Source organism: Lissotriton helveticus, chromosome 10, assembly GCF_964261635.1.
Source record: "Lissotriton helveticus chromosome 10, aLisHel1.1, whole genome shotgun sequence".
Taxonomy (NCBI): Eukaryota; Metazoa; Chordata; class Amphibia; order Caudata; family Salamandridae; genus Lissotriton; species Lissotriton helveticus.
In genome coordinates this window covers 271,971,833-272,043,921 of record NC_136071.1, presented here as the reverse complement: position 1 = coordinate 272,043,921, position 72,089 = coordinate 271,971,833, and positions in this window count along the sequence as shown.

The following is a 72,089-nucleotide window of genomic DNA, read 5'->3' as shown; positions in this document are numbered from 1 at the left end:
TGTCAAAGAGATCTATTTGAGGAGTTCCAAATCTGTGACGTATTTGGCTGAAAATACAGGAATACATCCAGACAGAAGTCATGGAAAGAAGGAAAAGCTCTGCTTATTCTGACTGCCAACACCTTGGCATTCCCCCAAATATATGTTGCGGAGAGACATTACATGGGTCTCTGCCCAACTGACTATTTGGAAAGTAAAGTCAGCAAGAGACTGGGCCCTGATACCAGACTGTTTGTTTGTGTTTTACTTTGTGACTGTGTTGTCTGTCCTTATTTAAATGTCCGTCTTTAGACCGGGAGGCCAGCATAGAAAGAAATGCTTCCTGGGTTTTGAAGGAATAGGAGGGAGAGACTTTGAAATTCGTCTTTTTGCAGTGGACTGTGATGGTTTGTTTCTTCCCATCTCCTTCTAGAGGTTCTACATAGATAATCTGGCTTTGGTTGTATTGGAAAGGGCTTAGAATGTTTCTGATTTTCAAAAGCTTAACAAAATATATCCTCCAAATGATTGCCAAACATTTTATTTCCACAAAAAGGTATATGACAAATCCTTCTTTTTTAGGCAACATCAGCCTTCTAATCCCTCAAATACATATGCCTGCAGGCAGCAATGGAAGAGCAATAGAAGAAGCTTAGGCCTTCAGGATATCACAAGATACATCCACAAGAAATTAGTCCGAAGTTCTAATTTGGAAATAAGTCTGAATGCTCCAGGCCATCTTGAATACCTGAAGTTAAGGAAATCCTTGACAACTGACTGAGACACATAAACTGTAAAAATTGTTGCATGGAGAGCCAGATTCAAACCTGATAACCACTTCTTCAAAGATGCCTCTACTTTGCAACCCACAAAATTGGAACCTCTTAAGGAATTTCAATGGAATGGTCATCTAAATTATCCAGCATTGTATCAACATTTTATGTTGCAGGGATGTCCATACCACCTTTTGCAATAGGATACACTCATATGAGCAATTTAGAAAGGCCAGCTTTTTCTGGATTCTTCCACTTCCTCATTAGAAGATCCAAATCCTTTTTATTTATTGCAAGTAACATCAGAGGGCGAAACTGCAGCTGGTAAAATAAACCAGAGCTAATGCTTGGCATTTCATGCTCCATTGAAATGCGAAGATTATCATCCAGATATCTAAACAGGGCAGAGAGATCATATTTTGGAATAAACTGAGGGCCTTATTGCGAGTTTGGCAGTTCCGTCGACCACCTTACTGGCGGTGGTAGTCCGAGCCTAATGAGCTCGGCGGTCCACCCTTTGTAATACAAGTTATGCTTATTTGCTTTGCAAAGACCGCTGCCAAACCGCTGACACGCAAGGCAACTCCGACTGCGGCAGCTGCAGAGCTAGCCTATGTGGTTTTGGGAGGCTTGGCCCACCAGGGAAACTGCCTGCCCAATTACGAGTTGCTTTACAGCCAGCATGACCATGGTAGTTTAACCACCACATCAGAGACAGCGGAAAGGGATGGATAAAAGGCCAAAACTCACCTCTTCTCATCTCTACTTATCTTCTAGAAACATGCAGCCCATCGTGCACGTCCTGGCACTGCTCTACCATCTCGACCACCTTCAATACCCAGTCTGTTACAGACAAAATTGGTGGTATCTCATAAAACTACCTGTTGCCATTGACTCCTCAGCAAAACGATGCCCGACCATGGACCATGCAAGGGAGTTGGGGTCCCTAAGTAAATTGCAAGTGCACAGGGACCCTGTCTGGTATTGTTTCTTTACAATCATCCGAAACACATCTATATGATGCCCTCCTAGGCCAAAACATTGGTATTGCACAGGCACGCTGTAGACAAATGGGCATGTGTTTGCAAATTATTTAAAGCAATAGTGATGTGTGCATTAATGTGTGCTCCACAACACAACATCTTCATCAATATCACACCTATTAATATCTATCACACATAACCTTTGCCCTTTCTCACTTGTATGCCATGTCACCACTGATCTACACTAGTCATGAAGCTTATCAGTTCTCAAGTGTTGCTAAAGTGACATTGAACTGACTACAAAGTCAATGAGCCATAGAGATTGGAACTCTGACCAAGATACTACACTCCTTTTGCCTTTTCTCACTTATTTGTCATGTCACCACTGATCTACACTAGTCAGGCAGCTTACAATTTCTCAAGTGTTGCTAAAGTGACATTGAACTGAATACAACTACCATAAGGCCCTGTGATTCCAACTATAACCAAGATGCTAGACTCCTTTTGCCCCTTCTCACTTGTCTCCCAAGTCACTCCTGAAGTTCACTACTCAATGCAAGTTACCAATACTCAAGTGTTGCTAAAGTGACATTGAAAAACTCGCACTACTACCATGAAGCCCTATGACCTAAACTCTAACCAAGATGCTACACTGATGTTGCCCCTTCTCAAGTGTCTCTCATGTCATAACTGAAGTTCCCTACTCATGCAGGTTACCATTACTCAAGTCTTTCTAAAATGACGTTGAAGTGACTACAACAACGAAGATGCCTTGTCACTCCAACTCTAACCAACATGCTACACTCCTATTGCCCCTTCTCACTTGTCTCCCATGTCACTACTGAAGTTCACTACTCATGCAGCTTCCCATGTCTCCAGTATTGCTAAAGTGACATTGAACTGACTACAACGACCATGAGGCCTTGTGATTGGAACTCTGACCAAAATGCTATAGTGAGCTTGACACCTCCCAGACACTGCTGTGAGGTAAAAAAAGCATCAGTATGGATGTGTCATTGAAACACACCTTCTCTGCTACAGCTCTGTAATGGACAATCACACATCACCCACACAAAAAGGCAATGTCAGTCAATGTGATTACAGAGCATCAGTGTGAGAAACATTCTAAGGGCTCAAAGGAAACACTCTTTGCAGGATAACTAAGGCTCTATCAGAGGGAACCCTGAATGTCTGGGACACTGGGGCACAGTACTGTTTTTTCACATGTCTGACAAACTCCATGGGGACTAGTTCTGGGAACTGAAGTATAACAGAGACAACCAATTGTGTAACCAAGTTCCACGCATGTATACGCAATGGGTAAATTGAACTTATGTATGCAAACACATCACTTACAGCACATGGCACTCATCTAGATGTAGTAGCTGTACGGTATACATTGAAAAATGGACACATATCCATGCAGAAATACACAAAGATATGACAAATTGACACCCTCCATGTGTGGATACATGAATATCTAACTTCAACACACCTACAACATACTCAACCTATATCAAAGGAATGAGGGCAAGATAAATGACATTTACAATGGCCACGCCAAACTGAAATGCTTGCCACATAACATGTCACCCAACACAATGTCAGCCGTATCTGGATGTTGTCAACCCACATAGACATCCATCCAACATTTACCCTTGTCCTGTCTACCTCCAGCACTTGCTCCAGGTACGCAACATACTAACCACTTCAACTGGTTCAGCAATGAGGGATCAAACAAACACAGCTGTACTTACACAAGTATAGAACAACATCAATTAGTCAGAAAAATAATCACAGGACCAATACTTCCAAAACTCTGAATGTTTTCAATGAATGGATGAAAATATTCATCAAATGAAACACCGGCAATGGCCAGTCCATAATGTCCAAAATGTGCCACAGCACAATGCTGTGCCAAAACACTTGCACTTTCTGACACTGCCAGGGAACCTCCTCTCGAAGAGGCATCTATTGGGCAATCAAGGCACCTCAATGATATTATTTAGTAACGCTGGCATCGGTATTTGAAGGGGTTTGGGGTGACTTTGGGAGGGGGAGTGGCTGTGGCAGAGGTCAGGTCAAGCTCAAACATAAGGCTTTCTTTGGGAGCCTGGGGAGATGGGATGACAAGGGTTGGGCTTTTGGAGGTAAAGGGAGTGTCTGTGTCTGGTTTGGGTGTGCCTTTTCCTGCAGGTGTGTGGTAGTCTAATGTATGCTGTGTCTGTGTTGTAGGTGTCTGTTGTTTGGGAGGGATTTTGTGTTAGCATGTTTTTGGGTGTTTGCTGTGGATGGGCTGGGTATGTTGTGTGTCTGTACTGTGTCTGTTGGTGCAGGGTCTGTGGGTATGTTTAAAGTGGGGTGGGGAGTGTCTGTTGAGTGGTTGCATGTCTGGACTTCTTGCTGTGTTTTGGTGTGTGTACTGCATGTGGATGTTGTTGTGGGTGCGTGGCTCAGTGTGCGTTTGCTGTGGACAGGCCTAGGTAAAGAGATTTGGGATGGGGAAGAGGCAAGAAGTGGGATGGAAGTATGGGATGATTTGAAGGCTGCCGTCAGTGAGAAGGTCAGAGCCTGAAATGACCTCTGCAGGGCAGACATACTTTCTGTGAATGCCTTCCAGGTTGTCCAGCGTCTGCCTCATCTGGCTAGACTGCCCCTAGATGGTGTTCAGTAATGCAGTCTGCCCAAAAGAGATCTGTCTCAGGAGGTCAATAGCTTTCTCACTTAGAGCAGCTTGGGGCATTGGGGCAGGGTCTGAGGTGCCTGGAGCAATGGAGATGCCGCACTCCTTCCGAGAGAGGAGCCGGACAAGTTGGTGAGCAGCAGCATGGAGGGTGGAGATTGAATGGTGATGGCGGGCAAGGATGTTATGGAGACAAGTCCTGTGTGGTCCACCACCACCAGGGAGTTGACTCAGTTGAAGATGATGTTGAATCATGGGCCTCCAGGGAACCCCCTCACTTTCTGGGTCACTGCCCGTATCTCTGTCAGTCTACAGACTGGAATCACTGTGGCCAGCTGCATCCCCTGCGTTGTCTGCATGGTCTCCTCTGCTTGCCTCACTTGATGCTGAAAAGACAGTTGAAAAAGGTGTAAGAGATCTGCGTAAACAAAATGTACAAATAGCTCTTAACAATAAAATTATCAGCGGGCATGGATCATTCCACCAACAACATTTACTACAGCCTGCAGTTTTCAGTCAGAGGTTGCACATAAACCTACAGTACCATACCCCACCTACAGCTAGGGACATCCCCAGTTCACATTGGTCCGGGTCAGAACATCATCCTCAGATTGCATATCTACAACTCAATAGAACAGTGAACATCTTTAAGAGTTTTAGGCAATCTCCAGTCAATGAATATGAGGTGTCAATTGTGTCCCAAAGGGAAAGCACAACATAGTATCTAAAATGTTTTGCAAACACAAATATCAATGTAGCACAGTGTTTAAACACCCGCATATGACCACACCACATCTATATGTCACTCCCTTATGCATGTCATCAATCAGTGAATGGACCTTCAAAAGTCCACATGGGTAGTACACATCAATGACATTTATAACCAATTTGTGAGACACAACTGTAAGTGTACATACCATGAAATATATAGCCTCAACAATTGAACCCGACTAATAAGAAAAATCAATGTCTCTTCGTTTGGCTAAAAACCCACACAATTTCCACAAAGTCCTGTCTGTGTACACATCAAAAGAAAATGATGGACGGAGCGCTGAAACTTTTCAGAAACTCACCCCCAGTCACAAATCTGGGTTGAATCCATAATAATTCTTTAGCTCACTTTGCCACCTCAGTTCAGACCCAGCTGTAGGCAAATCAGTCTTGACCCTGTACCTCATGGGAACAGCCCAGCCCGTACTGCCAAGACAGGTCTTCCCTGAACCGGAAACAAACATCCTTGGACAGGTTTCTGGGTGACACCCTTCATCATACAGGCTAGCTTGAATCCAGTGACAATGTGATCAAGGGGCGCACGGCTGGGCATACCCTGCCAACTTAGGGCGAACAAAGCAACACAAGTAGATGATGAATGGACCACTGATACTTTTCAGACACTCACCCCCAGTCACATATCTGATTTGAATCCATCATCAATCCGTGCGGGCCCCTCACTCACTTTGCCATTGGATTCAAGATAGCTTGGCTGAAGAGGGCTGTTAGCCCGAAACCGCTCCCAGGATGTTTGTTTCCGGTCCAGGAAAGACATGGCTTGGCAGTTCGGGCTGATTGTCCCCACGAGGCACAGGGTCAAGACTGATTTGCATATAGCTGTGTTGGAACCAGTCCTTTAAATGGCAACAAATAAGTACTCATTAAATGAGCTAGAGGTGTGGCAAGTGGGCGGTCCTAGGGGCGGGGCTACGGGAAGATATGATCATACCTAATGACGTCTGTACCAGTTGCAGCACTTATCAAAACACATGAGAAATGTGTTTATGTCAACAAAACAGATTAACTCATTACACAAAATGACAGTGACATGTTAACATTTCCTTGTTTTGTAATATTTGCTACTTCTTAATGCCATCCTGTTATTTGTTGTTGTTTGGCACAATACAATAATTCTCAAGAGTGCACACACACACAGAAAGAAACAAGCACACATGTACACAAAAACATTCCACACAGTCCCCTTAAATAATCTCCTGAATGTCCTGACTCTCTCCCTCTTTCTCTCATAAAAGAACAGGCACACACAGGCAGACATACACAGTCAGACAAGCACACAGCCATATGCACACACTCACACAAAGTCTCAGGTGGAATTAAAGCCATTTTAAACTTCTTCCCTCCCACAGCTTTTTTAATAGCTGCTCTCAGCCTGCTGCCTCCATACCTGTGTTTGCACAAATCCACACAATAGTGTGAATGTGATTAATAGCACAGGGCCTAAACGGGGTCTCCACTATCAAACACAATGTGTTGGTGAACAAGGGACATCATGCAAAAAAGCCCACCCTGAATAGTTCAGCTGCAGCTCAGCTCAGGAATACGGTGGCCCTTGGCTGTCAGATAGGTTCCAACGCTGACAGTCTAGTGCTCACCAGCACTTGCAGCCAATCCGCCTATCTTTCATGAGTACCGGTACTCTCCTCACAGTAGAGAAGTGTAGTACTTATAGTGATAAAAATAAGAAGTGCCGGTAGTCAGTACCTGTGAGTGCTGGCCCATTTAAAGCACTGCCACTGCCCTTTTTGCTACAACCAGGCTCTTCCTCTCTCTTGCTGGTTCTGTGTTTTCACATCCACGTCTGTTCCACTTGCCTCTCATCTTTACCCAGCCTCTAACCTACTCTCGCTATTTCTGTCTCTCTTACTCCCACTTCTGCCTTACTCTCTCCACAAGTCTCTTACATTTTCTCACTTTTTCCCCCCTACTTGCCTCCAGTTCTCCCCTCCATGCTGTACTCATCCCCCAAGTTTGCCACCTGACCACTATTTTGTTTTGCTATATTTCATTATTTGTGTGTGTGTATATAAATATATATATATATATATATATATATATATATATATATATATATATATATATATATATATATTCACTGAAAAAACCATAGGTTTCAGCCATGTTATAGTTAGGAATTAGCATTTAAAAAACCTTAGAAATTCACTGAAAATAGTTAGCTGGACATTTCACTCATACAAAACCATTGAAATTCCCCCGTTATAGTTAGTTCAGCTAACTATAACTCGCGCGCCCGCAATCCACTGCTGATGACGTCACATATTACATCACTCATGACATGGTCAGTGACATCACTCATGACATCACTGATGACATCTTAAATTACCTACGTTTTTTTCAGTGAATTTCTAAGGTTTTTTAAATGCTAATTCCTAGCTATAACGTGGCTGAAACCTATGTTTTTTTCAGTGTATTTGAAAGGTTTTGTAAATCATAATTTCAAAATGTATTAATTATTATATTTCTTTCTTTTTCTTGTAATTTCCTAAATTTATATTATAAATATTTTTTTATTTTTTCAAGTTATATTTCATATTTGTAATGTAAAATAATAAAACTAAATTCGAAAATAATTTTTTTATTAATTTTTTTTTTCTTCTACATATTAAAATTAAATTCTATATATTTCCTTTTTTTTCTGGGGGGTAATCGTACGGTACGCGTACGATCGCACCATACTTTGTACTGGTAATCGTACTCTGCACATACCGGCGCAGAAGTTACGACTACGTTTTGGCGTTGCATCAACGCTTCCGTGTGACGTCATGTACAGTGCCCCGTACGCGTACGGCGCAAACGTTTTTAATTGTTTTAAAACATATATTTATGTATTTAATGTAAATATTAAGGGAAGACATTATCTGGGATAATCACGAAAATATTTTTTTTTACTTTTAATAGGCGTATATTACTTTTAAAAGCAATTACGGAAATCGCAGCTGTACGCTGTCCGTACGCACTCCGTAAGCGTACGCAAAGTCATGTGACTTCAAAACAACAGATTTGATTGATTCATAAGACTTCCTATTCCAACTGTTGAAAGATCCCACCCATTTTAATCATTCTTCTTTGACTTTCTCAGGAGAACCATCTCTTCTGTGGAGTTCCAGTCAATTTAGAACCAAACTTCAGTATGGCTGCAATTGTGGAGTCCTCTTCTGAGTACTCTTCAGAGGAGGAATTTGTTCCAGAGCAGCCTCAGCAAAAAAGGCAAGAGGCTGTGATATGGACATTTTTCACCTTCCCTGAACATCAAAAAAAGGTCAATGCCCCAAAAGTTACATGCAAATTATGTGACACAACTCTCTTCAGGGGCGACCCCTGCAAAAAATATTCCTTCGGAACAGCGAGCATGGTGCGCCATGTGAAAACTCGGCACCCTAATAATTACGCAAGAGCTTGCACACAAAGGCTGCGGGACAACCCTCCACCTCCTGTTCCCAGCACATCTACTGCACCACCACCTCAAGCAAACAGTCCACACCCAAATATCGAACCTGATTTTGCGGATCTCGTCATTCATTGCAAATTTTGCAATGAGGTTTTGTGTTATGGTGAACAATCGATAGACTTGATTATCTGGAGGAAACGGGAGCACTGTTGTTCACGTCGTTAATTCTTATTTTTTATGATTTGTTCCTATTGGACACTTTTTTGGTTGCAGTTTAATTTTTTTTGTTTAAAAAAAAAAAAAACCTGTTCAAAAAATCCCAAAAAATACAAAACGTCAAAAAACACAAAAAAGAAATGTATGTATTCCCCCACAGGATCTTACCCTTGATATTCCCTTGTCCCCCTACTTGACATTCCAAATAACTTGCACCAATTGTATATATTGCATTGTCTCTTCGCTGCCCACCCTCCTCGCCATCGATTTTACTTATTTGTATGTACTGCACTGTTCAGAGCTGCGCCCGCATGAACTCATGATCGTTTTACTGTTCTATGCCTTGTGAACTGTGTTATGTTGTTTTTTGTTAAATTCAATAAAAATTTAAAAAAAAACACAAAAAAACCCAGTTCTTTTCAGAACTACCTTCACTGGTCAAAAAAAGAGCTATATTTCTATGATAGTGTATAAAACTTTGTTCAAATGAATGTGCAGTGCATAAATGAATGAATGAATACATTAGTAGTGTATGGTGAATGTGAAAGTACAGAACTATAAGGAAGTGCTACAGTATAAATCTGTAAGGTGTTTACTTAGAGTATACTGTAGTACTTCTGAAGCACTTGAATGTAACATATCTGCATAAATATGTTACAAGTATATGCTTCCCTTTGCACTGCTAGTGAAACTGCCTGGGTGAATTTGTAGGTGTTTGTTAGGGGCAGATTTACAACCCCCTTGTGCCTATTTTACACCGCCGTTGCATCACTTTTCTGACGCAGCAATGGTGCAAAAGATGTGCCATGGTGTGTGGTATTAAGAATGTAACGTATCTGGGACGTGCGTCACATTGTAAATCCCTGTACCACAAGGAGACATTCCTACATGGGGGGGGGGGTCGTTCCGGCACAGGAACACCTCCTAAAAGTGGCTGAGTGAAATCTACAAGATTTCACTTTGTCACTTTTGGGCCCATGCTGTGTCGGTACCCTGCACTAGCTTGAAGCAGGTGTAAGGATTGACACATCATTCTGAGTATAGGGCCCCCAGAGCATTGCTGGAGATGCGTTGCACTTGCAACTTAACTCAAACAATGCACCACCTTTACAGCACAGATACATCACATATCTGTGCCATTTTTGTACCATGGTGCACCGCATTGTAAATACGGCGCATCCATGGTGGTGGTGTCCCGGTGCACAATAACTGGCATATTCCTGGGGATATGCCAGTTATTGTATATGTGCCCATTAGTGTTTTAATGTAGTGAATGGATTACTACATACCGATGAATGAGTCACTACAAAACTAAAACAGTAGTGACAGAGTGTTTGGTGGAAGTGTAAGGATACAAACTAGGGAATTGAAGGTATAAAAGACAAGTTTGCAAGTACATTGAAGACTGCATGCATAGTCTATAGGGGTTTGAAGCAGTCTATGGCCTAAGGCCTAAGGCCTATTTTAATGCATGAGTACTTAGGTAGTGAGTGGATGATTACAGTTCTGCAAGGAAAGAGCCTGATTGAATTTATAGCAGCCTCAGTTTTACCACAGTATATAGATAAACACATACTGCTGAATGGCTCACAACAATATTGAAACAGTAGTGTGAGAGTGTTTGGTGAAAGTGTAAAGATATAGACTGGGGAATTGAAGGTATAAAAGACAAGGTGCATAGAACACTGCATGCATAGTCTATAGGTGTTTGAAGCAGTCCATGCCCTAAGGCACACTTTCCACCATGGGTACTTGGGTACTGGCTGAATGATTGCAATTCTGCAAAGAGAGTGTGTGGCTGAATGTATAGCAGCTTTACTTTTACAACAGTGGATAGATAAGCATATACTGCTGTATGGTTCACTAAAATACTGAAACAGTAGTGTAAGAGTGTTTGGTGAAAGTGTAACGATACACACTGGGTAATTGAAACTATAAAATGCAAGTTTGCTGCTGTATACAACAGTGAATGCATAGTCTATAATTATTTGAAGCGGGGGATGGGGGGGCGTTCTGGCGCAGAAACACCTTCTAAAAGTGGCTGAGTGAAATATACAACATTTCATATTGTCACTTTTGAACTCATGCGGCATCAAAACCTGCACTTGCTCGAAGCAGGTGAAAGGATCGACTCATTGTGAGCATAGAGCCCCCGAGCATTGCTAGAAATGCGTTGCACTTGCAACGCAATTTAAGCAGTGCGCCGCCTTCATGGCACAGATACATCACATAGCTGTACCGTTTTTGCGCCATAGTGCACCCCATTCTAAATACGGCACATCCATAGTGAAGATGTCACAGTACACAATAACTGGCATATCCCTGGGGATATGGCAGTTTTTGTACATCTACCCATTAGTGTTTTTAAATAGTGAATGGATTAGTACACACTGATCAATGAGTCACTACAAAACTATAACAGGAGTGACAGAGTGTTTGCTGGAAGTGTAAGGATAGGGACTGGGGGATGTAACATATAAAAGGCAAGTTTGCAGGTGCAAAGAAGACTGCAAGCATAGTCTATAAGAGTTTAAAACAGTCCATGGCCTAAGGCCTACTTTGCTCCATGACTACTTAGATACTGACTGGATGATTACAGTTGTCCAAGGAGAGTGTCGAGCTGAATGTATAACTGCTTCACTTTTAAAACAGTGTATAGATAAACACATGCTGCTGTATGGCTCACTACAATACTAAAATAGCAGTAGCAGAATGTTTGGAGGAAGTGTGAAGATACAGACTGGGAAATTGAAAGTTTAAAAGCTAAGTTTGCAGGTGCTTAGAAAAAGTCCTTTATTATTTATTAATCTTTCCAATGCCCGAAGCGCCAGCACACCTTTCCGAGGATAGGTTCACTATTTACAAATGCTAGCATTTTTTAAATTAAGAAGCATAATAATACATTTGAATCCTTTGTTTCTTCTTCTAAAGATAACTATATTTTTTTTATGTCTTCTATTTACATGTTTTTAATCATGAAAATACAAAGAACCCTTTTTACCGAATAACACATTTTAAGCTCTCCAGCGTATGTAGATAATAATGCCTTATACGTGTTACGATCGAAATCGAAACCTTTACAGCTTCACAGTTTGTAACTTTTCCGAACACGTGCAGAAGAAAAACAGTTAAAACGTGAGCACTTGTAATCTGCAAAACATGCCATCTAAATAGGCGGACCCACAGCTTCCTTCTGTAGACTACTAAACAACCAAAAACTATATAAACCACACCTACTGTGCAATTAGTTTAGTTTTCGCGAGTTATTTCTGGGTCGCCAATGTATGTTGCAGGTTCAATATGGCATATGCATAGTACTTAATTTGTGGCTATTTATCAATATTTAATCATTTATATGTATAAAAAAATGTTATTGCATTTTTTTTATGCTTTTTCTCTGTAATGTCAGCAGCTTGTTTTTAGAAACAGATAGATTATAACAAATATTACTCCTTTTCTGGCTCCTTTCACCTTATATATAGTGACTTTTTATATTATAATATTGACACTGTACTTAGTTTGAGAGGTGTTGGTGACCCGTCGACGCAAACCCTAAACATTTACAATCAACGTCACCATCTTCCACTTGCTATTGTGTTTTCCCCTAGAGATCACATACTGTTAATAAATATATTATAACATTAACAGTCTTGGTGATCTTAGTGGAGTTCACGATCCGTCATCACAAAGAGTAACGATAAGTAAGCAACGATACCGGCTTGCGGTTTTCAGTCTATTTTCCCCTTGTGATCATGTCCTGTGAGAATATATACATATCATTACTCTCACAGTCATGATCCCAGAGGAGTTTATGACCCGTCACCACGAAGATCAAACTTTTTCACCTCCCGGAGAAAATAAGTTCAGTAAATAATTACCGCTCGAAAGTATTTCGTTATGGATGTTCTGTTAAATACATAACTTTATTTTCCTTTTCTTTTTACTGTAACAATGGTATCAATCGTTATATTATAATAGATTGTCCTATTGCTACAGAAGAGGAATGGAAGATTTTTCAGCGCCATCTATAATATAACTTTCAAATAATAAAAAGTACTTGATCAGATATTTGTTTCAAGAAACATATTTTACGAAACAGCAGAACAAAAAAATGTAGCTATCATGCATACTTTGTTACTTTAAATATTTAATAAACCCTACATTTCTGAATATTATTTTCTAATTTCTATTCTTATTTGCTGTTCCTATTCACCTTCTCCCTTAAGAATATATAGGACCTGTACTTTATATTATAAGGGTACCATCCTATATATTCTTTAGTGAGTATGTAATAGGAACAGTCTGCAACCTCTAAGCACTACGACAGCACGTTCCTGAATTGTACAGAATACAAATTTGAAAAATAATAATGCATGCATTTCTATCTAATATGAAATCATTTGCATTTAACTGTTTTTTACTTGTTCTCTTGATCTGAGATAATGTAGTGCTGGAGTGTTTGTTGTAGCACTTCTATTCTACTTTATCTAAAAGTAACTGATGCTCTCTTACATCATCAAGAATGTGTGGCAACGCTTTTACAAAGTGTAGCACAAAAAAGAAGTAAATAGCCATGCTTAACTGATATTTTATGAAATTCCATTTTTAATTGACACCCCTTTCATATATACAGTGACAGTTTCTGAAGAAAGTTTATTTGTATTTGCTTAATAAAAACTGTTTCAAACCTAGACTGATTTTTTTCTGCGCAACCACACCTCCCACTCAGGTAAGTAAACACCACATTATAAGTAAATAGTACTCCTAAGAAGTATGTCACCTACAAACTTGATTAAAAAAAAACAGCGCAAGACACTGTCATTTTTCCAGCCGTGATTTATACACCACATGGCAATTATATAAATGGCCCTTGAAACATATTAAAAAAATGGTTTCCCTCATAGTCCCTCTCCACCACCTTATGGGCACTGTACAGAGTTAATAGTGTTCCTAACCTGCCCTCTACAACTTTCTTTCCCCATACTCCTTTGTAAAATGCATCACAATATCACTGACAACATTGAACCGTTCCCACCCAATATGGAGCATCCTTGTGCTCGGAACACTTTAGCCAATAAAATGTCCATGTTCTTCCACAGACGAGCAAGGAATGACTGCCAAACCTTCTACTTTTAATACTTCACAGCCAATGAACATTAAGCTTCGTAAAGTCCCGCTTGGAGCATGTTACCCTAATACTCCCCGAACAGGAAAGAATCCTTAACAAAACGTTTCCACTGACTTCTTGTACAACTAACGGTTCCTATGAAAAAAAATATATAAATCTCCAGCACAGTAACTATTTCAATTAGCAACATATTGTGGTGAACTTCTAACCTCTGTACTCACGCAAGTGATCCATGAACTGTTACTATGGTAGCAGGCAGAAAGGTACTGGCTGTACAAAAAAAGTTATATTTACCCTGGATCCTCTACAAGACAGAAAGGAAAGCAAAAAACCACATTTACAACCCCCTTGCACAGTTTTTTTAATACAAAGAGGCCCCCGGGTGGGAGGCGGTCCCCGGAACTCCGGGGGGCCATGAGCCCCCGCATACATATAGATAAAGACCTGGGGGGTAGCGATCCCCGTGCAGGGGGGACCCTCTGGGCCCCCCATTATGAAAAAAAAAAATCCCCCGGAAGCTAATTAACAATAAAGCGGGCTTCGCGTTCTTTTCTTTTTCGCCCAAAACGCGTACCCAGCGATTAAAAAAGATAAAATAATCCCCGTGACGTCATGTACGGCGCCCCGTACGCGTACGGCACGAAAGTTTCTAATTGCTCAAAAACATATATTTATGTATTTAATGTACATATTAAGGGAAGACATTATCTGGGATAATCATGAAAATAGTTTTCTAAACCTTTAAATAAGCGTATATTACTTGTAAAAGCAATTACGGAAATCGCGGCCATACATCGTAAGAGCAAAGATGGTTTGAAGAGTTATACATTTTATAAAACAATTTAGTACTGCACGCTAAAGGAGAAAAGTCAGCACACTTATTGACCCCTCTCCCAACATTTAAAACCCCTGGGGGAGGTGGTAAATTAATCGAGACTGAATATGTTAATACAGCCTACTGGGCTTACGCTACCAGGAATCCACAACAACAGTACAAGGCCCAGATTTCCATTGTAGTGATTTCTTAGTCGCAGGTCTAGTTCTCAGATCAACACACACACTCCCTCATGGCTGGTATACACCTACACCACACCCATCCAGCACATTCATCACTACACACGTTACCCTATGTATAAAAAAGACGGAGGGCACGTGTTGTACGCCATTTTAGAGTTGTTCCCAAAGTACCGAACAAGGGGCCCACTACTACATGCGTGGCCTCTTTGGTCACTGAGTTAGTGGTGCTTGAAGCACTGAGCGGGTGACGAACCTGCGATGATGATTATGGGAGCAGGAGTATGTCATTAGCCATACAGATATCAAGACTCAACACCATATATGAGACTTCTTTGTTGGAGATCGGGACTACATCATGCAGAAGGTATCCACGAAAAGGTGAGCAGTGAGGCTTGAGTACGCATCGGAGGGTGTCAGGGTTGTAGCAGACTAGATACAAACACGCGACTTAGTATTTCAGACGAACGCACTCCTATATAGTGTATTAATTTACATGTATACATTTTTTTCCCAATAGCAGGAACGTTTTAATAATCGCTGAAATGTCCGGAATATTACCAATACAAACAGTTCATAGAAATGTGAGAAGGAACGTGTATAAAAGCGCGATGTTATCTAACTCCAAATTAATATAGTAACAATTACCAATCATAACATCTTTCTTTTAATATCTTTTAGATGTAGAGCTTCAGGATGGATTATGTAACAAGGACAACGGCAATGGCACAAGGTGAGCAAAGAAGCTTGTTTCCGAAAGAACGACAAGTTATCTGTGAAAGGAGAGAATGTGTAGTATTCAGCAGGCGCCCAAAACACACATTGGGCTAATGGGGCTTCAGCTAGGATGAGATAGCTTCGTAGGCCCAAACACAGTCGCACCCGAGTACTTCACAGGTCTTTCAAAGACATTTTGCTTGTTAATGAGGCTTTGATGTCACCCCCCGCTTACAACCCCTGCAGTTCCACTCTTCTTTTTGCTTGAGGTTAAGCCCCCCCGAATTTTTTTCTAGCCACCCTGATATTTTTGACTGTGGTTGCTCCTCTGGCTTCAGGCACCCCCCCTGTCGTGTGTGTCTCTCCCACATTTTAATGTCCTTTTTTCTCTCTTTCTCTTTCTTACTCTCTCTCATCGTTTCTCTTTCTTTTTTGAAGTTTTGGATGCTGATATCTCCAGTCTGCTGTATAGAACCTTATCTGAGTTAAAGTGGTGAACTCTCTTGGTTACACTGAAGGCTTCTTCGACGCGTAGAGCACCCTCTTTCAATCACGCCAATGGCACCAGGTGAGCAAAGAATTTTGTTACCGAAACAACAACAAATTATTTGTGAAAGGAGAGAGTGGGTAGTGTGCAGCAGCTTGACTATGTATAAATGTATAGTTACCTCCGAGCAGTGACAACAGATAGGTTACAACAGTCTAAGAAACAAATCTACAAGCTTATTGCACCACTTTTGTGTCATTTGTAACATGGGAAAAGTGGCACAAGGAGCTTGTAAATCTGCGTCTGACTTTTCAAGAAAAAATCTTAACTCCAGACTCTGCGAGACAGTTTTATTGTTGTTTTCTCTATCTTTCTCTCTCTCACTCTCTGTGCCATAATTTCTCTTTCTTTTTTAAAGTTATAGACACTGCTGTCTACTTTGACGTGTAGAAGTAGAGTTGAATTGAAGTTGTGAACTCTGGTGGCCGCAGTGTTTATACAAGGTAATCACAGTTGCCTAGGTATACAGTGCCTCCATAGCAATGCATTAGAAAAAAATCGGTGTATTTACAATCCCGTTGTGCCACTTTTGTGTCAGTAACGCAGTAGGCACTTCCATATAGACACCACTTGAACGCGGGACTATAACAGAAGTGAAATGTACTAGGCACACTGCACACGTAAAATCATAGTGTTACCTTCGCTTGTAATGCTTCACTTTATTTAGTCACATCTACATAACTTTAAACTCTTTTTTTCTTTTTTGTTTTGCAGATTACCTACCCAACGTCTTTTGGAGTCCACGTCACAATATGTTTATATTACCGTTTTTGTAAAGTTATTTTTCTAGTTGTTTATTATATTATCTTTAAGTTACGTTTACAGTTATTGTTGTTTTAATAAAAGTTAATAAAAAAAACTATAAACTTGTTGTTTTTGGGGGGGAGGGTGACGGTCCACAACAAAACTAATATTTATAATTTGAAGTACTATAGTAAGATGTTTGACAGTGGGGTTGAAAAGTACTGGCTGTACAATAAGTTATATTTTCTCTGGATGGACTACAACATAGAAAGGAAATCAAAGTAAAACAAAACAATGTGTACCACATTTACAAACCTCTTGCAACATTTTCGCGTGCAAACCTACCCCCCTACAAAATTAACTGTGTGGGCCTCAATGACGTCCCTCAAACCACGAAAACGACCAACCCCCGGAGATTTCTATATTGTGTGAGGGAGGCTACGTGGCCCACCGCCTGATGCCCTGGAGTACGCCACGCCCAGACCCGGTTCCTGCAGTGTCCTGGGGGTAAACAGCCATTAAAACGCGGTCATAACCACGCGTGACCGTCACCACAAATTCATTAGCACGCATATGGCCTTACCACGCATGCTTTTACAACTACTATACATTTACCACGCATGATAAAGGCATAAGCATGGTAATGGCTTTGTGTTGACGGTCACGCATTGTAATGGCTGTGCCTTACGTGCTTCAAATTAGTTTTTAGGTATGCGCGTGACCAAGTCTGATAAGATCGGAGGCCAACGACAAACACCGTGGTGTCTGTGGCAGGAAATCTCATGGATCACAGAGAAGATAGGCGGGATAAATTGAAAGTAGCAGGTATAATAAAAAATGTAATACCTGAAATGAGGAGAGGTTTGCTTGGCGAACTTGAAGAAAAATAAAAAAGCGTGGGCTGGAAACGAGGCTGCGCATGTGTAGAGAGTACAACTGGTGCAGAAAACCCCCCAGAAAGTTTTACATACTATTATAGAAATATAGCTCTTTTTTTGACCAGTAAAGTTAGTTCTGAAAATAACTGTTTTTTATGAGCCTGCAGAAGGCGGCACTGTAGGCACCCTGGGACACTGCAGAAGCCGGCCCAGAAAGGTGGTGGTCCCCAGGGCCATCAAAGGCTCCAGGAAGGGGACCGCGCGCCCCCCTTCCCAATATTCAAAAGCCCCGAGGGGTGGTAGTCCTCGGGGTTGGGTGGTCCGTCCCCCCTATTTTCTATATTAGAGCCCCGGGGAGGTGTCGGTCCCCGGGACGTGTGTGGGAGGCTTGAAACCCCCCACACAGTTTTTTTAAATAAAAAGAGGCCCCAGGGACTGGCGGTCCCCGGGGCTCCGAGGGGGCCATGAGCCCCCCTGCATACATATAGTTAAAGCCCCAGGGGATGGCGATCCCCGGGGCAGAGGGACCCCTCTGGCCCCCCCATTATGCAAAAAAAATTGCCCCCGATATTTTCCCCCCCGGGGGCTAATTAACAATAAAGCGGTCTTTTTATTCCCCAAAATGCGTACCATATGCGTACCACGCGATTTAAAAAAAAAAATGTTTTGGGCCTAAAGATCCATGTAGGACCCCCTGAGCAGGCCTAGAGGGTCAGGATGTTTTACCCTGACCCCTTTCCTCATTTTTCAACTTTGTTTTACTGTTTTCTTGTGATGGCTGCCAACACTTCCTGGTTTGGAGTGTTGTCAGACAGTTGACATCCAATCAAGATGCACCTCGTGCTCGTAATTGTACAGATTTCGGTACGCGTACAGTACTTCGTCTCTAGATATCACTATGATTTTACTTTTGATTTTCTCAGGAACTATTGAACGGATTTACACCATTTAACAAAAAGCACACTCTGCGAACCAAACTCTACCTCTCTGCCAAATTTGGTGTAATCCCGTTCAGGCATTCGGGCGGTAGCTGTAGCCCTGGCTAAAGGCCCCTTTGGAAAATTGCATGGGGAAAACAAATTTTTGGACCCCCTTTTTTCTCGGCCCCCACTTTATGAATCACCCCCAAACTTTCAGGGAAGGAGCGAAGCGGAGCAGGCCATTTTCTTGGAGAAATTTGCGAAGATTCGTCCACCGGTGCCAAAGTTATTCCAAATAGAATGTTGTGGATTTCCTATGGAAACTAGGTCTTAACTATAACTAACTACTGGCAACCGCCAGTAGGTAATATATATATATATATATATATATATATATTCATTGAAAAAACCATAGGTTATACACCATATATAGTTAGGAATTAGCATTTATAAAACCTTATTTTACTCACACAAAACCAATGAAATTCCATATATAGTTAGTGGTACTAACTATATATCACGCACCCGCAATCCACTGCTGATCATGTCACATATGACATCATTCATGACATGGTCAGTGACATCACTGATGACATCACTGATGACATCTCAAATGACATCACTGATGACATCACTGATGACAACATCCAGTGACTGTATTTTTCTGTAAAGTTAAAATATGTCTTACATATTTAAGAATGAGTGGATGTATAAGTGTCTGGATGAAGGATTTAGTAGGTACATGACTGACTGTATGAGTGAGTGGTTAAATTTGTCTCACTGAGTGCATGGGTTAGTGACTAAACTGTCTTAATTTGTGCATCATTATGTCTGTTGTTCTGTAAACTGCTGCAATTGTTGATCATTAGCTATATGAGTAACTATATGGGTTATTGATTGGTTGCCCAAGCATTTGTATGGGAGACTGAGAGTGTGTGTGGGTGGCTGGGAGGTGTATGACTCTGTGCATAGATGTATGGGTTCAAAAGTGCATGTGGAAACAGCTGTATGGGCGGTTGACTGTGTGCATGACTGTATTGGTGAGTGAATACATATCTCAGTGCTACATGTCAAAGTAAGTACATATGTAAAATACAGTACATGTGAGAGTTGACATATATAAATAACTGTGCATAAGAGCCAGTGAATGTGTGAGTGGCTGTATGGATCATTGTGCTCTTGTATCCAGGATTGTATAAGTGACTAAATATGTTTTAGTATATGTTTGAATAAATAAGGTGTGTATAACTGTATAGTTGTGAAAATGGAGCTGTGATTGATTCTTTGCATGACTGACTAGGTGTGTAAGTAACTCCATGGATGAGTGACAGTCTGTGAGTGTCTGTTTACACTGAGTGTATCTAAGGTTATATTAGAGTCTGAAGAGGTTCATCGTATTATCACATGAATGATGTCATCAGTGATGTGATCATTAATGTCAAATGAGATTTGATCAGTGATGTCATCAGTGATGTCATTTGAGATGTCATCAGTGATGTCATCAGTGATGTCATTTGAGATGTCATCAGTGATGTCATCAGTGATGTCACTGACCATGTCATGAATGATGTCATATGTGACATGACCAGCAGTGGATTGCGGGTGCGTGATATATAGTTAGTACCACTAACTATATATGGAATTTCATTGGTTTTGTGTGAGTAAAATAAGGTTTTATAAATGCTAATTCCTAACTATATATGGTGTATAACCTATGTTTTTTTCAATGAATTTTCAAGGTTTTGTAAATGCAAATTCCTAACTATATATGGTCTATAACCTATGGTTTTTTCAATGAATTTCATTGGTTTTTTAAAAGCTAATATCTATAGCTGTAAAATGTATTCTTCTTTAAATATAAAAACATATTTTATATGTTTATTAATAATTGTTTTTAAATATTTTTTTTGTTTCGCTCCCGGTCCGCGAACCGGGAAGCTTTCCGTTAGCTCAAATAGATGCCGCGACCCGGTCCGCGAACCAGTAAGAAATCAACATAGTGACGGTATCGCGTTGCCGCGAAATGCGTCTTGTGACGTATCGCGTTAGCGCACCCGGAAGTGCCCCGGGGCGCGGACCGAGGCGCGAAGCGCAGCGACCCGGAAGCGATCCGCGGCGCGTCGCGAAAGCGCGACGTATCGCGTTGCCGCGTAATGCGTCTTGTGACGTATCGCGTTAGCGCACCCGGAAGTGTCCCGGGGCGCGGACCGAGGCGCGAAGCGCAGCGAACCGGAAGCTAACCGGGGAGCGTTCCGCAGCGCGTAACATGAGCGTGAGAGGTCATGTGACTTGGTAATAAAACTTTTCATTGGTTCATTTCACTTTTGGTTTCATAATAATGGAAGGCTAGGTCAGGTGACCTAAAAATAACACTTTCATTGGTTGAGAACTTTTGCTTTTCCCAAATGATGAAAACCCCTCCTTCTTTCCTCACTCTGACTTTCATCTTGGTGAGAGAAAGACCCTTTTACTTTATAGAGAAATGGCTTCCATTGTTGCTTCAGGTAGTGTTCCCCCACCACCACCCCCACCTCCTCAAGGGAAGAAAGGACCACCTGCTCAACCAATGTTTGAGGAAGATCAAGAAGAGGAGGAAGAGGAGGAAGAGCCTGAGTTTTTGCCAGAGGAGCCCAGGAGGTACAATAGAAAAGAAAACTACATCTGGCAATTTTTTACATTTCCAGCAGGGCAAAAAAAAGTTAATGCAAGATATGTGTTTTGCCGTATTTGCAAAGATCGACTGTCAAGGGGCACTGACAAGAAATACAGCTTCGGCAATTATACGATGCACAGGCATATGAGTAGGTGGCACCCAAATAATTATAGTGCTGCCCAGCTTCGTGATGAACAACAAAATCCCCTGGCAATGGTGAGAACATCTGCTGTGAAAGAAATATCGGGACCAGAGGCGAGGGAGGTGATCCCGAACATTCAAATGGACATGGGGGAAGTAAGGCAAGTGTGCGTGTGGTGCGGCCAAACACTTTGCCACGGAGAAAGAAGCATTATTCTTATAATGAGAGCTATCAGAAATAATGATTGCCCGAAACGCCCCAAGAAATAAATTCTTCTTTTTTTCGTTGCTCCTGTTGAGCCCTTCTCAATGAATCATTTTTGTTTCCCCCCTCCCCCCCAAAAAAACAAAAAAATTACAAAATGTTCAGAAAAAACAAAAAAATATAAAAAATGTTCAGAAAAATAATAAAAAAAATTTAAAACAACAAAAACCAAAAAAAAAGTTCTTTTCAGAACTACCTCCCCATTATAAAAAAATTGGTAGAATTTTTGAAACTCTGCCAATCTCTATTTCTTATAGTTCGCTTCCAGTTCGCACTCCGGTACGCGAACCAGGAGCGAACCAAAACATTTTTTTTTAAAAAGAACAGTAAGTATAAGGGAAGGAAACAGACAGTTATGTTAAAAGAAAGACAGCTACAGGGAGTAAAGAAAACATACTGTTACCCGCAATCCACTTCTGATCATGTCACATATTATATAATTCTTGACATGGTCAGTGACATCATCAGCAGTGGATTGCAAGTAACAGTATCTTTTGTTTACTTCCTATAGCTGTCTTTCTTGTAACATAAATGTCTGTTTCCTATCCTTATACTTACTGTTCTTGTTTTAAAAAATTTTTGAGATCATTCAGAAACAGTAACATTAATAGAGACAGAATGAGTGAATAATAATGAAGAAGTATGAGAAGAGAGGGACTGAGAAAAATACTGGAAGGAGTAGAATAATTAAGTAATAGAGAAAGGAATGAGAGAAGTAGCAAACGCAGGAAAGTAAGGATTAAAGAAATGAAGCAGTAGAATTAATAGATGTTAAATGTGATAGATTAAATGATTGATTCAGTATGATGATAAGGTGTGTCCTCTCCAAAATTGTGTTTAAGATGAGGCCTACTTAGGGTTGCATATCAAATTTATGCTTGTTTGAGAATACAGAGGAGATAATACATGTGAAGGCCTACCATTGAAGTAAAACATGTCCACTTCACTCTTGAACAACGGCCAGACCTCTTTTGTGTCCATAGACAGACCTAAAGTTCATCTGCACAATATCATCCGTAAACTTAGAAAACACAAGTAATGTAATTGTAAAACGTGGAGTTTCTTTTGCTCATTTCAAAATCACATCACCTGTGTTGCCTTTGCTTAGTTATCTCATAGTGCAGATGTAGTTCAGCATATGAAACAGTACACAGAAGTGCAGCAGTGTATGCATTAATACATGTGAAGGCCTACCAATGAAGTAAGTCATGTCCACTTATTACATCATTCATGACATAGTCAATGACATCATCAGCAGTGGATTGCGGGTTAAAAGAGTAGAAAACATTTACCTTATAATTCTTGTTAACTTTTTCAAATATTTTTTCATACTTTCAATCTGTAAAAGAGAGAAGAAACATTTCAAAAATATTAAAACATGTATTTAAAAATTTGAAAAGACAAGGGAAAAGGTTCAAGAAGAAACAGTTTTTCAAAAACTTTGAGATTTACAGAAGCCTCTGCTGCTATACGTCCCCTACACAATCCTAAAGATATATATTTTAAACAAACAGTATCTTGATGCTGATGAAGTGAGGCCTATTTTGGAACATGGTGCATCTTTTGCACTGCTGATGTCTCACAATAGTGATGCAATAGCAGCGCAAAAAAGATGTAAAGCCATCATAAAATTGTGTCTAAAATTTTAAATGATTCTTTCAGGATACAAATAAGATGTGTCCTTTCAAGAGGTTTCTTTAAGGTGAGGCCTATTCAGTTTTCAACAAAAAAAAACAGTACCCAGAAGTGCAGCACTGTAAGCATTAACTTTGACACTTACAGAAGCCTCAGTTTCTCCATATCTACCTCACATTTATAAATGTATATCATAAGTACAAAAAGTAGAACATTAATTATACATGTTAAATGGTTTATTTTTGCTGTTCTCAGAATGTATCAAATTTCACTAAAAACAGTGACTTGAAGGTATTCATCATGTAACAGCGGGAAAAAAAAAAACACAATCAAAATGATTGTGTTTAAAAAACCCATACAACATCAGAAATCAAAATTCAGAACTCCTTAAAGTTAACTTACTTTCCATGACGTCCAAGGATGTCCTATGAACAGCTTACACTCTTTTGTGCTGTTATTACTTTCAGCCCGCCACTTTCTGAAAGAAAATCTCCATCGTTTTTAAAAACACGTTACATGCAATAAATGACTTCTTGCTCTCTACCACAATTTTCCACAAGGCCAAATCTGGTCAGAGCCATTTATAACTCTTGGATTTCTTGTAAGCCAATCCCGTCATTTGGCATTTCCGCAACTTTCAGAATTAAAATGTTGAAGATAATTTTCACAATCCTGGAATAGTAATATCTTCCCCTTCTTGCTCAGTCATGTTCTACATTTCCTATGACACTGATACTGCTTACTATGAAGCAGACTTACACTACCTCTATGACTACTACAATTATTTAATTCTCTACATCACTTTTAATCACAAAGCAATGTAAAACAGTAGACAGCATTGCAGACTTACATTCCCTCTACTCCATGTTTTGATTGGCTGCTACAATTAGCTTATAAAAAGAAACAGTTTTTCTGAACTCATTGAAAGTCCACGTATTTCTCCATGACGTCCAGTCCTATGGTTAGAAGTTATGTCTCTGAACTACACTTATCCTCAAGGCCAAATTGTGTAGGAGCCATTAGAACTTCTTGAAATTCCACAGAGCACATCCCGAGCTTATTTCCCTAAAATTTTGGTTTTAAAAACACCAGGTAAGAGTTTTTAAGGTCATACGGCAATTTTTTTTTGAAAATTAAAACAGAATCATTGCAGAATGACCAGCCATTTCTAGACTTTAAATAAGCTGTGTAATGTCCTGATGTTATTGAAGGGCCGTCATGATATATAATTGCTGCAGTTACAAAAGTCCTTCCTGATATTGACAACTGCGAAGCTACAAAATGTTTAATTAAAGTTGTCAATTTTGTTCCATCAGGCCTACATCGTTGGAACATTACAATGACAGACTGGCCATATGTTCGTATAAATAATGTGGACATCATTTCAGATTTACATTGGCTACACTCCATGTTGTGATCAGCTGCTTTTACTAGCTTATTAAAGGAGACTGATTTACTGTCTGGCAAAGTTAAATATATAAATCTTTCTGAGTCTACACTAGTAGTACTTGATACCATACAGTTCTCGCAGTCATGCTGCCATTGATAAGAAAGCCCAAACAGCTGATCTACATCTACACCTTCAGCATGTAATACATCAAGCATATACATTAAAAACTCCTGACAATCTTGCTGAATATTTTGAGAGAATTGTGTTTGGCCTGAACATCTGTCTAACAGATTTCGAATTTCAGACACACTTTCTATGTTTCTTCTATCAGTGCTACATTTCTCTAACACAGAATTTAACAAACTGCAAAATCTTTGATCAGAATTGATCACAATCTCTTCTTTTACATTTTTTAGAGAAAACAAAACATTAACCACTACATTAGCATAGCAGTTGACACCAGAACTGTTTTCAAACTGAAAACCAACAACATCTTCAACAGAATCCTTTTTGTTTCTGCTTGTAATTTTAGGTTCATTGACTTTTTGTCTTTTTGCTACAACCTCCCCAGTATTGTTCTCATTTCTTCGTTTCCGGCCTACCACACGTTTCTCAAACAAAGGATACTGAGGCAAATGTGGCGCATACTCTCTTCTTAACCTATTGTATTCCTTAACACAATCTAGATCCGCACAAATGTTTGTGACATCACACTCAATCAAGTACAATCCCGATAAAGTTCTAACTCGTGACAATGCCACATATGCCATACCCTCCTTGAACACAGAACTGCCAATATTCACCAATGCACTGTCTACACTTAAACCTTGCGATTTATGGATTGTCACCGCATATGCCAAGCAAACAGGAAACTGCTTACGGCGAACATATAAGTCTTTTACAAGCAAAAATCTAGCAGAACAACGACCAATTAGCTGTACTTCCTCAATGCCATCAAATTTAATTTTTAAAAATTCAATTCCATCTCTATTTCTGTATTTCACAAAATCAACAACATTACCCATTGATCCATTTACCAGACCTCTTTCAACATGTAAATTCCTTCTTAAAATTATACGGCAGTTCAAGCACACATTCAGAGTCTTTTCAAAACCTGCAGTTTTAGATATACTCTTCTCTAATGAATCCAATTTTGTTTTCAGATTCTCAGACAAAATAATTGTTGATCCCATATGCTCTACTCTATCAATAGCTTCCAGTTTCACAATCTCTTGCTTTTCTAAATGCAACATTTTGTTGTTAAATTTGGCACATTCTGCAAGAGTTGGCATCAAACATATTCCAGATTTCTTCTCAGTAATTTTCTGAAAAATATTCTCAGGCACAACATCTTGTTCTGGATATAAATTTGACAGTAATCGTGCATGTAAAGCTTCTTTCCCATGCTCGGTCACTTTTCCAATTCTAACATCTTGTAGAATAGTCTTGTAAACTTCATCCTTCGCCTGACGCATATTTTCATGCAGTTCAGCATAATTGAAGTTTAACCATATATTGACGTTGCCAATGCTGCCTAGGCACTTCCTGGTATCTTCATGCGTGAGCATTTTGAACACAGGTTGCCCTTTCACTGGTGTCAGCTGCAGAAGATCTCCGAAAACAATGATGTGTTTGCCACCAAATAACACATCATACTCTGTTTTGAGAACTTCTTGCATCCTCAAATGCACAAAGGCAAGCATGACATTGGAAACCATGCTTACTTCGTCAATGATAAGAAGTTTCATTTTCCTCAAGATTCTTGAAACTTCAAAACAAGCATCTCCAGATAGCTTGTGATATTGTAATTTGTTGTCATGCTCCACTGGCAGCATCAGTAAACGATGTAAAGTAATCCCTTTAATATTATGTGCTGCCAGTCCAGTTGGAGCAGTGACAACACAAGACAGCGATGACTCTGTCCTTTCCTGCAAATAGCATGAAATTGCTTTAATGAGGAAACTTTTTCCAGTTCCCGCTTCTCCACTCACGTACAGTCGGACAGGCTTCAACGACGTACATGAGCACTCTTTCTTATCATGACTTAATCCATGATCAATTTGCATGGTAACTTCGTCATATATTTTCCTCTGCTCAACGTTGAGTTGTCTTTCCAACTCTTCTAAGTTAACCGCATCCTCTTGAGCATGTGCCATGGCTCTTTCCACTTCATTCATAGCAGTGGCAGCTTCATTTTCAATAACAGGTCCTCCTAGTGGATCCTGACTCAATGAAGCAGAACTCTGACTGTCCTGAGAACTGTCTCTGGCAATCTCGGCTGCAATCGTTGCTTCCTGCTCAATTTCCGCATTCAACATTTCTACATATTTGGGAAAAGCAGGACATTCTATGGTCTCCTTGGCGGCATTGAAAGAGTCTTCGTAACAGAGAAAATCTCCAAGCAGTTCCTCTTCTGCACGCCAAGGCTTGAAAAGTTGCAAAAGTGCTAAATAGAAAAACTCCTTTTTTTCAGGAGATTCGCCACTCAATTTTCGATGGTTTACCAAGTGGCATTTTCTTTGCTTGACCAGACATCCCTCACTTCCTATTACAGCATACACTCCTTTCTCAGTATCTTCTTTGATGTTCCTCTTGAATATGTAATTTTGCAGAACCTCATACAGACAAACATTCTCGAGGTGACTGCTTCGATTTGGATAATATGTATCCAACATGTTTGTCTTCAAAATGTCGGTACTGTTTGGCTCCTTTTCCGCCAAATACTCAATTTCCCGCACAGGTTTGAGAACTCGATTACGCGTTGCTGCAAGACCAACACTCGCCCAAACGATACTCCTGGACTTGGCATAGAGACTTGCTGAAGACAACCGGTCAGAACATTCGTACGCTCCGATTTCTCGATGCGACAACATCTTCAGACTGAAACTGTACAACTTCTTGCTGAGGCTCTTTTCATGGGAAATGTCCTCCCACATATCCTTCAATTCTGTCTTCTCTTTTTTGGTGATGTAAGACGTCACATACCGAGCCACAGCCATACAGTTATCAGCCACAAACTGTATATCCATGTTAGCATTCCACATGGACAAAATCACCGGGTTGTAGTCGTTGATGTACTTGGACTCTTCGTTCCTCTTCAAATTGTAAGTGTTTTTAGGTGATTTCTTCATGACATTGTGTCGCAGCGAAGACATCAAACTGTTTACTCTTCCTTTAGAAATCACCGGTCGTGGAAAGCCGAAACGACATTTAGTGTAGAACTTGTCCTTGTTTCGGAATTTACGACGGCAGTACTTTCCACATCGATGGCTTTGGAAACGCAGAACTTTTTCTCTTAGGCTTTTCTTCTCCTTTGCGTTTGGAACAGCACACGTAGAATACTGTTGGATGAAACTCATCACTGAGTCTTCTGGATCCGTTCCAAATTTAGGTGCATCCTTGATCCACAGCAACATATGTATATGAGGAGCACCTCTTGCTTGGTACTCCTTTCTCCAGAAGAAATCCAACACCTCTCCAAGAGGTGGATTCTTCTTATTCATGATGAAAGACATCATAGCTTCAAATCTATGATTGAAGTACCTACATACATTGACTGGATCCAAAGAACACAGTTCTCCGGGTGTCTTGAATTCGATGTTATCTACGTTAGCATTTGCCTCTCGTAGAAATTCAAGTAAGTCTTCCCAGCCATACTCGGCACAGCTCAGAGTGAGGAACCATGTGGGAGTACCTAAGTTCCTCAACATACATTTTAAATCACCATGACGAGGGTACCAGTACTCATTAGTACCACGCTGACACGCCATGAGATTAATCAGGTGAGAATCCAAAATACTGTCTTGGACATTGACTTTATCCATAAAGTCACTTGCCGAGATGTTTTGCATGTGTATACCACTTTTCAAGATGTGGTTCACTGCATATGACAGTCCAGACAGATCGCTTTCAAACAGGAGATGAAACAAATAAGGAATGCATTGTCGAAACCTAGCATCTCCTGCATACAATCGCAAAGTCCGGTATTCAGAAGCAGGAATTTGATGAGGTCGCTCATCATATCTTCCTCCCTGACCTGTTGGAAAAAGCTGTGGGAAACACCGAGCTTCCAAACTTTCCTCCCAAACACTAATGGGACTCCCTTTGGCTTGTTTCATTTGAAACAACTCAATAGCATTCCCCATGACTTCCTTGGAATGCAAAGGATGAACACTATAATGTTCATATATTTCTTCACTAGTAGAGGGTTCTACTTTCTCAATTTGACCAGCACACAAATCGCTATCCTCTTCCTCACTTACTTCCTCTTCTGCAACATATACATTCTTATAGTATTTCTTATTTTTTTTCAAATACAATGTTGCCTTTTTAACTTTCCTAACATCTACTAAATCTTGCCATATTTTCTTATTCTTTGTCGGAACCCCATTAACTAAGATAACCAGAGGTTCCTCTTCCACTTTTTCTACTCCAATTGTGTTAATGTTTTTCTTCAAATCTAGAGGCAAATAAACAACTCTTCCCTTTAATCCTCTCTGTAAATCTGATGGAGGCAATTTCCCTGTCTTTGGCTCCATTCTTACAATAGCCTGAAAGGGATGGATACTTTGAATCAAAATAGATTCATAAGTATTTAAATCCTTCAATTCAGAAGGAATCTCAACCAATTCCAGATTATTATGAACTGCTCTAGCAGGCATCTGGTTTTGATTCAATTTGTTACAACAATAAGTACACACACGTTGATCCAATCCCAAATCAAAACAATTTTCTACCATCAAGTATGTTGCGAAATCCTTCCATTCACTATTATTTTCCCTTTCACTTTTTGCATATAAATCCACTAACTTAGTCTGATTCTTATAATAAGTGCGTCGACAGCACACACAAGTGAAATTAGGCCTCTCACTTGATTTCACCTCAAACGTCGCAATTTCCCTCTGGAAATTATCTGTACTGGAAACCTGTACACTATCTTCCACATGACCCTCTTCTTCTTGCTCAATTTCAACATTCTCCTCTTTACTTCCAAAGTAACAAAACTCAATTTCTTCACATATATTCTTCACATCTATTTCAGAACCATGCAAAAGAGCAGCGCATAATTGTTTAAGCATAATTGCTGGACTCTTAGCATAATACAACATTCTAACTAATTTCCTCACTTTATTATGATGCACTGCTAGCATCCTGAAATGATGAAAAACACTCTGGCATACTCTCCTGGAAAGACAAGCCAGTGAATGACCATGCAAACCTGTCACTTCTCTCACTCTGCAAGGATCTAATTCTTGCAACAACCTTATTTTCTGCTTCAAACTTTTCTTATTAAATGACCGTACAAAATCACAAAGCAAATTGATGGAATCCTGTCGCACACTGCAAATACTACTACACTTCCAGGTGTACACAGGACCCTTAGCACGTCTTCCTAAAACCTCATTACCTAACACCTCTTCTGCCTCTGTTGTCACAAGTTTTTCTTTTTCAACTGGACAACCATCTTTCACTTCATAAGCACGACCACTGGTGTCAACTGCATGCACCAAATCATTATCCTGGAAATAACTTTCCTCATTAAAAAATGCCTCACAGCTTGAACTATGCATCCATTCTCCAGAAAAAACTTCACAAAAATTACTACGATTAACTATTCTCTTCCATCTACTATTTCTTTTGAAATCATAAATTGCCTTGTTTAGCTTCCTAATTCTATTGATTATCAAAATAAATAACTTACGTTTAATTTCAAATGCCTGATCAATAACTTTCTCAACTTTTTTTTTTCTCTTATAAAAAACCAGTTTCTGTTGACCTTTCTTAATATTTTTTAACAAATTGCCAATTATCCTGTTCCGGAACATTCGTTTACGAATCTCCCTAAACTGTTATTTCCTTCTACTATCATGCACAGAGTTATCTCTTGCTCTAGCAGTAACATTTTTGATTGGCCTTTCCTTTCCATTTGAATTCCTTCTCGTTTTATGGACTGAAACATTTTCTGTAGTAATATTTTTTTTACTACACATATTTCTTATAAAATATTTTGTGCTCTTACCCGGTGCTTTCTTCGTGACTTGACAAATCTTTTTGTTAGAGGACTGCTGCTTATTTGATTTCACCTGCTGTCTTTGACGTTTTGCAGCCTTTCTCTGTCTTACTATTGTTGGCATGGTGAAATCTTGAAATGATCTGCAGTTGAATCTGTGGTAAAATATAATAAAAAATGTTATTAACCATTATTACCAAACAGTAAATCAATAACAGTGATCAAAAACTTAACACACTACTTGACATTGACCCATGGTGTGCCGTATTTACAATCAGATAGGAGAAAGCTGCATCAAAACCCTGCGCCTGCTTTAAGCAGGCATAGGTGTTGACGCAACATTGTGGAGATGGGTCACCCCTGAGCCTTGCTTGAGCTGCATCGCACTTGCGATACAACTCCAGCAATCACTACCTTTACAGCACAGATACGTCACGCATCTGTGCCATTTTTGCCCCATGATGCCCCGCATTGTAAATGCAGCACACCATGGGTGGCGGAACAGCGGCGCAGGATGACTGACACATCCCTGGTGATGCACCAGTCATCATAAATCTATCCCTAAGCTTCTTATCTTGTTACAGATGAACCGCCATATGTACCATCAAACTATTTTGCATTTCCTAAATAGCGAATTTTAAGGAATAAATAGCAATTCTTTACCATTCCTAATTTTCAATGAGCAAATTGCTAATTGCAAATTAGCACCGCCGCTGCATCATAAAAGTGACGCACAGTGGCACAAAAGAGGCATACACCTATCATAAATCTGTCCCTAGCATTTTAAATGATTAATCCAGGATGACAATAAGGTGTGGCCTATCCAAAGGTTTGTTTAAGGTGAGGCCTACTCAGGATTGCAGATTAAAGTTACGCTTGATGAAGAATACAGAGGAGATAATTCATGTAAAGGCCTACCAATGAAGTAAGTAATGTCCACTTTATTGCGCTTTATTTGCTTTATTTGCGATTAGCAATTAGCTCATCACAAAATAGGAATTTTTTCAAGCGTGCAGGGGTATCTCAAGAACACCCTGCTGCACCCCTGAAAAAGAAATTTGGGGGCATATGGCACACATACATGCCCTAAGGGCATGTATGGGCGTCATATGGGACCTTTTGTTTTTTGGAAAAAAATGCTTATGGAAAAGAATTCGCAAATTACCACAAACTAGAAGTTGGTGGTAGTTTCCAAATCCTTAATATCATTTTTTACATATTTTTTGTTTGATACATTGCATTCCAGGAATCGCAAAATTTGCAAATCCTTCAGTGCAATCGCAAAATAAGGAATAGCAAATTTTAAATTAAGGACATTTTAAGTCATTTCCACATGTGCAGTGTTTTCAAATTATGATTTGAAAATCTTTTTTGTGGAAAAATAATGGTTTGCAAATTTATGACAAGGACATAATGGTGTATGCTTCTCTATAAGGCATTTCAGTGTCTCTGACGTCATTTTTCCCATATTACATTATAAGACCTTTCCCCATGGAGCACATTCCTTGTAAATATGCTCCCACCTGTGCATGGCGAATTTAGATTTTGACTGTTTGAGTCACATAGCCATGTTAAAAGTGACCCAAAAAAATTGCAAACGTTTTAAAAAAACACATTCATGTGTCTTAAGGACATTTTAAGTCATTTCCCCATGGACAGTGTTTTCTAAGTGGCGCAAAAGAGGCATACACCTATCATAAATCTGTCCCTAGCATTTTAAATGATTAATTCAGGATGACAATAAGATGTGGCCTATCCAGAGGTTTGTTTAAGGTGAGGCCTACTCAGGATTGCAGATTAAAGTTACGCTTGATGAAGAATACAGAGGACATAATACATATAAAGCTCTACCAATGAAGTAAGTGATGTCCACTTCATTGCGCCAGTCATCATAAATGTATCACTAAGCTTCTTATCTTGTTAGAGATGAACTGCCATATGTATCATCATACTATTTTGCATTTCTTAAATAGCGAATTTTAAGGAATAAATAGCAATTCTTTACCATTCCTAATTTGCAATGAGCAAATTGCTAATTGCAAATTACCCATTCATTTCCATGGGCTAGGAGGCTCATAGGAATGAAGGTGCAATTTGCGATTAGCAATTAGCTCATCACAAAATAGGAATTTTTCCAAGGGTGCAGGGGTGTCTCAAGAACACCCTGCTGCACCCCTGAAAACGAAATTTGGGGGCATATGACGCACATAAATTTAAACAACATTCCTTTACCTCAAAAACGATTTTCAATTCATAATTTGAAAACACTGCCCACAGGGAAATTACTTAAAATGTCCTTAAGACACATGAAAGTGTTTTTTGATTGCCTTTCCAGCATGGTTGGGTCACTTTTAACATGGCTATGTAACACAAACATTTAAAATCTAAATTTACCATGCACAGGTGGGAGCATATTTACAAGCAATTTGCGCCACAGAGAAAGGTCTTACATTAAAATGGGAAAAATAACATCAGGGACAGTCAATTGCCTTATAAAGAAGCATACACCATTATGTCCTTGTCATAAATTTAAAAACAATTCCTTTTCCCCAAAAACGATTTTCAAATCATAATTTCAAAACACTGCACATGGGAAAATGACTTAAAATGTCCTTAAGACACATAAAAGCGTTTTTTGATTGCCTTTCCAGCATGTTTGTATCACTTTTAACATGGCTATTTAACACAAACATTCAAAATCTAAATTTGCCATGCACACTTGGGAGCATATTTACAAGCAATTTGCGCCACAGAGAAAGGTCTTACATTAAAATGGGAAAAATAACATCAGGGACAGTCAATTGCCTTATAAAGAAGCATACACCATTATGTCCTTGTCATAAATTTAAAAACAATTCCTTTTCCCCAAAAACGATTTTCAAATCATAATTTCAAAACACTGCACATGGGAAAATTACTTAAAATGTCCTTAAGACACATAAAAGCGTTTTTTGATTGCCTTTGCAGCATGTTTGTATCACTTTTAACATGGCTATGTAACACAAACATTCAAAATCTAAATTTTCCATGCACAGGTGGGAGCATATTTACAAGCAATTTGCACCACATAATTCATAATTTTCTCCTTAAAGCACACTATTCTCTATCTAAATTAAAGAAATATTTTCTCACCTTAGCAAATACTTTGAGTTTGAAAACAGTCTCAGAAACACACCAATTTGTCTTCAGCAGAGCAAAAGGTATGCACTCCAGAGTCTGCAGCTATCAAAAGCACAGAAATGCTGTAATTCTTCACACATATCTCTCATGTCACCCCATCAAAAGTCTTCCCTCACTTTTTTCAAATGAAAACCCATCCCCCCTCTGCCCTTTCTGCCTTATCTGCATGGCAACCACCTCTTGGAAGACTTCTGGTGTTTGCAAGTTCACACAACAATGTTGCAATTGAACTCTGAACTCTCAGTGCACCTGCATATCCAGTGCATTCTTTCATTTAATGATTTTTTATTGACCACTCAAAATACATCTTTCAAAGAACACATCCGTGCACCCTAACTTTCTGTTTTCAGCAATCAAAATCCACCAATCACTGTTACTGCTTCATGAACACAGAAACTCCACAGTTTTTTTTTCATTTTACACTCTCATTTTTTCAACTGCCATTTCATTGCCACACTTCATCTGACTGCAGGAGAACCTTCTCTCACCATGTTTTCTGTCTGGATTGTTGGACACAGTTATATTCACTGGGCTCAAAGGTACGTTGAAAACAGGAATTTACCTAACCTCAATTTACAAGATGTGGAAATTAAGTGGTTTGGCCACAGAGGATTAAAATGTCACCAATTGATACCATTGGTGAAAACCTTTATGCATTTGCCCAAACCTGACCTGTTAATTGTGCACTGTGGAGGTAATGACTTGGGCACTTTGACTGGTGTAGGTCTGGAAATGCTTTTAAAGGACACCTTTGAGCAATTAATGGCACTTTTTCCTCAGACTGCCTTGGTATATTCAAATATATGCCAAAGACAGAAATGGAGGTGGTCCAAGCAATTTTGTCCACAAATTGAGAAGTCGAGGAAGCATGTAAACAAATCTGTTTCAGCTTACATGAGAGACCATGGAATGGGCTCCCTGTACAACAATAACTTGCGTTACTACATGCAAGATATCTACAGAGGAGATGGAGTTCACTTCTCAGATGAGGGCAACAGAATTTTCACTCTGAATTTAAGAATGTGCATTGGTACCTACTTATAAGTACCTAAATGTACCATAAACCCAAAAGCTCTTCTCAGAGCTACCCTACATCTAATCACTCACAATTATTATTTTACTCTAACATTTTTCACTAATTTTCAACAAAGTACGCTCCCTGGGGCGCTACCCGGTACGCGAACCGGGAGCTAACCTCGCGAAATTTTTAAAAAAAATGTTTTTTTTTCGCACATATAAGCCTCCTCAGCCACCCTCACAAAACCTAGGGGGTCAAGATAACTCTACCGTGCCCCCTTCTACCCATTCTGAACATTATTTGCCCTCCATCTTGTATCTTAATTCGACCGAAACACAAAATGGTGGACTCCCGGAACGCTTAAGGTCCGCGAACCGAGGCGCTCAACGGTTCGCGTACCGGGTCGCTCCCTGGGAAGCGCACCATCAAAAAAGGTGGGAAAGTAGTTCACAGAAAAGCCACTGGAGACAATTTCACCAAATATAGATTAGCTCATACTACATACCAATCCCTATCATTTTCACAAATTTGATTGGAATTCCATTTAGCCATTTAGCCTGTAGACCTCTCTAAATACCGTGAGGTAAATTACTTCACAAAACACATCTGAAGTGTTGGAATTGACAACCAATTAAAATGTTACTTTCATTTTCTACTTTTTTTACCTGACATTTGATTGGTTATGTACCTGAATATATATAAAGGAAGAGAGAGAAACACAGCCATTTTGACTACTACTTCCTGAACTACATTGCAAGATCATTTTCACTCACAACTTAAACTTGTTTTTAGAAGGTGAGATATTATTTTATAAATTTGAAAACATTTTCAGATAGTTATATACTATCCCTCTGTAAGAGTTAGACATTGAGAAAGGCTTCTTTATTATAATTATGGATTGATTTAGGTTTCTGTGGTATAATTATGAATTTACTTAGGCTTCTTCACAGGCACTTTTTAATAGTACTACTTCACGCCTGAAACCATACAGTGCCCATAGATTACTTCTCTGTTATAAACTCACAAGTACCTGTCTGAACTTAAACCCAACAGTGCCCTATCTCTACTGATATATTTATTTTTTATGCAAATTACAGCAATAAAATTGAAGGTGAGCAGAATGTTTCCTTTGAAATTGTTCTGGAGAACAACACAGAAAAAGATATTGAGGACAATGATGACTCAGATTTCATGGATGAATCACGGGACCATGAATTAGTTCAATGTGTAGAATCTGTGGATCATTTACTTCAATATGATGACGGTCAAATGTGGGAACTTATGTTCACTCAACAAGAGGACATATCGGACAGTCAAATGCTAGACGTTCTATTAAATTTTGAAAAACAATCCGAAAAATAAAATTGTATGTAATATTAAAAAATTGTTTGAGTCTTTAATCATTTTTATATGTAATTAATAAACTAGTTAAATGTTAGAAATGTTATTAAATTTTCAACCACAATCACAATAATAAATAATTGCTTAAAAAACTAAAAAAAATAAAAAATAATCAACAAAACCAACAATCAATTAACATACTGCATTTGAAAACTCTCTCATTCATTTTTCATTGCAGTACGCTGCCCAGAACGCTTCCCGGTTCGCGGACCGGGCGCTACCCACGAAAAAAAACAAAAAAAAAATATTTATTTTTTTGCCCCGCGGGGCCCTTTTAAAGCCTCCACATTAAACCTAGGGGGTCAGGGAGGATCTACTATGCCCCCTTATGGTTATTTCCCCCTTTGTTTTGGCCTCCTCTTGTCTCTCAATCCTACCGAGAGACAAGATGGCGGCCGCTCCGGACTGTTTAGAATGTTGACAGACACCGGAGAGCCAATCAGCTTCGCTACGCGAAGTTCTGGTACGCGCCCCGGTCCGCGAACCGGGGAGCTGCCCGGTCCGCTGTTACAGATATATATCTTTTTTTAAACGTTAATTTCTCAAAATCCACTGGAGCACATATATTGAGACCTACAAAAGGCACATCGGGCTACCAGTCCCTACATTTTTGCCAAGTTTCGTTGAAATCCATTCAGCCGTTCGGCCTAAAAGTGAGGCCAACCGCCCTATGGAAAACTCAATGTTAAAAACACGTTTTGGGACCCCCTTTTTTCTCGGCCCCCCCGGACAAACCCCCCCCAAATTTCCAGGGGCTGCTCAGAAACAAAATGTTCCATTTTCCAGAAAATTTCAGCCAATTCCGTCCACAAACGCCAAAGTTATTAGACATAGAATTTTCCAAAAACCCATAGGGAAAAAATCCTAACTATATATACCTACTGGCGACCGCCAGTAGGTAATATATATATATATATATATATATATATATATATATATATATATATATATATATATATATATATATATATATATATATATATTCACTGAAAAAACCATAGGTTATAGACCATATATAGTTAGGAATTAGCATTTAAAAAACCTTATTTTACTCACACAAAACCATTGAAATTCCATATATAGTTAGTTGTACTAACTATATATCGCGCACCCGCAATCCACTGCTGATCATGTCACATATTACATCATTCATGACATGGTCAGTGACATCACTGATGACATCACTGATGACATCTCAAATGACATCACTGATGACATCACTGATGACATCTCAAATGACATCACTGATGACATCACTGATGACAACATCCAGTGACTGTATTTTTCTGTAAAGTTAAAATATGTCTTACATATTGAAGAATAAGTGGATGTATAAGTGTCTGGATGAAGGATTTAGTAGGGGCATGACTGACTGTATGAGTGAGTGATTAAATGTGTCTCACTGAGTGCATGGGTTAGTGACTAAACTGTCTTAATTTGTGCATCATTATGTCTGTTGTTCTGTAAACTGCTGCATGTGTTGATCAGTAGCTATATGAGTAACTATATGGGTTATTGATTGGTTGCCCAAGTATTTGTATGGGAGACTGAGTGTGTGTGTGGGTGGCTGGGAGGTGTATGACTCTGTGCATAGATGTGTGAGCAGTTGATTCACTAGATGTATGGGTTCAAAAGTGCATGTGGAAACAGCTGTATGGGCGGTTGACTGTGTGCATGAGTGTATTGGTGAGTGAATGGATATCTCAGTGCTACATGTCAAAGTAAGTACATATGTAAAATACAGTACATGTGAGAGTTCACATATATAAATAACTGTGCATAAGAGCCAGTGAATGTGTGAGTGGCTGTATAGATCATTGTGAACTTGTATCCAGGATTGTATAAGTGAGTAAATATGTTTTAGTATATGTTTGAATAAGTAAGGTGTGTATAACTGTATAGTTGAGGAAATGGAGGTGTGATTGATTGTTTGCATGACTGACTAGGTGTGTGTGTGTAACTTCATGGATGAATGACAATCTGTGAGTCTGTGTTTACACTGAGTGTATCTAAGGTTATATTAGAGTCTGAAGAGGTTCATCGTATTATCACATGAATGATGTCATCAGTGATGTGATCAGTAATGTCAAATGAGATGTCATCAGTGATGTCATCAGTGATGTCATTTGAGATGTCATCAGTGATGTCATCAGTGATGTCATTTGAGATGTCATCAGTGATGTCATCAGTGATGTCATTTGAGATGTCATCAGTGATGTCATCAGTGATGTCATTTGAGATGTCATCAGTGATGTCATCAGTGATGTCACTGACCATGTCATGAATGATGTAATATGTGACATGATCAGCAGTGGATTGCGGGTGCGCGATATATAGTTAGTACAACTAACTATATATGGAATTTCAATGGTTTTGTGTGAGTAAAATAAGGTTTTTTAAATGCTAATTCCTAACTATATATGGTCTATAACCTATGGTTTTTTCAGTGAATTTTCAAGGTTTTGTAAATGCTAATTCCTAACTATATATGGTCTATAACCTATGGTTTTTTCAGTGAATTTCAATGGTTTTTTAATAGCAAATATCATAAGCTGTCGATTGTCAAGTACGTGGTAAGAAAAAACATTTTCGTGTTTATGCACACTGATCTGCTTTCAATGCTGCCCCCCCCTCATTTCTATTAGGAGTACTCTCTCTTTGCAGATAGTGAAGGGTAGTTAACGCAGGCCTTTGCCCCCGTTGTAATCCGTCGTGCCTGCTTCTCTCTCCATTTGATTGATTGTTATCCAAGCATTTACTGTTTTAGAATTGGTTCTCTTTGGTTCATTCTCTATTTACAAACAAGCACAGAGTCGCAATACTCTGTTTAGTCTTTGCAGATAGCGAAAAATCGTGTAAAAAAACAAAAGGAATCGAGCAAAATCAGTAGGCCACTAATGGGATCTCTTTTTGACCTCGCTAAAATAGAAACATTAGGAACAACCTGTTGAAAATAGCAATGTGTATGTACATAAGCGGCGTTCATTTGTGTTCACAGTACCCCTTGTTGATTGTTTGAATCGAGCATTGAATTGTTCGAAGTTGGTTCTCTTAAGGATCTTCTCTGCCTGCAAACGGGGAAGAATAGGAATATTCTCTCTCCCTTTGCAGATAGTGAAGGGTAGGTAACGCAAACCTTTAACACGTCGTGCCTATTTCGTTCCTCATTGATTGATTGTTTGCCCGAACATTGACTGTTTGGGAATTGGTTCTTTTTGGAGGTATTCCCTGTTTGCAAATAAACGTAGGAAAATCTTTGCAAGTAGTGAAAGGGTAGGTAATGCGGACCTTTCTCCCCCGTTGTAATCTGTCATGCCTATCTACTCCCCACTGATTGATGCACCTGTTTCACCCGGACCATTTACTAGAGATAGGTCATCTGGCCCGACCAGAGAGCACCCCTAGTGAAAAGGACATATGCAATAATAACGAAGTGATCACTGTATCCTGTTAACAGAAACTTTAGCATGAAACAACCTGGAAAGAAAGGAATAGGAAAACGAAAATCAGTAGGCCACTGATGAACTTTTTATTAAATAACAAACAAAGAAACGATAACAATACGTAATGATAAAACCTATTATTGTCCTAGAAACAAGAAACGTTAGAAGTAAGCCCGTAATAAGAAACCTGAAAACAGTAAGAGAAACCAAGTGTGACATTGCAACGGCCACAAGGCAACGAGGCTTCATCGCCCCTCACTGCCCCAAAACGTGTCTGTCCCACCGCCTGCCACGGCCAAATAACGGCAAACTGGGAAAGATACAAGTCAGCAGACATCCGCCCCATTCTGGAAACTTCCAAAGTGCAACAGGTTTGCGGCTACGCCCAGCCGGAAGCAACACATATAAGACGGGTCCTGCTGCCAACCGTCGGCAGAAGATCATCACGTAGGGTGTAGCCGGAGGAAAGGCCGAGGCCAATGGGACCCGGCCAGGGGGATTGCTACGACAACCCTGGAGAGTTGCAAGGGGGGGGAATGTCTGTGTCCTCGACCCTCCCCTCTCTCTCCCAGTCCGGCCACCATCAACCAGAGGCCGAGGCCGACGGGATCCGGCCGCGGTGGCGGTAACCCTGGAGAATTGCAGGTTAGACCCTCTCTCTCCCAGTCTGGGCCAGCATCCATGGAGGGCCTGGGAGTGGAGAGGCCACTGCACGAAAGGCCCAGGAGAGGCACCACACGCCAAGGCCTGCCCCACCGGATGAGCCAAGGAACCCGTTCATGGGGCCAGAGCAAAGGGCGTCCGGCCGCCATCCACCGGAGGTCCGGCCCAAAGACGGACGGGACATTTCTTCTTTCTTTTATAATGGCTGCGACAACACTGGGGGGGGATGTCTTGCACATGCCTCCGACCCCCCCCCCTCGTCCTCATCGCCTGGTCCGGCCATAACAAATGTCAAGCGAGACGCCGTGGGGTGCACTGGGTGGGAGAGACGGTGCGAACAGGCCTCTCCCGCCTCCCCAGGTGGAGGCTTCCCAGCTGCACCCTCAGCGCTCCAGGCGCCCGGAAAAGGGTTCTTCCACTGTGGCGATGCTGCAACGTCTCGCCCGGCAGGGTGGAGCCCGTCCGCTCATTTGACCCCGCGATCGCCGGTAGCTACCGAACTCTCAAAATGGCGGTCGACCTGGCAAGAGCGGGCCCAGCATAAAGAAATGGCCCGGTCACTGGTTGACTCCACCACCGTAGTCCTCCACGACCTTGAAGATTCTAGAGGAGCCGCGGGAGTCCCCGACCCCCGCAGACACCCCCGATGGGGAATGACTGCCATGATCGCCCGTGGAGTGACGAAACTGTAGCCGCGGGACGTCGGCGCTCCCATGCTGGCGCCAGCCTCAGTTTGAATGACTAGAATCCTGCAGACCACAGTTCGGATCAGCTCCGGTGAAAGCACAGTGTGACCCGGTAGGAAAAATTGTTGCACCCCCTCCCCTTTTTGACTGATGGTTCAAACCACCGATCCTTTCCTTTGCCCTTTTAACGGAACTTTGGACTGCCCCCCCCGGGGCGCCCCACGCCGTTATTCGGAGGGCGGCAACTTACTGGACATCACCTTGGTGCCATCCACATTTCAGCGCGTTCTGCTGCCTTGGAACTATTCGCACAACAGACCGCTACTGACGACCCACCCCCCGGGACGCCCCACGCCGGATACCCAAATCAGTGCGGCACCCAGGCAACATCACCTGGGTGCCGTCCAGAAATCTTGATGTTGTGCTGCCTTGGGACTATTCGCACAACCGACCGCTACTGACCATTGTTCCTTCTTTTTCCCTAAAAATGTTTAAATGTTTTTACTGTTTTTGTTTTGTTGTATATATTTATAAGTTATTAAAGTTTTATATTCCTACTACTTTGTTGGAGTGCTATATATTTTTAATGTGACACATAATTGTAAAAACTTTGATGTACAAAGAGTCATCCCTGGAATCTTCCCCTTCAGGCTCGGTCCCCTCCCCAATCACAATACAGGATGGTTTTCAAATAGTAGGAACGCGTGTGGTGTGACGGATCTCATCGGGTGTGGGCCTTGATCTACTATAACTCCTTTGAAGAGGGGTGATTCTTTACAGCTGGGGCCATAAACTACATCTGCAGGGCTAGCTGATAGCCTGGGACCGGCCTGGACAATCGGACACAGAGGAAGAGGAGTGTCAGAGGGTGCGGTAGTGAATAGGGCGAAAGGGAGGTGTCGGGCGGGCACAGAGTGTGATTCTCAGGGAAGAGCAGCGCAGATGGGGGGAGGTTTATTGCCCATGCATAAGACAGAGAGCGGGGGTGACCAGTGCCTGGGGGAGATGCTTGCGAGGGTGGGGAGCAATGCTACGGATCGACAGCGTGCAGAGAGTGGGTCTGGTCAAGGCATCTAAAATGGCTGCCGTGCACGACAAAAGTGTGGCATTTGAAAAAAGGCAAGATGGCGCAGACAATGTTTTTCAACACTTCCTGATTTCCTTTGAATCGAACGTTAACAGACGTTGGGGCATATTACCAAAGTTAAGCGATATTTATCCCTAACGAAGCTTAGCAACGAATTTTTTACCGCTAAGCATCGTCAGAAATTATCGCAGATAAACCTTGCTATTATCAAGGTTTATCGCAAATGCGATAAAAAACGGCCGCAATGCATGAATATCGCTGAAAAGTCAGCGATATTCATGCATTACCGAGCTAATGCTCTTAGCCATGTTATCCACCTCCCATTGGATAACATGGCTAAGAACTGCTCAGGGCAGGTGTTAGTTTTTGGAGATATTCGCGCTTAGCGCGAATATCTCCAAAAGTTGGTAATAGGAGATAGATATCTTGCATGTTGTAATGCAAGTTATTGTGGTATATGGAACTCATACCATAATCTCTTAGGAAAGCAGGAACTGATCCTTGTGGGACCGCCTGAGAAGGCCTAGGGGGTGAGGGGTACTCTACTTTGCCCCCTTTTCACATTCTGAACTATTTTATTTTACTCTCTTCTGTAATTAAACAAAATGGCAGCAATAGGATGCATCAGAGACAGACAGTGAGAGAAAGGAGGCCGGAGATGAAGAAGAGATGTCAAATACACATTGGAGATAATATAGTGGGAGAAGGGAAGTAAATATGAGTAAACTTACTATGTAACATAAAAATGTTGCACTCTATACTATAAGTCTCATTTTATACTACAATCACTTCGCTACAACCTCATAAATTAAAAATAAAAATGAATAATGTCTCAAACAATTTTTGATTTCTAAATATAAATTTATTCTTCTGAATTTTCATAATTTGAAAGAACTAGTAACATGTCCTCATCAGGAATTTCCTCTTGAATCATCTCATCAGGAATCTCCTCATGAAAAGTCTGCAATGATGATTCTTGTAACTCTATGGTCTCCAAACATTCGATAAATTCGCCGTCAAGAGATTGATCAAAAAAATCATTCAAGTCATCTCCTCCTTGTGAGAATATTTCATTATTGGTGCTGTCAATTTCAATAAATGTAGTGGATAATTTAAAAGAAATTGCCACGGTCTCTTCATTGTGATCCATTTTATTTTGAAATTTCTTGCTGTAAATTGCAGAAAAAAATAATCACTTTCATTTATCGTTTTTAGTAATACATAATATAAAACTAACTTTATCAAGTATTTAGTATAACAGAAGGACTGTAAATAAATAACAGAAAACATTTTTCAAATTATCTTAAAGTGTACAACATAGTTCCCCTTACAAATTAACAACTCACCTTTTTGAAAGTAGGAGAAGCGTTAGTACTGTGTAAATCAAACACCAGAAATTGAGCACCAAAAATTCCTCACAAATGTACCTCAGACAGTAGTATCACAAAATGGCTGTGGTTTCCTCTCATTTTAGATATATACATAACCAATTAACTTTCATCACACACAAATACAAAACCAAAGTAACATTTTAATTGGTTCTAAATTTCAACACTTTCAAATGTGTTTTCCCCATGCAATTTTCCATAGGACATTTAGATACGTCTACAGCCTGATTGGCTGAACGGATTTACACCAAACTTGGCAAAATGGTACATCAAACCTAGGGGGTCAGGGAGGATCTACTATGCCCCCTTATGGTCATTTGCCCCTTCGCTTTGGCCTCCTCTTGTCTCTCGATCCTACCGAGAGACAAGATGGCGGCCGCTACGGACTGTTTGGAATGTTTACAGACGCCAGAGAACCAATCAGCTTCGCTTCACAAAGCTCCGTAACGCGAAAAGTACGCGAACCGGAGCGCTGCCCGGTCCGCTGTTACAGATATACATCTTTTTTTGAACGTTAATTTCTCAAAATCCACTGGAGCACATATATTGAGACCTAGCAAAGGCACATCGGGCTACCAGTCCCTACAATTTTGCCAAGTTTCGTGCAAATCCATTCAGCCGTTCGGGCTAAAAGTGAGGCCAACCGCCCTATGGAAATTAACATTGGAAAAACGCGTTTTGGGACCCCCCTTTTTTCTCGGCCCCCCCTTGACGACCCCCCCCAAATTTCCAGGGGCTGCTCAGAAACAAAATGTTCCATTTTCCTGAAAATTTCTGCCAATTCCGTCCACAAACGCCAAAGTTATTAGACATAGAATTTTCAAAAATCCCATAGAGAAAAAATCCTAACTATATATACCTACTGGCGACCGCCAGTAGGTAATATATATATATATATATATATATATATATATATATTCGAACACTTTTCACTCCAATGTAGGCTTAAAACAGGCCAGCACACAGGTATCCGTTTTCGATTTACTTTATTGCAAAACCCCTCACCTCTAACAGACACGTTTCTCTTAAAAAAGCTTCGTCAGTGTCAGTTTACGTGCACATAATTGCGCCATTTTAAAGCCACATTGTGATAGACATTCATCAACATAGAAAATGGTGTAGTGTGCCTGAGTTACATTTGCGGCAGCCATCTTAAAGTGTGTTACTTATGATGTAATTCATGTGGTTACTTATGGCGTTTTTTTTAAATAAAGTGCTCTACTGCTAACCTTTTTAACACCTTCAGCGCTACCGCGTTTACCTGCCCTGCGCTGAGAAAGGAGTAAATGGCTTGTTTGTGACAAAGCCAGCTCGTCATGAGCGCAGGGCAGGTAACGCCCATGACGAGCTGGCTTTGTCATTAGCGTCGAAGTGGTTAAAACAGCAAGTGACAGTAGACTGAAAAATGATCACAGTAAATACTGGCTTTGAACAATATTAAACAAAATTGTTGTTCTTTACATTTCTTATAATGCTATTAAAGCCCTGAATGGGCTTATCCCTTGTTGTTATTGGGTTGTTTTGTGGCCCTGAATGGGCCTAGATTTTAATCAATCTCTACGATTACAGTATGTTATTCATTGTACAGAGTTCATTAATGCATGTTTTGGGGTCTTAGTTCTTCATGATTTAGATTTCCCTGTCCTTGGCCGCTTAATTGGATTTTATTTCTTTATGTTTCAGAAAAGGGGTTCAGGGTTCACAGATGGACCCACATTTCTTCATCGTTGTTAAGCCCCCAAGGTGCCATGGTCTTGAGATCAATTATATATTTTGATTCTAGAGTACGCAGGGCCTTTATCCTGTACCCCCCTCTTTCTGGGCGATCTATTTGATCGATGCAGTAGAAGCTCAACAGTTCTCTGTTACTTTGGTGTAATTCTGCAAAGTGGCGTGCCATTGGATAAGATTTATCGTTTTTTGTTATGGCACGCATATGCTCTAAGATTCTTAACTTCGTGAGGTTAATGGTACTCCCTATATAGCGTTTTCCACAGGGACATTCTAGGCAGTAAATGGTGTACTCTGAATTGCAATTTAAAAGCTTTCTGATCTCTCTGTTAGGTTTATTTTCATTGGTTCTTCCCGGATAGTTGAACACTTTTTTAATTCCTTTACAGGCCTTGCACCTTAAACATGGAAAAAACCCTTTGGTTTTGGGGAGTTTGATTGGTGGAGGTCTAGGAGAGAAATGGTTATGGACGAGGTGGTCTGCCAGAGATTGACTGCGTCGATAAGTTATCAACGGTTTCTCTGGAAGCACTCTTTTTAGCACATGGTCAGTGGTCAGGATGTGCCAATTTTTCTTAAGTATTTGCACTATTTTTCCTGCTTTTGTACTGAAGTTGGTAATCATTCTTGTCGGTTCTTCCAACTTCAGAGTGGGTTTGATTAGTAATAGATCTTTTCTATTAATTTTGGAGGCTTTTTCTTCAGCTTGTTTTAGTATGTTATTGTTATACCCCCTGACTTGGAATCTTTTTTTAGCCTCGATCTTCGCTAATGTGAATTCTGCTGTTGCCGTACAGATGCGTTTTAGGCGTAAGAATTCACCATAGGGAACGCTTTGTATTAGGCTCTTGGGGTGATGGCTTGCTGCATGAAGTACAGCATTCCCCGCTGTTGGTTTCCTATAGAGTCTTGTTTGAATATTATCGTTCTCTATGTAGACTTCCAAGTCTAAGTAACAAACACTAGTGTCACTGATGGTGCTTGTGAATCTTATATTCCGATCATTGGCATTGAGCACGGAGATGTAATCCTCAGCAGAGGTATGATCACCACGCCAAATGACAAAGAGGTCATCTATGTACCTCGTCCATAAGAGAATATACTCAGTCAAGTGGTCGTTGGCTTCACCCCATGCCTCGTGCCTCTCCCACCAGCCCACAAACAAGTTTGCGTAGCTGGGGGAGAAGCACAAGCCCATTGAAGTGCCCCTTGTCTGTTTGTGAAGTTGTCCTGAAAAAAGAAAAATGTTATGATATAAACAGAACCTAATCATTGCCAGCAGCATAGAGTTATGTTGGTAATATTTTTCTGGTTTCTTGTCCAGAAACCATTTTACTGCTGCTAAGCCGTTCTCATGGGCAATACAAGTATAAAGGTTAACAGCATCCAGTGCGATCAAGAGCGTGTTCGGTTCCCAGTTTATATTGTCTATTTGTCTCAGGAAGTCCTGTGTATCCCTGACATAGGAGGGTAAGTCTTTTACAATTGGTGCCAAGAAGTTATCGATGAAGCGTGATATATTTTCTAGCAAGCTCCCGATAGACAAAACTATCGGCCGCCCTGGTGGTCGTATGGCATTTCTATGAACTTTTGGCAGATGATAAAACGTTGGTAAAACAGGTGCCTCACATCGTAAAAAGAGAAATTCATCCATATTAAGCATCCCCTCTTCTTTCCATTCTTCCAGCAACTTTTGGAAGTCCATAGTGCTTTTCACATATTCAGCTCTTTTGATGATGGTATAGCAGTTAGGATCCCTCAGTTGTCTTAGGGCTTCCTGTTCATAATGTTCTTTTGAAAAGATCACAATATTTCCTCCCTTGTCAGAGGGTTTTATTTCTATGGAAGTGTCATTTTATAGGGATTTGATGGCTTCCCATTCTTTTCTTGTGATGTTTGAATTCCTCATGTTCATTTTTTCTTTCGCTAGTTTTTCTAAGTCAATTTGAATGCCCTCATTAAAAAAATCAATTGCATCATTCGGGGCAACTGGTAATTTTCTCGACTTGTTTTTCATATTGTTTGGGTCACGAACTTGTGTAGTGATGGTGTTTTCAGGTCGTGACTCAATAGTGTTCTCCCCGAAATTGTCTTGTGTTGGCATTTCCATATCAGGGGGTGTGTCAGGAAACTCATCCATTATTTCTGTAGTGTCTTCCACCAGGTTGTCTGTATTGTCATTACTTGTTTGTTTCTTTATTTGTTGAGCCAAGATTTTCTGAAACTTTAATTTTCGAATACATTTGAATAAATCAATTCTGGTGTTGACCAGATCAAAGTCACTTGATGGACAGAAGCTGAGTCCTTTCTTTAAGATCTTAATTTCATCCTCTGTTAAAAATATATATATATATATGTTGATATATATATTCACTGAAAAAACCATAGGTTATAGACCATATATAGTTAGGAATTAGCATTTACAAAACCTTGAAAATTCACTGAAAAAACCATAGGTTATAGACCATATATAGTTAGGAATTAGCATTTAAAAAACCTTATTTTACTCACACAAAACCATTGAAATTCCATATATAGTTAGTTGTACTAACTATATATCGCGCACCCGCAATCCACTGCTGATCATGTCACATATTACATCATTCATGACATGGTCAGTGACATCACTGATGACATCACTGATGACATCTCAAATGACATCACTGATGACATCACTGATGACATCTCAAATAACATCACTGATGACATCACTGATGACATCTCAAATGACATCACTGATGACATCACTGATGACATCTCAAATGACATCACTGATGACATCACTGATGACAACATCCAGTGACTGTATTTTTCTGTAAAGTTAAAATATGTCTTACATATTGAAGAATGAGTGGATGTATAAGTGTCTGGATGAAGGATTTAGTAGGGGCATGACTGACTGTATGAGTGAGTGATTAAATGTGTCTCACTGAGTGCATGGGTTAGTGACTAAACTGTCTTAATTTGTGCATCATTATGTCTGTTGTTCTGTAAACTGCTGCATGTGTTGATCAGTAGCTATATGATTAACTATATGGGTTATTGATTGGTTGCCCAAGCATTTGTATGGGAGACTGAGTGTGTGTGTGGGTGGCTGGGAGGTGTATGACTCTGTGCATAGATGTGTGAGCAGTTGATTCACTAGATTTATGGGTTCAAAAGTGCATGTGGAAACAGCTGTATGGGCGGTTGACTGTGTGCATGACTGTATTGGTGAGTGAATAGATATCTCAGTGCTACATGTCAAAGTAAGTACATATGTAAAATACCGTACATGTGAGACTTGACATATATAAATAACTGTCCATAAGAGCCAGTGAATGTGTGAGTGGCTGTATGCATCATTGTGCACTTGTATCCAGGATTGTATAAGTGAGTAAATATGTTTTAGTATATGTTTGAATAAGTAAGGTGTGTATAACTGTATAGTTGTGAAAATGGAGCTGTGATTGATTCTTTGCATGACTGACTAGGTGTGTAAGTAACTCCATGGATGAGTGACAGTCTGTGAGTGTCTGTTTACACTGAGTGTATATAAGGTTATATTAGAGTCTGAAGAGGTTCATCGTATTATCACATGAATGATGTCATCAGTGATGTGATCAGTAATGTCATTTGAGATGTCATCAGTGATGTCATCAGTGATGTCATTTGAGATGTCATCAGTGATGTCATTTGAGATGTCATCAGTGATGTCATCAGTGATGTCATTTGAGATGTCATCAGTGATGTCATCAGTGATGTCATTTGAGATGTCATCAGTGATGTCATCAGTGATGTCACTGACCATGTCATGAATGATGTAATATGTGACATGATCAGCAGTGGATTGCGGGTGCGCGATATATAGTTAGTACAACTAACTATATATGGAATTTCATTGGTTTTGTGTGAGTAAAATAAGGTTTTTTAAATGCTAATTCCTAACTATATATGGTCTATAACCTATGGTTTTTTCAGTGAATTTCAATGGTTTTTTAAAAGCTAATATCTATAGCTGTAAAATGTATTCTTCTTTAAATCCAAAAATATATTTTATATGTTTATTAATAAATTTTTTTAAATATTTTTTTGGTTTCGCTCCCGGTCTGCTAACCGGGAAGCTTTCCGTTAGCTCAAATAGATGCCGCGACCCGGTCCGCGAACCGATAAGAAATCAACATAGTGACGGTATCGCGTTGCCGCGTAATGCGTCTTATGACGTACTGCGTTAGCGCACCCGGAAGTGCCCCGGGGCGCGGACCGAGGCGCGAAACGCAGCTCCCCGGAAGCGATCCGCGGCGCGTCGCGAAAGCGCGACGTATCGCGTTGCCGCGAAATGCGTCTTGTGACGTATCGCGTCAGCGCACCCGGAAGTGTCCCGGGGCGCGGACCGCGGCGCGAAGGGGAGCGACCCGGAAGCAAACCGGGGAGCGTTCCACAGCGCGTAACATGAGCGTGAGAGGTCATGTGACTTGTTAATAGAACTTTTCATTGGTTCATTTCATTTTTGGTTTCATAATGATGGAAAGCTAGGTCAGGTGACCTAAAAATAACACTTTTCATTGGTTGAGAAGTATTGTTTTTCCCAAATGATGAAAACCCCTCCTTCTTTCCTCACTCTGACTTTCATCATTGTGAGAGGAAGACCTTTTTTGATCATCTAGAAATGGCAAGTCTTGTAGCTGCAGCTGGTGCACCCCCACCACCACCTCCACCTCCTCATGGGAAGAAATGGATGAGGAGGGAGAAGAACCACAATTCCTGGAAGAGTTGCCCCGGGTTTCCAGAAAGAAAGCCAGTTTCATCTGGCAGTTTTTTTCGATGCCTCGTGGACAAAAAAAAGTCAACGCGAGGTATGTCACCTGCCTCATATGCAAGGAACAATTGTCCAGAGGGACGGACAAAAAATACAGTTATGGTAATCACACCATGCATAGGCACATGATGAGGAAACATCCCCTAAATTACAGCCGGGCGGAATTAAGGGATATGCTGGACAATCCTAGACCAACTCCTGTGGCCAGACCAACAATACCGGTTTCTTTAACACCAGAGGAGGCACGGGAAACTGTGCTAAATATCCAACAAAATTTTGGGCATATGATACATTTATGTGTGCACTGTCGTGCATTATTAGCTTGTGGCAACATGAGCATCAATGCACTCAACCTTGCATATGAACACCATGATTGCCCTAACCGCCCCCAGTAATTTTTTTTTGCTCCTGTTGAGCCCTTTTCAACGCCTTTTTTTTGTTGTTCCCCCCCCCCAAAAAACCAAAAAAAATATAAAATCGTTCAAAAAATACAAAAAAACAAAAAATGTTCAAAAAATAAAAAAAAAATATAAAACAACAAAAATATAAAAAAAAAAGTTCTTTTCAGAACTACCTTCCCTTTCAAAAAAATTGCTACAATGTTTAGCACTCTGGCAAGCTCTATTTCTTTTGGTTCGCTCCCGGGTTAGCTTCCCGGTACGCGGACCGGGAGCTAACCAAAAAATTTTTTTTTTTTTTAAAAAGTGTAAATATAAGGAAAGTAAACAGAGAGTGATGTTAAAAGAAAGACAGCTATAGGGAGTAAAGAAGAGATACTGTTTAATAGATCTATTTACCGAAGAAAAGACAGAAGAGGGTATAATTGTGAAAAACAAAATAGATAACGAAGTGAAAGAAAAACAAGCATTGGCATAGCCAATAGGTCTCGCCTTTGGGACCTTCTAAGTATTTAGTTATGCAGCATAATATCCTTGGTGCAGCAACATCAACTGTTGCATGGCTAAACACGTATAAGGTCCCAAAGGCGAGACCTATTGTCTATGCCAATGCTTGTTTCTTAAGTAGTGTTGCAATACGTCTGACTCTTCCATGTGAAAAGATCTTATCTTGTGCTCTAAAGATTGCTAAAGTCTCGACAGAGAACAGGCTAGGCTGTAAGTAGGGTAAATTGCGCTTGGTGATCTGTTTGAGGGAGCGTCTGCTTTGCCTGGTGTCTTTGGAGAGCAATTTTGATTGGTATACTGGACAATGTTAGTTTTATTGGTCCAGTAGACAATTAAACTGCTGCATGACCACACTGTGTGATCCTGGGCACACTTTACAAATCCTACCTACCATCCAGCGGCTGAAGTGCAAATTGTAAAACCTGATAGCTGGGCACAATTACAGTGTCATTGCAGGCACACCCTGTGTGATCTTGGACATTTATCACATCTCAAAGTACTTTTAAATGCTTGAGCTTGGGATAAACCCTAGAAAAATACTCTCATGCATTTGACCTACCCAGGTGTTTGCTGCTACGTGCTTGATAAGAAATAATGCAACACACAATTGCAACTTCTGTGCCCCTTCCAAATAAACACTAGAAATCAGAGTTGTAATTAGTCTCTAGAATGAGTAAGATGCCCTCCAGCCTCCACTTGAAAGCAGGGGTGTATAGTTTGAGGGGAGTGAGGGGGGGGCGAGGGAGGCATGCAATACTTTAACGCAGGTAAAAGTGTCCAAAGTCACACCATCTGCCCACTAAAGAGCGGCTCGCAGTGGCCGGCTGGCCCGGCTGATTAGGGGAGCTGTTGGTGCCGAGCCTGGTGGGGCAGGTCCCAGCTGTGCTCTGCCGGGCTGCAGGCAGCTCAGTTATTAGGCAGCTGGTGGCGTGGGGACCACTGCTATTCCGTCTGTAATGTGCCCGAGCCTCCCGGCAGGCGGGGGGATCACAAGAGCGACCGCCCCCACCCTCGGAGGCTAATTAATTGGCAGAACAAGAGCGCATTAAGGCGGATATAGGAGGGAGCCCTGTGCTGGCACCTTCTGAGTGTATGAGCTAAAGGCAGGTGGTTGTGTGTTTCAAATGCCTCTCAGACTACAAAACGCAGCGAATGCTACGTCCAAATCTGAAATTAGGAGTGCTCGTGTGCACGTGCCTAGGTATGTCTATCTAAGTCTGTGTGCTTCATAGTAATAATCTATGTGTCACTGCATCTTAGACTGTGTGCCACTTTAAGCATGTAACAGTGTGAGGGTATGCACTACTGCGCTTGTGAGTCACGCTGTTTGCGAGTGGGTTTGTACCTGACAATTACTGACCTTGCAGTTGTGTGTGACTCACTCTGTGTCTGTGCCACTTTATGCGTGTGCATTTAACCTTGAGTGCCTGTGTATGTGGAGCGTGATGTACTGCGTGTGTGTGCGCGTGTGTGTACAGCGAGTTACTGTATGTGGCCTACTGTGAGTGTGCGTGTGTGAGCCACTGTGTTTGTGTGCGTGTCCCACGCTGTGCTGTGTATCTATCTATGTTTGTTAGTGTGTGTGTGCTGCTGTGTAGGTACCACTGTATGTGTAAGCGGGTGCTGGAGTGTATAGACAAACACACGTGAATCCTCAGTTTGTATGCAATGTACGTCACACGTAATTTACGGTCCTGTTCCGCTTTGTTTTATTTTGATTGCAGTATAAAAAATGCTTGTTTATATTAGACTGGGGAATACAAACAGGAATCTAGTCTTCAAAGGGAGAGCTGCATGCCAATGTAGAACAAGCACCGGCCAGCTTATAACCCTACTCTGCGATGTTCTTGACTCCCATGCCATTGTTCACCATTTGAGTGAAGTCATGACCCCGCCTACCGAGCGGGGTAAGAAATGCTGTTCACAAGTGTGGTTGTAGCTGTCTGGGCACTTAAATATGTTGCAGCTGTCACGTTACTTAAAAACATTGTGAGAGCCTAAGTAAAACTAGAGTGAATTATCGCATGGCATTTTATGTACAGCCCTAATGCTGCTGCGGCAGAATGGCACCATGTCCTGGAAATACAATAACAGAGACCAGAGCGTCTGTAAATGTCCATGAATCGGGCATCACGCTGAGCCAGGGAAACACTCGAACAATAACAAGGAGAAACACGAGAGATGGCCTGCGGCCGTCAAAGTGAAAGTACGGCCGGCGGAGGAGAAATGCGACACGGCGGGCAGGGGAGGGGGCGGAGCGGGGAGAGCGGCATGAGGGTGTGAAGCAGCAGGGGCCTGAGACGAGGCCGCCTTGCCTTTGATGTGGTAATGCGAGGCAAGCGGCTGGTGGCATTGTGCACGCGCTTTCACGTGCACTGGAAGAAATCGCCTGGGAATCGCCTGATCTCGGTAAGCTCTGTTTAAGCCGCAATAGATCGAGCTCCCGCTCTCAATGCGCACATGCGCATTGAGATAGGTCGCTCGACCTAAAAAAGAGAGTATAACATTAACAAAGAAGAGTTTCTTGGAGAATGTGAGTGAATGTTCAAAATAAGATTAAAACATGGGGAATAACAGAGAGAAAAAATAGAAAACAGAAAACAAAAAATAACAGAAAAAGATTAATTGAAACAGCAAAGAAATGTAAGTAACATAGAGCCATATCATCAACATAGGCAATAAAAGTTTTGCAGCTTTTATTGGCAGAAATGTGTCGCTAAAGCTGCTTTTGCGGCAGAAAACTGCCACTAAAACTACTTTTGCACCAGTTTTCTGCCAATAAAAACAGCAATAATTTTATTGGCTGTGTTCATAATATGCCCCTTAGTGTGCTTCAACTACACAGAGAAAGCATTATGAACAAATAGTGATACAGTGATCAGTCAAAGACACTAAGACACTAAGAGTAATAGAGACGGAGTGAGTGAACAAGAGTGAGGAACTATGAGAAGAGAGGGACTGAGAAAAAGAGTGGAAGGAGTTGAGTAAGTAGGTAATAGAGAAAGGAATGAGGGAAGTAGCAAAGGTAGGAAACTGAGGATTAAAGAAATGAAGCAGTGGAACTAATAGTAGTTCAATGTGATAGAAATGTAACGAAAAGAGTACAAAATATTTACCTTATAATTGTCGTTAAATTACTCACTTTTTGTTTTTATACTTTCAATCTGTGAAAGAGAGAACAAACATTTGAAAAATATTAAAACATGTATTTAAAAATTACAAAAGACAAGGGCAAAGATTGAAGGACAAACAGTTTTTCAACAACTTTGACACTTACAGAAGCTTCTGCTTCTCCAGGCCCCCTACACAGTCCTAAAGATATACATTTTAAACTAACAGTATCTTGATGCAGATGAAGTGAGGCCTATCTTAAAACATGGTGCATATTTTGCATTGCTGTTGTTTCAGAAAAGTGTCGCAAGACACTAAAATTTTAAATAATTGCTTCAGGATGCCAATAAGATGTCTACTATCCAGAAGTTTGTTTGAGGTGAGGCCTACTCAGGGTTGCAGATGAGATTTACACTTGTTGAAGTGTACAGAGGAGATAATATCTGTGAAAGTCTACCAATGAAGTGAGTCATGTCCACTGCACTCTTCAACAAAGTACAAACCTCCTATGTTTCCCTGGACAGACCTAAACTTGATCTGCACAATGTGATTCGTAATGATAGGAAACACAGGTGATGTAATTGAAATACGTGCAATTTATTTTGCTCATTTCTCAATCACATCACTTGCGTTTCCTTTGCTTAGGTATCTCATTGTGCAGATGTAGTCTAGCATATGATAGAATACGCAGAAGTGCAGCACTGTATGCAACACCTTTGACACTTACAGAAGCCTCACCTTCTCCATGCCTCCTACACAGTTCTACATGTACATCATAAATGCAAACAGTACAGAATTAATTATACATGTTAAATGGTTTATTTTTGCTGTTCTCAGAATGTATCAAAATTCACTAAAAACAGTGACGTAAAGGTATTCATCATATAACAGCGGGGAAAAAAAACACAATCAAAATGATTGTGTTTAAAAAACCCATACAACATCAGAAATCAGAATTCAGAACTCCTTAAAGTTAACTTACTTTCCATGACGTCCAAGGATGTCCTATGAACAGCTTACACTCTTTTGTGCTGTTATTACTTTCAGCCCGCCACTTTCTGAAAGAAAATCTCCATCGTTTTTAAAAACACGTTACATGCAATAAATGACTTCTTGCTCTCTACCACTAGTTTCCTCAAGGCCAAATCTGGTCAGAGCCATTTATAACTCTTGGATTTCTTGTAAGCCAATCTCGTCATTTGGAATGTCCGCAACTTTCAGAATTAAAATGTTGAAGATCATTTTCACAATCCTGGAATAGTAATATCTTCCCCTTCTTGCTCAGTCATGTTCTACATTTCCTATGACACTGATACTGCTTACTATGAAGCAGACTTACACTACCTCTATGACTACTACAATTATTTAATTCTCTACATCACTTTTAATCACAAAGCAATGTAAAACAGTAGACAGCATTGCAGACTTACATTCCCTCTACTCCATGTTTTGATTGGCTGCTTCAATTAGCTTATAAAAAGAAACAGTTTTTCTGAACTCATTCAAAGTGCACGTATTTCTCCATGACGTCCAGTCCTATGGTTAGAAGTTATGTCTCTGAACTACACTTATCCTCAAGGCCAAATTGTGTAGGAGCCATTAGAACTTCTTGAAATTCCACAGAGCACATCCCGAGATTACTTCCCTAAAATTTTGGTTTTAAAAACACCAGGTAAGAGTTTTTAAGGTCATACGGCAATTCTTTTTTGAAAATTAAAACAGAATCATTGCAGAATGGCCAGTCATTTCTAGACTTTAAATAAGCTGTGTAATGTCCTGATGTTATTGAAGGGCCGTCATGATATATAATTGCTGCAGTTACAAAAGTCCTTCCTGATATTGACAACTGCGAAGCTACAAAAATTTTAATTAAAGTTGTCAATTTTGTTCCATCAGGCCTACATCGTTGGAACATTAAAATGACGTACTGGCCATATGTTCGTATAAATAATGTGGACATCATTTCAGATTTACATTGGCTACACTCCATGTTGTGATCAGCTGCTTTTACTAGCTTATTAAAAGAGACTGATTTACTGTCTGGCAAAGTTAAATATATAAATCTTTCTGAGTCTACACTAGTAGTACTTGATACCATACAGTTCTCGCAGTCATGCTGCCATTGATAAGAAAGCCCAAACAGCTGATCTACATCTACACCTTCAGCATGTAATACATCAAGCATGTACATTAAAAACTCCTGACAATCTTGCTGAATATTTTGAGAGAATTGTGTTTGGCCTGAACATCTGTCTAACAGATTTCGAATTTCAGACACACTTTCAATGTTTCTTCTATCAGTGCTACATTTCTCTAACACAGAATTTAACAAACTGCAAAATCTTTGATCAGAATTGACCACAATCTCTTCTTTTACATTTTCTAGAGAAAACAAAACATTAACCACTACATTAGCATAGCAGTTGACACCAGAACTGTTTTCAAATTGAAAACCAACAACATCTTCAACAGAATCCTTTTTGTTTCTGCTTGTAATTTTAGGTTCATTGACTTTTTGTCTTTTTGCTACAACCTCCCCAGTATTGGTCACATTTCTTCGTTTCCGGCCTACCACACGTTTCTGAAACAAAAAATACTGAGGCAAATGTGGCGCATACTCTCTTCTTAACCTATTGTATTCCATAACACAATCTAGATCTGCACAAATGTTTGTGACATCACACTCAATCAAGTACAATCCCGATAAAGTTCTAACTCGTGACAATGCCACATATGCCATACCCTCCTTGAACACAGAACTGCCAATATTCACCAATGCACTGTCTACACTTAAACCTTGCGATTTATGGATTGTCACCGCATATGCCAAGCAAACAGGAAACTGCTTACGGCGAACATATAAGTCTTTTACAAGCAAAAATCTAGCAGAACAACGAGCAATTAGCTGTACTTCCTCAATGCCATCAAATTTAATTTTTAAAAATTCAATTCCATCTCTATTTCTGTATTTCACAAAATCAACAACATTACCCATTGATCCATTTACCAGACCTCTTTCAACATGTAAATTCCTTCTTAAAATTATACGGCAGTTCAAGTACACATTCAGAGTCTTTTCAAAACCTGCAGTTTTAGATATACTCTTCTCTAATGAATCCAATTTTGTTTTCAGATTCTCAGACAAAATAATTGTTGATCCCATATGCTCTACTCTGTCAATAGCTTCCAGTTTCACAATCTCTTGCTTTTCTAAATGCAACATTTTGTTGTTAAATTTGGCACATTCTGCAAGAGTTGGCATCAAACATATTCCAGATTTCTTCTCAGTAATTTTCTGAAAAATATTCTCAGGCACAACATCTTGTTCTGGATATAAATTTGACAGTAATCGTGCATGTAAAGCTTCTTTCCCATGCTCGGTCACTTTTCCAATTCTAACATCTTGTAGAATAGTCTTGTAAACTTCATCCTTCGCCTGACGCATATTTTCATGCAGTTCAGCATAATTGAAGTTTAACCATATATTGACGTTGCCAATGCTGCCTAGGCACTTCCTGGTATCTCCATGCGTGAGCATTTTGAACACAGGTTGCCCTTTCACTGGTGTCAGCTGCAGAAGATCTCCGAAAACAATGATGTGTTTGCCACCAAATAACACATCATACTCTGTTTTGAGAACTTCTTGCATCCTCAAATGCACAAAGGCAAGCATGACATTGGAAACCATGCTTACTTCGTCAATGATAAGAAGTTTCATTTTTCTCAAGATTCTTGAAACTTCAAAACAAGCATCTCCAGATAGCTTGTGATATTGTAATTTGTTGTCATGCTCCACTGGCAGCATCAGTAAACGATGTAAAGTAATCCCTTTAATATTATGTGCTGCCAGTCCAGTTGGAGCAGTGACAACACAAGACAGCGATGACTCTGTCCTTTCCTGCAAATAGCATGAAATTGCTTTAATGAGGAAACTTTTTCCAGTTCCCGCTTCTCCACTCACGTACAGTCGGACAGGCTTCAACGATGTACATGAGCACTCTTTCTTATCATGACTTAATCCATGATCAATTTGCATGGTAACTTCGTCATATATTTTCCTCTGCTCAACGTTGAGTTGTCTTTCCAACTCTTCTAAGTTAACCGCATCCTCTTGAGCATGTGCCATGGCTCTTTCCACTTCATTCATAGCAGTGGCAGCTTCATTTTCGATAACAGGTCCTCCTAGTGGATCCTGACTCAATGAAGCAGAACTCTGACTGTCCTGAGAACTGTCTCTGGCAATCTCGGCTGCAATCGTTGCTTCCTGCTCAATTTCCGCATTCAACATTTCTACATATTTGGGAAAAGCAGGACATTCTATGGTCTCCTTGGCGGCATTGAAAGAGTCTTCGTAACAGAGGAAATCTCCAAGCAGTTCCTCTTCTGCACGCCAAGGCTTGAAAAGTTGCAAAAGTGCTAAATAGAAAAACTCCTTTTTTTCAGGAGATTCGCCACTCAATTTTCGATGGTTTACCAAGTGGCATTTTCTTTGCTTGACCAGACATCCCTCACTTCCTATTACAGCATACACTCCTTTCTCAGTATCTTCTTTGATGTTCCTCTTGAATATGTAATTTTGAAGAACCTCATACAGACAAACATTCTCGAGGTGAATGCTTCGATTTGGATAATATGTATCCAACATGTTGGTCTTCAAAATGTCGGTACTGTTTGGCTCCTTTTCCGCCAAATACTCAATTTCCCGCACAGGTTTGAGAACTCGATCACGCGTTGCAGCAAGACCAAGACTCGCCCAAACGATACTCCTGGACTTGGCATAGAGACTTGCTGAAGACAACCGGTCAGAACATTCGTACGCTCCGATTTCTCGATGCGACAACATCTTCAGACTGAAACTGTACAACTTCTTGCTGAGGCTCTTTTCATGGGAAATGTCCTCCCACATATCCTTCAATTCTGTCTTCTCTTTTTTGGTGATGTAAGACGTCACATACCGAGCCACAGCCATACAGTTATCAGCCACAAACTGTATATCCATGTTAGCATTCCACATGGACAAAATCACCGGGTTGTAGTCGTTGATGTACTTGGACTCTTCGTTCCTCTTCAAATTGTAAGTGTTTTTAGGTGATTTCTTCATGACATTGTGTCGCAGCGAAGACATCAAACTGTTTACTCTTCCTTTATAAATCACCGGTCGTGGAAAGCCGAAACGACATTTAGTGTAGAACTTGTCCTTGTTTCGGAATTTACGACGGCAGTACTTTCCACATCGATGGCTTTGGAAACGCAGAACTTTTTCTCTTAGGCTTTTCTTCTCCTTTGCGTTTGGAACAGCACACGTAGAATACTGTTGGATGAAACTCATCACTGAGTCTTCTGGATCCGTTCCAAATTTAGGTGCATCCTTGATCCACAGCAACATATGTATATGAGGAGCACCTCTTGCTTGGTACTCCTTTCTCCAGAAGAAATCCAACACCTCTCCAATAGGTGGATTCTTCTTATTCATGATGAAAGACATCATAGCTTCAAATCTATGATTGAAGTACCTACATACATTGACTGGATCCAAAGAGCACAGTTCTCCGGGTGTCTTGAATTCGATGTTATCTACGTTAGCATTTGCCTCTCGTAGAAATTCAAGTAAGTCTTCCCAGCCATACTCGGCACAGCTCAGAGTGAGGAACCATGTGGGAGTACCTAAGTTCCTCAGCATACATTTTAAATCACCATGACGACGGTACCAGTACTCATTAGTACCACGCTGACACGCCATGAGATTAATCAGGTGAGAATCCAAAATACTATCTTGGACATTGACTTTATCCATAAAGTCACTTGCCGAGATGTTTTGCATGTGTATACCACTTTTCAAGATGTGGTTCACTGCATATGACAGTCCAGACAGATCGCTTTCAAACAGGAGATGAAACAAATAAGGAATGCATTGTCGAAACCTAGCATCTCCTGCATACAATCGCAAAGTCCGGTATTCAGAAGCAGGAATTTGATGAGGTCGCTCATCATATCTTCCTCCCTGACCTGTTGGAAAAAGCTGTGGGAAACACCGAGCTTCCAAACTTTCCTCCCAAACACTAATGGGACTCCCTTTGGCTTGTTTCATTTGAAACAACTCAATAGCATTCCCCATGACTTCCTTGGAATGCAAAGGATGAACACTATAATGTTCATATATTTCTTCACTAGTAGAGGGTTCTACTTTCTCAATTTGACCAGCACACAAATCGCTATCCTCTTCCTCACTTACTTCCTCTTCTGCAACATATACATTCTTATAGTATTTATTATTTTTTTTCAAATACAATGTTGCCTTTTTAACTTTCCTAACATCTACTAAATCTTGCCATATTTTCTTATTCTTTGTCGGAACCCCATTAACTAAGATAACCAGAGGTTCCTCTTCCACTTTTTCTACTCCAATTGTGTTAATGTTTTTCTTCAAATCTAGAGGCAAATAAACAACTCTTCCCTTTAATCCTCTCTGTAAATCTGATGGAGGCAATTTCCCTGTCTTTGGCTCCATTCTTACAATAGCCTGAAAGGGATGGATACTTTGAATCAAAATAGATTCATAAGTATTTAAATCCTTCAATTCAGAAGGAATCTCAACCAATTCCAGATTATTATGAACTGCTCTAGCAGGCATCTGGTTTTGATTTAATTTGCAAGAACAATAAGTACACACACGTTGATCCAATCCCAAATCAAAACAATTTTCTACCATCAAGTATGTTGCAAAATCCTTCCATTCACTATTATTTTCCCTTTCACTTTTTGCATATAAATCCACTAACTTAGTCTGATTCTTATAATAAGTGCGTCGACAACACACACAAGTGAAATTAGGCCTCTCACTTGATTTCACCTCAAACGTCGCAATTTCCCTCTGGAAATTATCTGTACTGGAAACCTGTACACTATCTTCCACATGACCCTCTTCTTCTTGCTCAATTTCAACATTCTCCTCTTTACTTCCAAAGTAACAAAACTCAATTTCTTCACATATATTCTTCACATCTATTTCAGAACCATGCAAAAGAGCAGCGCATAATTGTTTAAGCATAATTGCTGGACTCTTAGCATAATACAACATTCTAACTAATTTCCTCACTTTGTTATGATGCACTGCTAGCATCCTGAAATGATGAAAAACACTCTGGCATACTCTCCTGGAAAGACAAGCCAGTGAATGTCCATGCAAACCTGTCACTTCTCTTACTCTGCAAGGATCTAATTCTTGCAACAACATCATTTTCTGCTTCAAACTTTTCTTATTAAATGACCGTACAAAATCACAAAGCAAATTGATGGAATCCTGTCGCACACTGCAAATACTACTACACTTCCAGGTGTACACAGGACCCTTAGCACGTCTTCCTAAAACCTCATTACCTAACACCTCTTCTGCCTCTGTTGTCACAAGTTTTTCTTTTTCAACTGGACAACCATCTTTCACTTCATAAGCACGACCACTGGTGTCAACTGCATGCACCAAATCATTATCCTGGAAATAACTCTCCTCATTAAAAAATGCCTCACAGCTTGAACTATGCATCCATTCTCCAGAAAAAACTTCACAAAAATTACTACGATTAACTATTCTCTTCCATCTACTATTTCTTTTGAAAGCAAAAATTGCCTTGTTTAGCTTCCTAATTCTATTGATTATCAAAATAAATAACTTACGTTTAATTTCAAATGCCTGATCAATAACTTTCTCAACTTTTTTTTTTGTCTTATAAAAAACCAGTTTCTGTTGACCTTTCTTAATATTTTTTAACAAATTGCCAATTATCCTGTTCCGGAACATTCGTTTACGAATCTCCCTAAACTGTTGTTTCCTTCTACTATCATGCACAGAGTTATCTCTTGCTCTAGCAGTAACATTTTTCATTGGCCTTTCCTTTCCATTTGATTTCCTTCTCGTTTTATGGACTGAAACATTTTCTGTAGTAATATTTTTTTTACTACACATATTTCTTATAAATTGTTTTGTGCTCTTACCCAGTGCTTTCTTCGTGACTTGACAAATCTTTTTGTTAGAGGACTGCTGCGTATTTTTTTTCACCTGCTGTCTTTGACGTTTTGCAGCCTTTATCTGTCTTTCTATTGTAGGCATGGTGAAATCTTGAAATGATCTGCAGTTGAATCTGTGGAAAAATATAATAAAAAATTTTATTAACCATTATTACCAAACAGTAAATCAGTAACAGTGATCAAAAACTTAACACACTACTTGACATTTTAATTAGAAGATTTTTTAGTCGTTGGCAAATTTACAATACAGAAATACCAGAAAAGAAATGACATTTATATTTATGTTACCTATGCTATTTTATATGTGAATCTGATCTAATTTTATGAGCATATTTTAATATTTTATTGAAGACACTACACATAACCTGCTTTTGAAGGTGTCTTTATTTTTAAATTAAACGGTTTACCTTTTTACTTTTTATTAATTATAAATTTTAAAAATAAATGTTTATAGTTCCAAAGGCTCAAGCAGGTCAGCTTCCCATCCTATATCATATAATTCGGACAAATCTGCATCCTCATCACGCTCTTCTTCATCCTCAGGATTTAAATCATCCAAGGGATCAACATCCACTGATGTTTCAATTACAAGTTCAATGATGAGGTCAAAATCAACTGATTGCAGATTGTCGCTCATGTTGAGGTTGTCTTTATCTTTAAAGAAAGATAACAACAATGAGATTTTGCAGAGTAAGAGACAAATCTCACAGATTATAATAGTAAAATTGTTTAACAAGAGTAACATTTTGCAGCTATTATTTAGCCATGTCCAGCGATGCTGAGCAGGTGAAGCCTATGTCTAATCTTTCACTGAACAGGACTCATCTCTTCTTAACCTTGGATAAGCCTCACCGACTCTGTGTCCCCTGCACATACTTAAATGTAAAGGGGCAGATTTATGTTAAATGGCACATCCCCAGGCATGCACCAGTTAACGTGCACCACTGCTCTGCCACCCATGGTGTGCCGCATTTACAATCAGATAGGAGAAACCTGCGTCAAAACCCTGCGCCTGCTTGAAGCAGGCATAGGTCTTGACGCAACATTGTGGAGATGGTGCACCCCTGAGCCTTGCTGGAGCTGCATCGCACTTGCGATACAACTCCAGCAATGCGCCACCTTAACGGCACAGATGCGTCAAGCATCTGTGCCGTTTTTGCCCCATGCTGTGCCGCATTGTAAATGCAGCACACCATGGGTGGCGGAACAGCGGCGCAAGATGACTGGCACATCCCTGGTGATGCGCCAGTCATCATAAATCTATCCCTAAGCTTCTTATCTTGTTAGAGATGAACTGCCATATGTATCATCAAAATATTTTGCATTTCCTAAATAGCGAATTTTAAGGAATAAATAGCGATTCTTTACCATTCCTAATTTGCGATGAGCAAATTGCTAATTGCAAGTTACCCATTCATTTCCATGGGCTAGGAGGCTCATAGGAATGAAGGTTTAATTTGCGATTAGCAATTTGCTCATCACAAATTAGGAATTTTTCCAAGGGTGCAGGGGTGTCTCAAGAACACCCTGCTGCACCCCTGAAAAAGAAATTTGGGGGCATATGGCACACATACATGCCCTAAGGGCATGTGTTGGCGTCATATGGGACCTTTTGTTTTTTTTAAAAAAAGCTTTTTGAAAAGAATTCACAAATTACCACCAATTTACCACAATAGTTTCCAAATCCTTAATGTCATTTTTTACATATTTTTTGTTTGATACATTGCATTTAAGTAGTCACAAAATTTGCAAATCCTTCAGTGCAATTGCAAAATAAGGAATAGCAAATTTTGCTACTCCTTATTTTGCATCAAACTTGTTTGATACATACCATTTGTCTAATTAACATTCGCAAAGGCCAACATTCGTAGAATTTTGATCTTTGCGAATGCTAATTAGCTTGATACATATGGCCCCAAGTGAGGCCTGTCTTACGACATGGTGCATCTTTTGCATCACTGCTGCATCGGTTTCATGTGGTACGTTTTTTTTACACCATGACATATCTGCCTAAATGCATCAATTTGTAATGTTGTCGCCTCATAGCAAATCTTTTGCACCACCGCTGCATCATAAAAGTGACGCACAGTGGCACAAAAGAGGCATACACCTATCATAAATCTGTCCCTAGCATTTTAAATGATTAATCCAGGATGACGATAAAGTGTGGCCTATCCAGAGGTTTGTTTAAGGTGAGGCCTACTCAGGATTGCAGATTAAAGTTAAGCTTGATGAAGAATACAGAGGAGATAATACATGTAAAGGCCTACCAATGAAGTAAGTAATGTGCACTTTATTGCGCCAGTCATCATAAATGTATCCCTAAGCTTCTTATCTTGTTACAGATGAACCACCATATGTACCATCAAACTATTTTGCATTTCCTAAATAGCGAATTTTAAGGAATAAATAGCAATTCTTTACTATTCCTAATTTGCAATGAGCAAATTGCTAATTGCAAATTACCCATTCATTTCCATGGGCTAGGAGGCTCATAGGAATGAAGGTTGCAATTTGCGATTAGCAATTAGCTCATCACAAAATAGGAATTTTTTCAAGCGTGCAGGGGTATCTCAAGAACACCCTGCTGCACCCCTGAAAAATAAATTTGGGGGCATATGGCACACCTACATGCCCTAAGGGCATGTATGGGCGTCATATGGGACCTTTTGTTTTTTGGAAAAAAATGCTTTTTGAAAAGAATTCGCAATTTACCACAAACTAGAAGTTGGTGGTAGTTTCCAAATCCTTAATATCATTTTTTACATATTTTTTGTTTAATACATTGCATTTAAGGAATCGCAAATTTTGAATTAAGGACATTTTAAGTCATTTCCACATGTGCAGTGTTTTCAAATTATGATTTGAAAATCGTTTTTGGGGAAAAGTAATGGTTTGCAAATTTATGACAAGGACATAATGGTGTATGCTTCTCTATAAGGCATTTCAGTGTCTCTGATGTCATTTTTCCCATATTACATTATAAGACCTTTCCCCATGGAGCACATTCCTTGTAAATATGCTCCCACCTGTGCATGGCGAATTTAGATTTTGACTGTTTGAGTCACATAGCCATGTTAAAAGTGACCCAAAAAAATTGCAAACGTTTTAAAAAAACACATTCATGTGTCTTAAGGACATTTTAAGTCATTTCCCCATGGACAATGTTTTCTAAGTGGCGCAAAAGAGGCATACACCTATCATAAATCTGTCCCTAGCATTTTAAATGATTAATTCAGGATAACAATAAGATGTGGCCTATCCAGAGGTTTGTTTAAAGTGAGGCCTACTCAGGATTGCAGATTAAAGTTACGCTTGATGAAGAATACAGAGGAGATAATACATGTAAAGCTCTACCAATGAAGTAAGTGATTTCTACTTCATTGCGCCAGTCATCATAAATGTATCCCTAAGCTTCTTATCTTGTTAGACATCAACCGCCATATGTATCATATAACTATTTTGCATTTCCAAAAAAGCGAATTTTAAGGAATAAATAGCGATTCTTTACCATTCCAAATTTGCGATGAGAAAATTGCTAATTGCAAATTACCCATTCATTTCCATGGGCTAGGAGGCTCATATAAATGAAGGTGCAATTTGCGATTAACAATTTGCTCATCACAAATTAGGAATTTTTCCAAAGCTGCAGGGGTGTCTCAATAACACCCTGCTGCACCCCTGAAAAAGAAATTTGGGGGCATATGGCGCACATAAATTTTAACAACATTCCTTTACCTCAAAAACGATTTTCAAATCATAATTTCAAAACACTACACATGGGAAAATTACTTAAAATGTCCTTAAAACACATAAAAGCGTTTTTTGATTGCCTTTCCTGCATGGTTGGGTCACTTTTAACATGGCTATGTAACACAAACATTCAAAATCTAAATTTTCCATGCACATGTGGGAGCATATTTACAAGCAATTTGCGCCACAGAGAAAGGTCTTACACTAAAATGAGAAAAATAACATCAGGGACAGTCAATTGCCTTATAAAGAAGCATACACCATTATGTCCTTGTCATGAATTTAAAAACAATTCCTTTTCCCCAAAAATGATTTTCAAATCATAATTTCAAAACACTGCACATGGGAAAATGACTTAAAATGTCATTAAGACACATGAAAGCGTTTTTTGATTGCCTTTCCAGCATGGTTGGGTCACTTTTAACATGGCTATGTAACACAAACATTTAAAATCTAAATTTCCCATGCACAGGTCGGAGCATATTTACAAGCAACTTGCGCCACAGAGAAAGGTCTTACATTAAAATGGGAAAAATAACATCAGGGACAGTCAATTGCCGTATAAAGAAGCATACACCATTATGTCCTTGTCATAAATTTAAATCAATTCCTTTTCCCCAAAAACGATTTTCAAATCATAATTTCAAAACACTGCACATGGCAAAATTACTTAAAATGTCCTTAAGACACATAAAAGCATTTTTTCATTGCCTTTGCAGCATGTTTGTATCACTTTTAACATGCAATATGTAACACAAACATTCAAAATCAAAATTTTCCATGCACATGTGGGAGCATATTTACAAGCAATTTGCGCCACATAATTCATAATTTTCTCCTTAAAGCACACTATTCTCTATCTAAATTAAAGAAATATTTTCTCACCTTAGCAAATACTTTGAGTTTGAAAACAGTCTCAGAAACACACCAATTTGTCTTCAGCAGAGCAAAAGGTATGCACTCCAGAGTCTGCAGCTATCAAAAGCACAGAAATGCTGTAATTCTTCACACATATCTCTCATGTCACCCAATCAAAACTCTTCCCTCACTTTTTTCAAATGAAAACCCTTCCCCCCTCTGCCCCCTCTCTGCTTTTTTTGCATAGCAACCACCTCTTGGAAGACCTCTGGTGTTTGCAAGTTCACACAACAATGTTGCAATTGAACTCTGAACTCTCAGTGCACCTGCATATCCAGTGCATTCTTTCATTTAATGATTTTTTATTGACCACTCAAAATACATCTTTCAAATAACTCATCCGTGCACCCTAACTTTCTGTTTTCAGCAATCAAAATCCACCAATCACTGTTACTGCTTCATGAACACAGAAACTCCTCAGTTTTTTTCATTTTAAACTCTCATTTTTTCAACTGCCATTTCATTGCCACACTTCATCTGACTGCAGGAGAACCTTCTCTCACCATGTTTTCTGTCTGGATTGTTGGACATAGTTATATTCACTGGGCTCAAAGGTACGTTGAAAACAGGAAATTACCTAACCTCAATTTACAAGATGTGGAAATTAAGTGGTTTGGCCACAGAGGATTAAAATGTCACCAATTGATACCATTGGTGAAAACCTTTATGCATTTGCCCAAACCTGACCTGTTAATTGTGCACTGTGGAGGTAATGACTTGGGCACTTTGACTGGTGTAGGTCTGGAAATGCTTTTAAAGGACACCTTTGAGCAATTAATGGCACTTTTTCCTCAGACTGCCTTGGTATATTCAAATATATGCCAAAGACAGAAATGGAGGTGGTCAAACCAATTTTGTCCACAAATTGAGAAGTCGAGCAAGCATGTAAACAAATCTGTTTCAGCTTACATGAGAGACCATGGAATGGGCTCCCTGTACAACAATAACTTGCGTTACTACATGCAAGATATCTACAGAGGAGATGGAGTTCACTTCTCAGATGAGGGCAACAGAATTTTCACTCTGAATTTAAGAATGTGCATTGGTACCTACTTATAAGTACCTAAATGTACCATAAACCCAAAAGCTCTTCTCAGAGCTACCCTACATCTGATCACTCACAATTATTATTGTACTCTAACATTTTTCACTAATTTTCAACAAAGTACGCTCCCTGGGGCGCTACCCGGTACGCGAACCGGGAGCTAACCTCGCGAATTTTTTTAAAAAAATGTTTTTTTTAGCACATATGGGCCTCCTCAGCCACCCTCACAAAACCTAGGGGGTCAAGATAAGTCTACCGTGCCCCCTTCTACCCATTCTGAACATTATTTGCCCTCCATCTTGTATCTTAATTCGACCGAAACACAAAATGGTGGACTCCCGGAACGCTTAAGGTCCGCGAACCGAGGCGCTCAACGGTTCGCGTACCGGGTAGCTCCCTTGTAAGCGCACCATCAAAAAAGGTGGGAAAGTAGTTCACAGAAAAGCCACTGGAGACAATTTCACCAAATATAGATTAGCTCATACTACATACCAATCCCTACCATTTTCACAAATTTGATTGGAATTCCATTTAGTCATTTAGCCTGTAGACCTCTCTAAATACCCTGAGGTAAATTACTTCACAAAACACATCTGAAGTGTTGGAATTGACAACCAATGAAAATGTTACTTTCATTTTCTACTTTTTTTACCTGACATTTGATTGGTTATGTACCTGAATATATATAAAGGAAGAGAGAGAAACACAGCCATTTTGACTACTACTTCCTGAACTACATTGCAAGATCATTTTCACTCACAACTTAAACTTGTTTTTAGAAGGTGAGATATTATTTTATAAATTTGAAAACATTTTCAGATAGTTATATACTATCCCTCTGTAAGAGTTAGACATTGAGAAAGGCTTCTTTATTATAATTATGGATTGATTTAGGTTTCTGTGGTATAATTATGAATTTACTTAGGCTTCTTCACAGGCACTTTTTAATAGTACTACTTCACGCCTGAAACCATACAGTGCCCATAGATTACTTCTCTGTTATAAACTCACAAGTACCTGTCTGAACTTAAACCCAACAGTGCCCTATCTCTACTGATATATTTATTTTTTATGCAAATTACAGCAAGAAAATGGAAGGTGAGCAGAATGTTTCCTTTGAAATTGTTCTGGAGAACAACACAGAAAAAGATATTGAGGACAATGATGACTCAGATTTCATGGATGAATCACGGGACCATGAATTAGTTCAATGTGTAGAATCTGTGGATCATTTACTTCATTATGATGACGGTCAAATGTGGGAACTTATGTTCACTCAACAAGAGGACATATCGGACAGTCAAATGCTAGACGTTCTATTAAATTTTGAAAAACAATCCGAAAAATAAAATTGTATGTAATATTAAAAAATTGTTTGAGTCTTTAATCATTTTTATATGTAATTAATAAACTAGTTAAATGTTAGAAATGTTATTAAATTTTCAACCACAATCACAATAATAAATAATTGCTTAAAAAAATAAAAAAAATAAAAAATAATCAACAAAACCAACAATCAATTAACATACTGCATTTGAAAAGTCTCTCATTCATTTTTCATTGCAGTACGCTGCCCAGAACGCTTCCCGGTTCGCGGACCGGGCGCTACCCACGAAAAAAAACAAAAAAAAAATATTTTTTTTTTTGCCCCGCGGGGCCCTTTTAAAGCCTCCACATTAAACCTAGGGGGTCAGGGAGGATCTACTATGCCCCCTTATGGTTATTTCCCCCTTTGTTTTGGCCTCCTCTTGTCTCTCAATCCTACCGAGAGACAAGATGGCGGCCGCTCCGGACTGTTTAGAATGTTGACAGACACCGGAGAGCCAATCAGCTTCGCTACGCGAAGTTCTGGTACGCGCCCCGGTCCGCGAACCGGGGAGCTGCCCGGTCCGCTGTTACAGATATATATCTTTTTTTAAACGTTAATTTCTCAAAATCCACTGGAGCACATATATTGAGACCTACAAAAGGCACATCGGGCTACCAGTCCCTACAATTTTGCCAAGTTTCGTGCAAATCCATTCAGCCGTTCGGGCTAAAAGTGAGGCCAACCGCCCTATGGAAAACTCAATGTTAAAAACACGTTTTGGGACCCCCCTTTTTTCTCGGCCCCCCCTGGACGAACCCCCCCCAAATTTTCAGGGGCTGCTCAGAAACAAAATGTTCCATTTTCCAGAAAATTTCAGCCAATTCCGTCCACAAACGCCAAAGTTATTAGACATAGAATTTTCAAAAATCCCATAGGGAAAAAATCCTAACTATATATACCTACTGGCGACCGCCAGTAGGTAATATATATATATATATATATATAAAAGGGCGCAGGGGAAAGCCCATTTAGACCTAAATCGACTTTCATGCCTCTAATGCAAAAAGATGCAATTGACGTATTCCATGATCGAATAATTGAGGACATTAAACAACTGAACATTCAAGTGAACTTTAAAAAACGACACATGGACCAAAAACAAAAAGAATTCAACCAACTTATGGACAAGATCAGAAAAAATCCTGGGGTCATAGTGAAAAAATCGGATAAGGGCGGTAATATCGTTCTCTGGCCTAAAATAGACTAAGACAAGGAAGTATTACGTCAGTTGTCCAGTGAGAACTGCTATGAAAAAACCACCATGAAGGCATATAATAAATCAAAAGACAATTTGAAGAAAGAACTTCTAAAGTGGAAAAGTGATGGTTTAATCACCACAGAGGAATATACCTTTATGTACAATGTGAATCCTGAAATGCCTTTCATATACTTGTTACCAAAGGTACATAAGGGGGTGATGCCGATCCCGGGACGTCCTATTATATCAGCGATCAATAGTATGACAGAAAGGGTCGGCAGATATATTGATTTCTACCTTCAAGATCTGGTAAGAACTCTGCCATCATACATAAAGGACACTGGGGACTTTATCAGCCGAATTGAGGGTTTTAAATGGTGCGACGACTTAACATTAGTGACTCTAGATATTGAGTCGTTGTATACAAGCATCAATCATAACTGTGGATTACAAGGGGTGGCACACTTTTTAAATGCGAGATCTGCAGACTATGCAATACATAATAGAATGCTGATATCATTGACTGCGTGGTGCTTGGAAAACAATTTTTTCTCCTATGATAAAGATGTGTACCGACAGAAACAAGGTGTGGCCATGGGGGCCTGCTTTTCTCCGAGCTATGCGTGCTTGCACGTGGGGCTGTGGGAGAAGCAGGTCCTCATGGATAAGTACAGGGAGATTTTTGAGCACAAAGTTATTGTTTGGTTACGTTTTATTGATGATGTGTTTATGATTTGGAAAGGTGACAGTATAAGTGCCCTAAGTTTTATTGACCAAATCAATGTTAATGAATGCAATTTACATTTCACATCACATTGCAGCCAAACAACCATAGACTTTCTGGATGTGCGTATTCAGATAAGTGATGGGAAGATGATAACTAGTGCATTTAGGAAGCCAACTGCAGGAAATGCTTTATTGCATGCTACCAGCGCCCATCCCAGACATCTGATTGCCAGCATTCCCTTTGGAGAATTGCTACGGCTAAAACGTATATGTAACACACAGGAAGAATATGATAAAGGCAGAGAAGAAACACTAGATCGCTTCAGGAGAAGAGGTTACGCTGAGCCAATACTGAGTAGAGCAGTGCAGAAAGCAAATGATAGACCAAGAGAATCGCTGCTCCCAACTAACTTGTCAGAGACAATTGAAGACACCAATGAGAGTGACACACCTAGACTAATCACCACCTATAGTATGCAGGAACGTAAGATCAAGGCCATTTTAACTAAAAACTGGCCTATATTATTAACAGATGGTGTCTTGAAATATAGATTACCTGAAAAACCTACAGTAACCTTTCGAAGGAGTAGAACCATGGAAGGGTATTTATCTAAACCTATGATGGACAGGACCTTAACCAAGAATTGGTTACCGGTAAAACAAGGGTTTTTTTAAATGTGCAACCTGCCGGGCCTGCAACTTTGGGGTGAACACCTCAAAATACAGCACTCCATTCAGGGAAAATGAAATTGCTATCAGGGGAAACTTTGATT